Source organism: Stenella coeruleoalba, assembly GCF_951394435.1.
Source record: "Stenella coeruleoalba genome assembly, chromosome: 5".
Lineage (NCBI taxonomy): Eukaryota > Metazoa > Chordata > Mammalia > Artiodactyla > Delphinidae > Stenella > Stenella coeruleoalba.
Genome location: NC_137150.1, coordinates 17,890,263 through 17,962,351, shown reverse-complemented (window position 1 = coordinate 17,962,351; position 72,089 = coordinate 17,890,263). Strand labels below are relative to the sequence as shown.

The 72,089-nt window shown below is 36.7% G+C and overlaps 1 protein-coding gene across 1 annotated transcript; it reads left to right on the top strand.

The window, feature by feature from the left end:
- Positions 1 to 13,960: 13,960 nt before the first annotated feature.
- TSC22D2 (TSC22 domain family member 2) lies at positions 13,961 to 65,000 on the top strand. The gene is made up of 3 exons (XM_079921195.1): positions 13,961 to 16,981; positions 62,173 to 62,224; positions 63,248 to 65,000. Exons 1-3 carry the CDS (start codon positions 15,033 to 15,035, stop codon positions 63,506 to 63,508), a joined length of 2,262 nt encoding a protein of 753 aa, XP_079777321.1. The 5' UTR covers positions 13,961 to 15,032; the 3' UTR covers positions 63,509 to 65,000.
- Positions 65,001 to 72,089: the final 7,089 nt, after the last annotated feature.

Genomic DNA, 72,089 nt, shown 5'->3' with positions numbered 1-72,089 from the left:
GCAGTTGCACATTGCAGTTATCATGCATTTGTCCTTCCTGCCTACATGTGTTCGTATTTAGGATTATCAGCTCTCAATTCTGCCAAGGTCATTTTGAATTCCATTCTTATATTCTGAAGTGTTAATAACCCTGATACTTCGCATCAGCCATAAACTGAGCTTCATAAATACCATTCAAATTACTAATAAAGTACACACGGTACTTCTAGACCCTCAGACTTGCTGCCTTCTCTTCTAATGGCTAATTCCAGAAGATTCCAAACCATTAAACAATGGCAAAGCTTGATACATATGATATAATTGTTTCTTCATAAAGAAAAGAATACTTTGATGGTTGAGTTTGTTTTTGTTTTTGTTTTTTTTGATGGTTGAGTTTTAAATCTGGGGGACTTATTCTGGTATTTTTGCAATGGTGTTCAGCTTCTGCTTTTCAAAGGCAATCTCTTCCCTTATTTAAAAAACTAGGTGGTATATAATTCTTTTTCCAGACCTGAAGCATTCATTCTGTTAATACTAAACAGATATAATGAAAGAGGCAGCAAGGCATAGTAAAAGAGCACTTACCTGAAGAGTGAGAGGACTAACGTTACTAGTGTTTTTTTATGATCCAATATTTGTTGGATGTACTAATAATCCAATACCTATTAATCCATCAAATGTGTATCGAGCACCCATTAGGTTCAGGTACTGTGGTAGGCACGGGGGCTACAGAGTGAAAAGGACGGACATGATCCCAGCCTTTGCTAAATAGAACCACAGATACTGAGCAAATAATAATAACTTGACCATTACAATAACTTAACCTCTATGAGGCTCAGTTTCCTCGTGAGTAAAATAAAGAAAATAATAGTACCACCTCATCAGTTCAAATGAGGTAATGCAATAGAAAAACTTTATTAGCTCTCTTTTTTTCCAGACAAACTACAAACATCTACTAGCTACGATTTCCTAGGGGCAGGTATCTTACTCATCTTTGTAACCTCAGCAAGTAGGCAGTGCTTGTCAAGTTAGCAGGAACTCAACACATGTACAGAGCAAACGACAACTCCGAAAGAAGATGAATCTATATTTTCACGCAATTACAGGTCTTTTCATTTTCTCACCAAGGTTATCCACCCGTTTGTGAACTAATGAACTTTATGTAGTTCAAAAGCACAATGTAATTTTATAGTAAAATGTTTCCACTTAGCATGTATTCATCATTAATGTATATATGTTTGAATAACTGAAATAATGTAACATTTAAATTTTCATCTATTCCATTTCATATAGCAAGCAATTTTTCCTAAAATAATTTCTGAGGGTGGAGTGCAATTTCGGGGGTGTTTAACAAAATTATTTGAGATTTTAAAAGTACCTAAATAGGACACTCAAAACAAGTCAATTACTTTAAATTTCAAAATGAAATACTAAAAAAATTTTTTTAATTTGACTCTCAAGCAAAGTTTCAGCTTACAGAAAAAATTTTTAACTTCACTAAAACACATTCAAATAAGTGTATGGAAATGTCAACTGACCTGCTTCCCAGCAAGTTTTCAGGATCAATGGACTTTAAATCTTTGGATACTAAAATTTGTATAGCAGACAGAGAGTTTTACCATGGAAGGTAATTCCTTCCATATTGGCTTTATTCCCCCAAAAGGCCTAAGGGATAAACTGTGATTTCTGTTCTTCTCATGGAACCACACAGTGGAAGGGCTGGAAGGGGGTCTAGGAATTGTCCGGTTCAGCCTACTTATTTTTCAGAGGAGGAAAAACAGAGGCCCAGAGAGGTAAGATGATTTGCCAGTTGCACAGCTGGGATTAGAACCAAAGTCTCCTCTTCTCTGGCACAGGAAGTAGCAGCAGCCTGCTGAAAACATTGCCTGGTATCCCGGGAATTTTCTTGTCTGCTGTGTGGAGATAGTTTGACCCTGGAGAGTCTAATTCCAAGACAGTTACACATACATTCCAGCTAAAGATGCATCTTCATTTTAATTGAAATAGAATGACAGACCCAACACTTCCAGTTGTTTTGTTTAAGAATAGAAAAATAAAATTCTCTATCTCGTATCATAAATGCTCTACTCCTTAATATAAGCACACAGAAAGTCCTCCAGGGAGCCTTATTCAACCACAGCAGAGGTTCTCAACATATCGGCCTAATTGACTGGCGTAACCCAAAGCCTATGCTGGTCCATTGCTTCTTTCACATGGCAAGGAACTACCTCCTGCCAGCTTTCTTCCCCACTCAAGAACCTCACTAACAGCAACCTTTCTCCTCAACTTCATTCATAACAGGTTTAACCCCTTTCTCTTGGCCTCTCCTTCCACTGTCATGAGATCTCAAAACAAAACAAAAACCCAGAAAGTAGTTACTCTTCACGAGTTTGGGAACATCTAATCTTGGTGGTTCATAAATTATCAGACGGAGTCATGGCGGGAACATGGACCTGGGGAGTACTCAGATCCAGTTCTAACATGGTTCTGATTCTAATCTCTTCAGGAAGTCCTCAGTCTCTCTCAGGTTCACTGTCTTCATCTCCAAACTAGAGGTGATTCAATGAAGACACATTTAAGCATCTACCACACTGCCTGGCACATGTTAAACACTCATTCTTTTCAATCTCTCTCTGTTGCTCACTTCTCCATTTTCAAGGAACCCTGCTGAATATGCAAGTATTGTCATTCGTTATACAATTCTTTCTACTTTTATGTATATCGGAATTTTCCATTATAAAAAAGTTTTTAATAACATAATTTAAAATGATATTTTTTGGAGGTTAGCAATGTTAGTAAATACAAATACTCTTTCAGTCATGTACATTTGGGTAATAATACATTTTAAAAAGAACAATAACGTAGAAGTTAGAGAATATCATGTCATTCAAACTGAGACATCTTATAAAATATCCAATGTTCTTAAGGAGGTTTCATTCTAATATATAAGCTATATGGTAAGGCTATATTAGCCAACCAAGTTAACTATTACGTATGAAATATTATTCTGATTATGTGTATACATATTTGGAAAATATTTTTATCAAAAATATTACCAGGGCTTCCCTGGTGGCGCAGTGGTTGAGAATCTGCCTGCCAATGCAGGGGACATGGGTTTGGGCCCTGGTCTGGGAAGATCCCACATGCCATGGAGCAGCTGGGCCCATGAGCCACAACTACTGAGCCTGCGCGTCTGGACCCTGTGCTCCGCAACAAGAGAGGCTGCGACAGTGAGAGGCCCGTGCACCGCGATGAAGAGTGGCCCCCTCTCGCCGCAACTAGAGAAAGCCCTCACACAGAAATGAAGACCCAACACACCCAAAACTAAATGAATTAATTAAAAAATATATATATTACCTATTTCTCCTTTCAGTTTATGTAATTCAGAATAATTATGGGATTAATTACCCCCAAATTGGGTATCTTTTCAAACAAATTGGTTTTGCCATTAGTTGTCATATGTATGTAGCCTGAATGTTGATCAATAACTGATAAAATCATATTCAGTTTGATACATTTAAATAAAATTAGTGGGTTCATGGTTCAGAAGAAATATTTGTTTTTATTTTTTGGAAAGTACTATTCTCCACTTAAGAGGCAATATTTTACCCTTTGTGATAAAAGCTCATGCTTTTTATCTAAGCTATAAAATATAAACATTTTAATCCATGGTTCTATGTGTTTCTTGGGAACAATGTGGTTAAATACTTAGGGCCAACTCACTTGTTCTCTCTAAATTTCAGTTTCCCAAGTTAGATAAATAATAATACCTTACATTTATAATAATACCTTTCTTTTAAAGAGTTCATAATGCATAGGACTACTCTATTTTTAATTCTGGAACATTCCTGTAGACTTAGTTAAGGGCATCTATTAAATGCAGTTTACCAAATAGGAACCATGGCCATGGGCTGAGTGACTTGTCCAGGGTCACACAGATATAGGGTTATAAGGGTCAAATGATATGACACATGGCAAGAGTTTGACAACCATAAAGTGTTACATGAATGCAAGTTATGATCAGAGATATGAACAGATTCATAATGAGTTCTTATAGTTATTGACTGCCATTCTCAATACTCTTTTCCCTTGATTTTCTAGCCAAAACTAAAATAATACCTGCCACCAAAAAATCTCTAAAACATAGTGAGGAATAAGGAGAAACAGGGAAGTATACAGAACTCCATGGAAATAGGGTGCCATGTTATTTTTGTGGATATTAATAGTGACCCTGCTATTGAAATAGCCTCCATGATTCATCTATTTATTTTTTAAGAATAAAACAATTAATATACTTCAATTTTTTAAAAAAAGAATAAAACAATTAAGTTTGGAATTCTGACCAAATTCTAACTTGGGGCTTGACTTTCAGTACTTCTGAATGTCTCTTGCTGCATCTACTCAATTTCCTAATTGATTAGAGAATTACTGAGAAATCTTGTAGTGCATTTTCAGTATTTGCTACACGATGCTCTCTACACAGCTACAGAATATCAGCAGAACTTGTATATTATTCTCCCTTATTCTCAGAACTGTTTCAGAGTATAATGAGCTGCTTCAAAGGGGTCCGAAAACTTCTAATGAAAGGTGTTTAGGACATGCCAAATACCATGGTTGCTATGAAAATTATCAGCCAACTAGAAACATTAGCTATTTTATGCCAAAAACAGTGTTTTAACAATGATTCATTTTTAGTCATTAGATGATTATTCTGAATTCTTATCATCTTGAAACTACATTGGCACCAAGAAAAAAATATGTTTTCAAATTTGGCTTCTTTTATGTGATGGTCCCATCTCTCATGTACCAACCATAAATTCTTTGCCTCTGGGACTGCAAGTGCTTCAGGATGTAATGGAAAGTTGGTATCACATGGCAAGACATTTGTTCCCATTGCAGAGTGAGGCCAGCTCTGAAATTCAAACCCTAATGAGAACAAGTATGTAAATGAGAGCAGCCAAACCAAACATGAAGAAAACAAAGCCCAAGGAGTCTATAAAAGACATTTTTCAGCCTAGGTATTCATTAATCCATAGCACTTAGACTCTGTGAATTCAAAACAGAGACTTTTTTCCAAAGTTTGTTACTATAGTGACATATTATAAGACCTACATTTAAAAAAAATGATAAGGACTTTTTAACCCCTAGAGTGGCTCTATTTATTAAATTTTCCTGTGTAAAGGAAGTGTTATTTAAACTAGACTATTATACAAAATATTAAAAATATTTCAATGTGCCTTGAATTAAATATGATTAAGAATGGCTAGTGTCAAAGAGTGTGTATTCTTAATCAAAATTTCAATCTTATGGTTTCTACAGAATGCTAAAGATACTGTATTTTCAAGGACTTCTGCATATGATCCAATATACATCTTGCATATTTTCTGAAATTTCTGCAAAAAATAAAATTGCTTCAATAAAAATGTTTTTAAAATCTTTGTCTAATAATTTAAATATTTTCTTTTTCCTTTTTTTTTTTTTTTTTTTTTGGTACGCGGGTCTCTCACTGCTGTGGCCTCTCCCGTTGTGGAGCACAGGCTCCGGATGCGCAGGCCCAGCGGTCGTGGCTCACGGGCCCAGCCACTCCGCAGCACGTGGGATCCTCCCGGACCAGGGCGCGAACCCGTGTCCCCTGAATTGGCAGGCAGACTCCCAACCACTGCGCCACCAGGGAAGCCCCCTTTTTCCTTTTATAGATATATGTTTTTGCAGGGAATTTCCCACTGTTCCACGATTTTAGGCATATTTATTGTTTTTCCTTCATAATATTGAATGAAAATGTAAGATGTTGTAAAAAATGGAAAATTCATTTATTTATACAATATCTAATGAGAATCTAATATGTCAGGCTCTATTACAGATCTTGGAAATACAAGAATGAACAAGACAGGTAAAAAGCCCTTGACCTCTTTGGAACAATCCATTTTAGTGTGGGAAGGTAGACAACAAATAAGAGAAGCAAATAGGGCTTCCCTGGTGGCGCAGTGGTTGAGAGCTCGCCTGCCGATGCAGGGGACACGGGTTCGTGCCTCGGTCCGGGAAGATCCCACATGCCGCGAAGCGGCTGGTCCCGTGAGCCATGGCCGCTGAGCCTGCGCATCCAGAGCCTGTGCTTCGCAACGGGAGAGGCCACAACAGTAAGAGGCCCGCGTATCACAAGATAAATAAATAAATAAATAGACAGATAAAAGAAGTAAAGACATAATATATTAAAAGGTAATAAGTGTGATAGAGAAAAACAAAGCAGGAAAGAGGGATGGGTGTGGGAGGAGCTTGTAGTTTTAAATAGTGTAGTCAGGGTAGTCACCTTGAAAAGGTGACATCTGAGCAAAGATTTGAAGGTGAGAGAATTAGTCATGCAAATATCTCAGGGAATGAGCAGCACGTACAGTAAGTGCAAAGGTCCTGAGGCAGGAGGGTTCCTCGGGGGAATCAGGCAACCACTAGCATATTTGAGTCTTACCAAAGCTAAAGCTAAAACGTTTTGTGGACCCATTTATATGTTGGCTGTTGCACACAAAACCAGGACTCCAATCTTGTCCTTTGGAAATCTAGATTTATAAAATCTTAAAACCTGGTGCAGGGAGATCCCACATGCCACGGAGCAACTAAGCCCACGAGCCACAACTACTGAGCCCACGTGCCTAGAGCCCGTGCTCTGCAACAAGAGAAACCACCGCAATGAGAAGCCCGCGCACCGCAACGAAGAGTAGCCCCCGCTCGGCACAACTAGAGAAAGCCCGCACACGGCAAAGAAGACCCAATGCAGCCAAAAATAAATTAATTAAAATAATTAATTTAAAATTATTTTAATTTAATTAAAATATTTTATTTTAATTAAATTAAAATAATTAATAATTTTTTTTAAAACCCACCAAATTCTATATGAGATGATGGATGATCACAAAACTTATTGTGGTAATCATTTCATGATGTATGTAAGTCAAATCATTATGCTCTACACCTTAAATTTAAAAAACAAAACAAAACAAAAACTACCATCAAATAATAAACAATATATTTCAAAAGTATTGGATAAGGTAAGCAAACCTTTTCCTTTTTGTTTGGAACTTATACCAGTCCGTTCACATTTACATAAAGTCCTATGGTACAAAACATCTAGGTGTTTCTTCTCCCATGTTCAACTAGGAAGATAAATGAACTTTGTGTGCTCCAGAGAAAGTAGTAATGGCCTATGCGTCTCTCTCTGCTGAAGCTATCAGACTTGATGGCCTTGCTTTGGAGTTTACCACGGTAAGAACTAATTTAACCTTCATATACAACGGCCTGGAATTGGGAGAAGATAAAGGAAGGGGTGAAGAAAGTGGCCAGGTCACCAGTGGCCAGTTGTCACCACCGGTCCACCAGGGTATAGCCTCAATTAAATAATGCTATCTTAGCATTCTCTTGCTAACAGAGAAATAGCCCATGAAACCGAGTAAAATTCCCTTAAAGGGAAATACGAAGTAGTAATCTCTAAAAGAAAGTTAACCCACCAATACCAAAATGTATGGCCTTGCCTCCTACCTCTCCCATAAAGGTTCCTCCTCTGTGGCTCTTTTACGACTCACTGAATGCTTCCAAGTGTCCCTAGATTTATCTCTGTATATTTTTATCTCACTGGGAAAATGAGGCTCAGCTCTGAGCCTCCCTAAAATTAGCTCTACTTGTTAGAAGTTCTTCTTGTCAGGTGGTTCTATCACACTTATCTAATAATTGCATTTAAGCAAAATGGTTTCCTTTTTGCTCTTGTTCAGAGCTGTTTTTTCTCTTTCTTTTTCTTTTTAAATGGGGCATTTCACGTTCTTCTTGAGTAATCAAAATCACTGCCATTAACTTAGTTTAGGGTTTCATTGAGAAAAAGATTTCTCTCTTACAGGTATTAAGCTTTTGTTTTGCTATAAAGTTATTAAATGTCTATGTAAGAACTGTCATGTAGACTCTTAGATATTTCTACCACTTTGGTATGACAAAATTATAGCCCTATAAACTTATCTTTGACTATATAATGAGAAGTTTAGATCTGTCTAAACATAACACACAACATAGTCTAAACTATGAGAGACTAAGAAAACAAAAAGGGTTCTTTTTAAATGTAAATCAGATCGTTAATCCTCTCCTTATAACCCTCCTGTGGCTTCCCATTATACTTAAAATAAAATACAGGTTTTTTCACTTGGCCCTGCTCCCTCCAGATGCCTCCAGCTCCCTCCCCACCACACATTGGTTTCTACCTCAGGGTCATTGTCTGCACCTGTCTCTCCTCCTTAAATGCTGGCTATTGACAACGAGCTTGCCCTTGGCTCAGAGGCTTTCCTAGGGCCCACCTGGCACACACCTAAGGTGCCCTGGCTCCCACCTTCCATGACTGCTTTGTTTCTTCTTAACACGTATGAATATGTGAAATTACAACTTTTTTATTTGGTGTCTGTTTCCCTACTAAAACATAAGACCTATTAGAACAAGGGTATAAGTGTTTTCCCCAAGTCTAGCAAAGAAGCCAACATATAGTGGGCTTCTAAATATGTTTTGAATGAAGGAACAAGTAGATATTTAAAGCTGTTTGTTCAAAATACAAGGCTGGTGCTACTAGGAGATTTTTTTCTTTCACCAAAATATAATATTTCAAATGAAATATTAAAAAGCAAAATTATTTTAAACACAGTAGTTAAGATGAAAGAAATTCAGTAGAGAATATTTGGATAATGTGAATGAATCATTACCACATAATTTCTTTCTTGAAAATATGCATTTCTGTGGAAAGGGTTGAATATTTTTTCCTTCGAGGGTAGAACCATTGTATTGATGGAGTACCTATACAGCAAGTAAGAATGAAATTTTTATAAACAAAAAATCTAGAATTAGATCAGTCAGTGAATAAACATTTGGAGTATGCAGAAAAAGAAAAATTAGTATCAAAATCCAGAAAAGACAGGGTGAAAATGGAGAAAATATTCTAAATATTTGAAGATGAAAATATATTTGTATCTAGTCAATTTAGGTTAAAAATAGGTATGTGCCACAAAATGGATGTCATAGTAATACTATTATGATTATTCATTAGGGATTTCACGGCAGCAACTGGAACGACCCTATGGTTGACATTTCACCTTGATTTTGCATTTTTCCTTTATTTCCCTTCTTTTCCAAAGATCCCAGGTAACAGATGGGGAAGGGAAGTGAGTATTAATTTGCAGAGAAGCAGCTCATTACACGGACATCTTAAGTAATACCCAAATCCTTGTGCAAACATGGATCATGAGTTGAGATTTTAATGAGAATGAATGCTGTCAAAGTAGGATTTCAAGTATTCTAAAGTTAAATGCTAAAAGTGTTTTGTTTCCAGTGATGAAAGAACTAGTTTTGAATTAAAATGTAACTTCAAATACCAAGTAGTCAAGATTCTATCTGTGCCTTTCAACCCTTTGTTCCTATGAATTAAAAGTAGTCCAATTAGCCAGGTTAGAATGACCAACAGATTATCAGTCAACAACACTTAGACCACCTTCGTGTCCATATAAAGCTTATACAAGTTTCTACACTCAAACACGCTTTTTAAAAACTTTGTAAGATGATAATAGTAACATACATAGGGAACTATAACCCAGAAGTCTAGAAATTGGCAATGTCCTTCAATGCTCTTCTGTGAGTGTTAAAGTTACAACTTAAAAGTAAAGGTATGTCATCACTTGAAATGATACATAATCACATCTGTGCATATACCAAATTCATATACACAAGGACAGAATAGATGGTGATGATTTCACATTACCAATGATAGGCCATTAAATGTCTGTAAATAACTAGTTCATCTATGACAGAATATGGCTTCTTCCTAAAATCATGTACACTTTGTAACTTTCTTTTTAATTAACAAATTGTATTGAAAACATTACTGCCAATAGCATCACATTGAGTTCTATCTTTCCAAAGATGCCAAAACACTGCCACATGTTATTTTTTTCCATCCATTCTTTCTCTGGGGTTGGTGGTTTAACGCCTCTTTACCAAAATGTTGCTTCTTTTTAGTAATGGGGAAACTGAGGGATTAATATAGACTTGTCACCAGTCAGAAAACAAGTCCATAGCAAAACTGGAGCTTACTCTTTTTTTTTTTTTTTTTTTTTTTTTGTGGTACGCGGGCCTCTCACTGTTGTGGCCTCTCCCATTGTGGAGCACGGGCTCTGGACGCGCAGGCTCAGCGGCCATGGCTCATGGGCCCAGCCACTCTGCGGCATGTGGGATCTTCCCGGACTGGGGCACGAACCCGTGTCCCCTGCATCGGCAGGCGGACTCTCAACCACTGCGCCACCAGGGAAGCCCTGGAGCTTACTCTTGATCTCAAGTTCTCTCCAGTTAGGCAACACAGATTTCTTTTATCCCAAATGGTAACATATAATGTTAAAAAAAAAAAAAAAAGAATATAGTCATTAATAGATTTTCTATTGAAGTTGCCCTACACTGCAGCATTTAAGCTAGATTTCAAAACCATAGAACTAATGTTTTAGATTCTAAGTTAAGTTCCATAATAAAAGAAAAAAAGCTTTAACAGGACATTGTATTTATTATTAGTTCAAAATTCACCCTTTTCTTCCACCAAATTGCTCTATTTTGCCTGAACTTCAAAGGTCTTTGGAACTCAAGGAAATCTTCACTATTAAAAAAAGACATCATTGTTTGATAGCATATTGAACTCTAGAAGAGTAGCTAATAGAATTTTTCATACATGTGAAAACTTTACACACTTCATTCTCAAAGTTTGTACATCTCAATCAGATTATGTTTTTCTTTATAAGAGTATTCATGGAATTTCATTAGCCTTTGTCCTCTTTTGTTACCTTTTTTTTCCCTCTTTTTGGATAATATTACACAACGGCTTCACTGCAGGGGGTTATTAATAAGATATTGTTCCAGAAATGGAACCCCAGGTAAAACATAGTAATAAGTCCAGTACTACTTGTTCAGACAACTGATATTTATTTCCAGCAAACGCTTTTTGGAACCTGAAAACTAGTCCTCCACTTTGTATTTCTCTAACAATTTAGTGATAAAAATATAGAAAATAAATATGTTATTTCTAAATCCCAGAAAAATTTGTTGGCTGGGATACAAGCTATCCAATTCCTAATGCACACAAGGGAACGCTCAATAAATGTCACCGTCTGACTGACAGTACTAATTCTAAAGGTTACTTCTCTTAACCTAGACAGTTGCTTCATTTCTACTGAAAATATGATTTTCTTTACTCTATCCCAGAGTGTTTGGATTAATGTACCATTACTAATTTAAATATGATACATATTCATTGGAAAAATAAAAAGTCAGGTTTTCTTGAGTATTTCTGTAGTTTACATTCCAGGATGTTGTGACTATGAAACAGTTTTCCATCTGGTAACTGATATGGTTAGATGATAACCTAGCAGAATTTGGGGATAGGATTCTCTCAAATGATGAAAAGATCTTGCTGCCATAGTTGTTTCTTGCTTTGTTTTGTTTTGTCTTTTTCCAATCAGCGGAAACAGTCCTTAGTTTCTAAGTCATTTTCCCCCCTGCATTGTTCTTCCTAAATATGCTTCTCATACATTGCTTCAAATTAAATCTTTGAGGGAAGAAGAAAGTGTAGAACAGTCAAGTTGGAGGTCCTTGAGCAGTAACCAAGGATTCCCCCAGTTTCCACCTAAAGTTTCTGGGTGCAGACAGGAAGCCAGGATAGTTGCAGTAAGACCCCTAGTCTTGAGGTATGGAACTCCAGGGATCTCCCCAGTTCCAGTGTGTTAGACTACAGAGCTACGAGTTACTTATTATGAACTCTCCACACACACATACTTGCATGTATATCCTGCTTTCTATCATTTTAATTAGTTACGTGACAGCTTTTAATTTTTTGTGGAACAACCAGAAATTACATAGCTTTTTGCAGTTATATGATTTTTTGCTCTCTATAAAATGATTTCACACTTATTTGCAACAACCAGAATTCTTATCATTTCTTAATAGAAGTTTTATGCAATAAGTTCCTTACATTTTTAAAGAGCAAATGTATAAAAGAAGCTAGGGCCTTTAAAGCTTTTGGAAAACTTACTTTCAAGAGAACTATTTTATTCGTTTAAACACACACAAATCCTTAAACAGATAAATAAAACATTTTAACTTTATAAATCTTATCTTTTTGCTAGATGTCTTTTAACATCTTTAACCCCGTCCTTACCAGAAATATAGCCCATTACTGATGTCTTCTAAATTATCTGTCATCATTTTCATTTCATAATAAATTCTTTACATGTTCTTTAAGGAGAAACGGTCTTACAGATTACTTTAAGATGATTCCTTTAAATGTGCGACTTAAGAGTATCATAACAAGTAATCAAGAGGTTGATGTTATAAAATAATGTAATGGGACAAGCAGGCATACAATACTTATTTTTCCAAAAGCCGCACAGTCAACATCACCCAATGGTCACCCCTTTTAACAATCTGGGAAATTAATCCAAAATGAAATTAAGTTTTTATAAATTCATATTGGATGTAACCAGTTGATCTACCTTACTGATGGAAAACTGTCTCTAACAATTACTGAAATTACAGATTTAGAACTGAAACATTCCATTAGCTATCTCTGCCACAATAGCAGCATAATGTTACACTTTGTTACTTTACTCTCTCCCACCCCCTTAAGAAACAGGGATGTTATTATGTGGTCTTATTTCACATCCTGACCTCAGTCACTTGGGTATGGAGGACATGGGTTCTACTAAAGTTAAACGACAAATCTCTGTATATTATTTACAACTAAGGACCTAAAAAATTCTCTGTAAATTTTAATTACCAAAACATCCTTTGGGATAAAAAGTATTTCTATTCTTCAAAGATTAGAGAACTGAGTACAGTGATTAACTGATTTATGTCACCCATCATGGTATGACTGCTAAAGCTGTAATAGATATGAAATTTTGAATTCCATTAAGACATTTTTGATTTTACCTAAATGATGTATTAGTATGTCAAAGTTCAAGAGCCACCTTCCTCTTTTTTTTTTTTTAACTGTTTAAAAGAATGGCCTTACCATTTTCTTTCACCAGAAGGCAACTAAATGATAAATTCTCCAGTACTTTCATAGCTGCTTTCTGGACAGGAAAGGGTGCTTTCTAACTTGTTCTGATTGTTCATGGCCCAATCCAAAACATCTAACACTCTGGCTCCAACTAGGAGTTTTAGAATAAACAAAAGAAAGAGCTACAACTATTTAACGCAGTAGGTTCTACATTTATGGAGCCCATAAGCTGATTTCACGCTGAAAGTAAAAACAATCTCAAGATGTTTAAATGAACTCTTCGATGCTGGAATCACAACAAACTCAGGAAAATTAGGAATATGTTGGTAACCTCCAATCTTTTTTTAAACTGACCTCACCCTGGGCAAGAAACCATCTCCTGATGCCATTGTTGGAGACAGAATTTCTGGCTATAAGATCCTTTTTCTGACTCAATCTGGCTTGCTATTCTTGGTTAATCATCCCCATTTCTCTCAACGTTTCACTCCTCTGACTATAGTGGATAACATTTATTATCAGGAAAGACTTTTTTAAGTGATTCGGTTCCTCCAGCCGTCTCCCTCCTTATCCTAGCTAACCCCCCCCAACCCCCATTCCTATCGCCTTGTTTCACTAAGATTTTGCTAAACATTAGACACAGCAAGCACATGACCTCCAGTCTTCCAGTGTCTCGGAATAAACCGATATAAAAACATTCGATTGGCGCGGCTGTAAGTTTTTCTAGGCTTGGAATTTAAGAGCCTTTAGTTCTTCAACTCTTAAAGACCTATAGCGCAAAATTTAAATTTAAAATATTTTTAAATTAAAAAAAAAAAACCGCTCCCCTTTTTTAACCTTTAGCCCCGCCCATCGCCCCCCCAGCCTCCACGCGAAAACTGCAGGAAACCGGAGGGGGCGGGACGGTGACGTCACGACGCCGGTGCGTCACGGAACGGCGGCGGCTGCGGCGCTGGCGACGGCTGCGGCAGCGGCGGCATTTTAGTCAGCAGCGGCGGCGGTAGCCGGGCTGCTGCTCCTCCCAGCATCCCTGGCGCGGCCATTTCAGCCCCATCTTGGCTGAGGGGAGGGAGCTGCAGCCACCGCTTCAGCAGTTTGAATTTCAGTTTCTCCAGAGCCTGCAAACCGGCCGCACCGAGGAGGAGCCGAAGAAGCTACCGCCGCTACCTCACACAGCCAGAGCGCCGCCGCTTGCCGGCCCGCCGGCCGCCGCCCCTCATTCTCTCAAGAGCCGCGAGGGGAGGCCGAGACCGCCGCCGCCGCCCGCCCGCCCGCGGGGGTGGCTCCCCCTGTAAGGGGAGGACCGAGCCGGCTTTCCCCTCCCCCGGAGCGGGTTTCCGCCAGAGACAGTCGACATGTCCCTGGGGCTGAGCTCCGGCTAGAGCCGGGGAGGGAGGGCCGCCCGGCCGCACCGAAGCTCCGCCGCCCGCCCGCGGCTCCTGGCTGAATCAGGAATCCCCGGCTCCGGACTCGCCACTCCTCCTTCTTCCCTCTCGGCGTCCGAGAGCCCGGAGCTGACGCCGGCACTGGCTCGAGGAGCGGGACAGCACCGCCCCTCACGCCGCCGCCGCCGCCTCCCCTTCGCCCTCCCACTCCCACCCCCAGCCTAGGCCTGCTGACCGCGCGGGGCGCCGAGCTGGACTGACCACGGCGGCCCGGAGACGCGAGGAGGAAGCAGCCGGCCCGCCCCTGGGATCGCGCTTTCGCCGCCACTGGGGGTATTGAATTGAGGCACCGCGACTGCGGGAGGCGAGAAGGAAGGAGGAGCCGGCGCGCGAGTGAGACGGGGGCAGAGCCGAAGAGACCGACACGGAGAAGGAAACGGGAGGAGGATGTCTCGCGGAGCGACCGACGCACGGATCAACCCGTGACTCTTACAGCGGCGGGCCTCAGACCCCAGCGCGGACGCGGACTTTGTCTTTGGGGGCCCTGCTCTGCCCTTCCTGGTTTCCGGCAAGATCGCAGAGGAGGCGGCGTGCCTCTCTGCCCTCCAGCCTTCCTCACCATGTCCAAGATGCCGGCCAAGAAGAAGAGCTGCTTCCAGATCACCAGTGTCACCACAGCCCAGGTGGCCACTAGCATCACCGAGGACACCGAGAGCCTGGACGATCCAGACGAGTCACGCACAGAGGACGTCTCCTCCGAGATATTCGACGTTTCTCGGGCCACGGACTACGGCCCCGAGGAGGTCTGCGAGCGCAGCTCCTCCGAAGAGACGCTCAACAATGTTGGGGATGCGGAGACTCCCGGTACCGTCTCCCCCAACCTCGTCCTGGACGGGCAGCTGGCGGCCGCGGCGGCCACTCCCGCCAACGGAGGAGGAGCCGCTTCGGCCCGCAGCGTGGCTGGGGCGCTGGCCAGTACCCTAGCGGCGGCCGCCCCCTCGGCCCCCTCCTCAGGGGCCCCCGGAGCCCCCCCGGTCGCGGGCCCCTCCGCCGGGCCAGGGACTGCCGCCCCCTCGCAGCCCCCCACCACTTGTAGTTCCCGTTTCCGCGTGATCAAGCTGGACCACGGCAGCGGGGAGCCGTATAGACGCGGCCGATGGACGTGCATGGAATACTATGAGCGGGATTCCGACAGCAGCGTCCTGACCCGGTCCGGGGATTGCATTAGGCACAGCAATACTTTTGATCAGACTGCGGATCGGGACAGCGGCCTGGGCGCCACCGGAGGGTCCGTGGTGGTGGTGGTGGCCTCCATGCCGGGGGCGCACGGGCCCGACTCGGGAACTGACAGTTCCTTGACTGCTGTGTCACAGCTACCCCCGTCGGAGAAAATGAGCCAGCCCGCCCCGGCCCCGCCGCAGAGTTTTGGCGTTGGGCAGCCGCAGCCGCAGCCGCCGCCCGTAGGTGGGGCTGTGGCTCCGAGCTCGGCTCCGCTGCCGCCGTTCCCGGGAGCCGCGGCCGGGCCGCCGCAGATGATGGCAGCCCCGCCGCCCAGCCAGCCCCAGGGCGCCGCGCCTGGCTCCGTCCCCCCGGGGCCCAACGGACAGGGGCTGCCGCTGACGAATGTAACCCTGGCGCAGCCCGGCCTGGCCCTGCCTCCGCAGCCTGGCCCGGCCGTGGGCGCTTCTGCCGCGCCGCCGCCCCAGCAGTTCGCGTATCCCCAGGCTCAGATTCCGCCGGGCCATCTGCTGCCCGTCCAGCCCGCCGGCCAGAGTGAGTACCTGCAGCCGCACGTGGCCGGCCTGCAGCCGCCCAGCCCGGCGCAGCCCTCGTCCGCGGGCGCCGGAGCGGGCCCCGGCCAGAACGCCTCCTCCACGGGCGCGCAGATGATGGGCGCGGCCTCCCTGCCTGGCGAAGCCGTGGCCCCGGGGCCGGGCCCCGCGCAGGGCGGACCGGCCGCGCCTGGTCAGCCGGCCGGAATGCCCCCGGCTGCCGTGGGAGGCGCGGCGCCGTCGGGCCTGGTTCCCGCCGGGGCCGGGCAGCCTCAGCCCGCGCCTCCGCCGCAGATGGGTGGCAGCGGCGCGCCATCGGCAGTGCCCGGCGGCCCTCACGCCGTGGTGCCCGGAGTTCCGAACGTGCCTGCAGCCGCGCCCGCTCCCAGCGTGCCTAGTGTGTCTACCACTTCTGTTACTATGCCAAATGTACCCGCGCCCTTGGCCCAGGCGCAGCAGCTGGGCAGCCATCCTCCGGTCAGCAGGAGCGGCAGCATCATCCAGCACGTGGGGCTGCCCTTAGCGCCAGGCACGGCCAGTGCACCGACGAGTCTACCGCAGTCTGACCTAAGCCAGTTTCAGACTCAGACCCAGCCTTTAGTCGGGCAAGTTGACGATACTAGAAGAAAATCCGAACCCCTACCTCAACCACCACTTTCTCTCATTGCTGAAATTAAGCCTGTTGTGAAGCCTCCTGTTGCAGATGCCCTGGCAAACCCCCTTCAGTTAACACCTATGAACAGTCTCTCCACCTCTGTATTCAGCATAGCTATTCCTGTTGATGGTGATGAAGACAGGTATGGAAATCTTATTTGAAATATTTGATGGGAATGCTTGACCGCACATTGTAGTTTAGGATGCAACTGTGGGAGGTTCTTTTCTCAATTTGAGGCCCTTAATGTTTCTAAATATAAAAATTAGTTTGTGTTTAGTAAAATTGATTCATCGGTTCTTGAAAAGACATTAATTTTAGATTACTGATGCTAAAAAAGATGTGTAAGGAGAGAATTGGTGTCACAGTTGTTCAGAAGCACTAAATTGGATAGGAATGCAACATTGTTCATTCAGAAGGGCGGATTTTAGTTTAATCCTCTCAGTTTAGAAGTGGTGGCTAGTAGGTTATGCCGTGTAGGTTTGTCCCTTTATTAGGTATCAATCACACTTGAACACTTAATGGCAGAGTGTTTTGTCAGTGTGAGTTTTGAGACAGAGATAAAATTAGTTAAACATTTCCCATTCTGGAAAAACAGAAAGCCCTCTAGTAGAGAAAGAGCCACGTAAGGTATCTCCTCCAGTGTATCTGGAAAGGCTGGAGAGATAATGGTGAAATGTCAAATCCGGCTTTGAAGATCATATCTTCTTCAGCCCTTTAATAAAAGAGGATAGAAGGTCTGGAGGCTTCCCAGTGACTTCTTTAAGATGCTTTTTTTTTTTTTTTAAACGCAAAAAGTGTATTGGAAAGATGTTCTTATCTTCCATCAATCTTTTTACTACAGTCAAGGGAGGTGGGAGACTCTTGACAGTAGTGAAAGCTGTAGTTCTTGAAATTAGAGTAATTTTATAGTAAAAGTATAAACGTTAACAATTGGCTCCCTGTATTTAGGGGGGATGCTTTTAAATAGTTTAAGGGAAAATTGGTGTATTACTATACCAATTCTACTACAATTGATGTTTGGTTATGGTTTAATGAGGATTTTAAGTGGTTTTGAGGAAATGTCACATGAAAATTTGATGTAGTGTGTATAATGCAAATGTTTAAAAACTGACTTATTACCAGATATTACATTTAAAAATTACAGAGAAAGTTTCAGGTACTTTACAGTTGGAAATTTATTTTCTGAGGTTTTTGTTTTGAGAGAGGTTAATTTTAGATGTGTTGAAAGAGCAGAACTATTTTTATAGATTTCTTGAATAATTGGTATGTAGACTACAATGAGAGCTGTTAAAGCTTTTTCTTCCTATTTTCTTCTGAGTTCCTTCACATTCTTTTCTTTTTCATTTCGAATTAGCTTTGTATTTTTGTTATATACTTCTTTTCGTTTGAAAAATGCTCACTGAAATTCATCTTCTTTGCCTTTTATAATTCAAAGTTCATCTTTTTTTTGTAGGTGACTTGCTTGTGGGGAGTCTTTCTTCCATTTAAGAACTCTTAGAGAGTACCACGTGTCCATGAGTGAGCTCAGCTAGCTAGTCATGGAGAGATTTTATATGGATGGGACTACCAAGTAAAGACACTGATTCCACAAGCCACTCAAATACCCCTCTTTACATTTTCTGCCATGTTTCACTTTTCACACGTAGGGGCACACCTGAAATGCCACTTGAGTTTATTTGTTCACCTTTGGTAATAGTCAACAGGCATCTTCCCTTTTCTAGCTGCCAGAAGCCAGTTTTTTTGTGATGGGTTGGTAAATAACCATTTGCTTACTACCTCTCTGTTCCTGTTGTACACTGTATCTGTTCAAGAAATGATGACTGGTTTTCTCAACCCCTCACTACCCCAAAAACACATGCACACCTATGAATGAAAAATGTGTTTTCTCTCCTCTTCACACCTCTCAGTTTACAGCATTTGTAATTACATTCCCCAGAACTTTTTGGTGACGATATGGTATGAAGCAGAAAGATCTGTTGATAAATGGAAACTCTGAGATGTATTCTTTAGGGTATGACCACAAGGATGCATTTATTTCTTCTCTTACTTTATTAAAAAAGTTGAATTTCAAGAATCTCATTTCCAAACTTGTGACTATTTGAACTACAGATACGACTGTATTAGTGTTCTTATCAATTGTAACAGTTAATCCAGTGCAGGGGTTTTCATTTGTGTATAGTCCTATTTTAAATGTGGCGCTTCCCTCCCCCACCCAATCTTTTAAAATCTTCACTGCTTATCAAATGTGCATTTCTAATTTTTGTTATAGCCTTTTCATTGGTTTCTAATTTAACATGCCAGTTTCCAAGATGTAATCTTACACATTTGACTGTTTTTGTCACTGGACCAACACACCTGGTGAAGGAATAAATCCATTAAGTAGAAATAGTTTGGGGGTCTTTTTAAATTTGTTTTTTAATGGAAAGCCTTTGTAAAAGAGAGGGCATTTTTAAAGTTGTATCCTTGAAATTAAGTAACACAGTTTTTCCAGGCGTATGTTTAAATTACTGAGATGACTACTTTTGAGGAGATAGTACTAACAAAATTGTGATTTTAATGTGATTTTCGGTTGCCTTCTTAAATTAAAATCTTCGTACAATTTTATTTGCAGTCATTCAGATGTAAAGTAAAACATATTGGAGTGAGAGGTCTTGAGTAATTATTAATAGGTTGACGAATTTCAGATCCTTAGAAAATATTTGTAAAAAAAGATGTTTGCCTTTTTAAAAACCATTAAGACGTTAGTAAACACAGTCTATTTCGTTGAGAAAAGGAAGGAAAATGGAAGATTAACAAAAAGATCAGGTGGTTTAAGTTGATATATTAAGCACTCTGTCTTGTGATTTTGTTTGCATTACTTAATACAAGGATCTGTATTGGCTCATTCTGAGACCATTTATTTTAAAGAATCAGACCTTATATACTATCATACCTTTAAAAGAGCTGATGGTTGTATATACAAAATAAGAAAAGTGTTAAATTTGGGAGTTAACATTGCCGATTGACCATATGGTATTAATTAGCATGAAGTTTATATATCATTCTAGTTTATGGTCAGTTGTTGAGATTCTTTAAACTGGAGGATATAATAATGGTTAAAAATGTAGTTCATAAAAAAATGCATAGACACTTTTACAGTGAACGTTACAAAATTTGTTTAAACTACCTACATGCTTAACAGACTCCTATTTGGTAAATAGGGGGAGGTGCAAAATATTACTGGCCATTTTGGAAAAGGAACACGGTACAGATCATTTTCCATAGATAGCTGACCAATGTGAACTCTGTAGGCCACATGCCAGGAACTCTTATGAATGGCTGCAATTGTGAACTGTCAACTGCAACCAAAAGACTGTTGAAAACCTGATTGTAAGGATCCTCTAGTGGCAAATATCTTTATATCTTGTTAATAGTTTTATTTGTGTAGTTTGCTAATGACTGATAAAATATTATAAATTCTGAGTGTTAAATAGTGTGTCCTGGTATGTGCTATAAATATAGATTTTGTTTGTACACTTCATATATATCTATATAGATGTATGTATGAGATATACATATATACACACTTCTTTTAATGGAGTTTTTTTTTTTTTTTAACGTGACATTTAAGAGAGGATTATGTAAATGTATATGAGGAGGCAGAACTGTCACTCTTACTTTGTTTCAAAAATCTATAGGGAACTTTTTAGAACTCTGAAAAAGTCTTAGTGCATTTAGTCTTTAAAAATGAAAGCTCCTTAACTTGAATCTGTGTTTCTTTGGGAGCTTCTGGTTCTTTATCAGTATTGAAGTGTGGAGGTACTTTTGTCTTGCAGCTTTACAGTTGATGTTTAAATCACATGCCAGGTACCATCTTAGGCCTATCTAAGTAAGTAAGGATTTTGTAATCAAAGTGTAGTATCTCCTGTGTATGAGTGACATCATTATTTAGTAGAAAAATGATACTGATGCATTCATCAGAGTGCCATGTTGATATGCTTTAGTCATAAACGTGGCTCTAAGTTAAGGAAATTATCATAGATTTCCAGAAAGGCCGATGATCCAAAAGTGCCTGAAATTCCTAAAACCAAGAGTTGTATAAGTGGGAGCATGGCCTTTTTTATTCACAGTGATACACCATTGTTTAAAATTTTGTGTGAACTAAATTGTATAGGCTGAACATTGGTTAACTTTTTAGAAAATATAAGGGTTTTTATGTGTGTGGAGAAGACACACTCCAAGTAACTAATTTATTAACAGTGTCTTTTTCTTGTAAGGGATGGGGAGGGTATCTTGAACTAAATTGCCTTTATGAGAAGTCATTTTTGTTTTTTCACAGTACTAGTAGTGGGATATATGCTTTCTCCTTTATGAGAATAAATGTAATACCAATCTATTTGTTCTTTGAGAATTCTGATAGCACTAATTTGGAAATGATAAAACATGATACTGGATTTATGGATCTGGTACTTGGTAATTTAGAATAGAGTTTAGTCTTTCTCAGCACCAAAAGAGGTTGGAAGCAGTCATGCTCTATAGAGTCCTCTAGTAACAAAGAGCAGCCCCACCAATCAGATGGTAAAGAAACCAGTGAATCTCTTCCCTGAGGAATGGTTGATAGGGGAGTATAAAAGGATCTTGACTTTTCTCTCCTGAAATGGTAGAAGCTGGGGCGTTGTGGAAGTAGGAAGTAATGGCAGGTAACCAACACAGAAGTAAAGGTAGTGAAATGACATGAAATATGGTCTCAGAAGGAATAGGAACACATGTTAATAGTGAGGAGTAGTGGTCTAATTCCTTCTTTTAATAATTGTTTTAGACCAGTATGTATTTCCTCTTCCAAACAGATACATTTATTTCTTAATTGCATTACTCTTGAAATACGAGAGGCTTTACAAAAACAGGTGTGTCTGGTTAAATGTAGCCTGAACCATGATGTTTCTAAGTAATTTTTTATTAATGGGAAGAGCAGATTTTTAATAAGAAATCTTAATTGATGACAATATTTAAGGGGTCTGTGTAGCAAATTTCCTGAATTGGAATAAATCCTTTAAGTTTGTTTTTTCTCTATACTAAACCAGTAGACTTGTGATTTGAACCTGTTCTTTTAAATGGTGTAATACGAATTACCACATCACAAAGAATATGCATGCCTGAATCATTGGTATAATTTAGGCCTTTCCCACAGCAATTCTGTTGTTGTTTTTTTTGTTGTTTTTTTGTGTTTTTTTTTTTTTGGCTGCATTGGGTCTTCGTTGCTGCTCTGGGGCCCTCTCCAGCTGCTTCGAGCAGAGGCCACTCCTCACCACGGTGCCCTGGCGCGGCCTCTCCCGTCAAGGAGCACGAGCTCCAGGTGCGCGGGCCTCAGCAGTTACGACACACAGACTCAGTAGCTGTGGCCTGAGGGCTCCAGAGCGCAGGCTCAGCAGCTGTGGCGCAGGAGCCCAGCTGCTCCGTGGCATGTGCAATCCTCCCAGACCAGGGCTCGAACCCACGTCCCCAGCATTGGCAGGCGGACTCCGAACCACTGCACCACCAGGGAAGCCCTCCCACAGCAATTCTTGAACATACCAGATTGAGATTACTCTATTTGTTATATTCTTTATCTGGCATTGCTTAGGGTAAAAATTGGGACTCCTCCGTAAAGATTTAGGAACAGTAAACAATTTGTATCATTCCTATACATCATTATGTGACTTTCATGATATAATTTATACACTTCAAATTTGGCTGGTAATATTAAAGGTATATTGATTATCTGCTTTACCTCTAAAAAATATGTGCATAAGTTCTACTTTTAAATCAGGTAAATTAAATTTCATATATGCTACTCTGGATTGCTTATCTCTCAAATTTAAAGCCCCAAATCAGATAAAAGTATTTCGTTTTATATCTTTGTACTCAAGCTACCCTTTGTTAAAAAGAATGAACTCACATTCTTTAAGTTGTACATTTGTATATGACAGGTATGTGAAAATTCTGTAGATGATTGAGTTAATAATTTTAATAGTGTTCACCTCGGACATATACGATTAGTAAATGTCTTGATGATTTATACTCATCAGAGTAGGCAAGACAAATAAGTGAAGTCTGAATGTTAAATTACTTAAAGCCTCCTTTCCTATAAGCTCTCACTGTAATTTGACTAAAGAGTATTGACGTATAGAAGAGAAACTACGATTAATGTGTCAATTATTATAAATAATGCTGGTGTGTTTTAAATGTTCTTTGTAAAGGTTTAGGCTATCCATCTTCATTACTACACAAGTAAATTGTTTAATCTGTGCATGAAGGATACCCAAAACAAAGTTTAAGGCTGACTAATTTCTTAAGTAGAATTAGAATTCAGTTTTACTAACAGGTTTTGTAAGTTAAACCAAAACAAATCCATGTTATATGGTCTACCTAACTTTTGAAAACAAAACAAAAGCAAAAAAAGGAGAGGGGGCTCCTGATCAAATAAATCAATAGTGTGTTTAATTATGTACTATAGCGTATCATATGAGTAACCATTATAGCCAATGGAGTCAGGCATGCCTGGGCTGAAATTCAACTGTGCTGCATACTTGAGACATTTGACGTTGAGCTAATTATTTAGCCCTCTAAGCCTTGTTTTCCCATATGAAAAATGGGGATAATACCTACCTTGGAGAGTTTGAGAGGATTAAATGAGGTATGCAAGTGATTTGTGAACAATCATGCATAACCTAAAACAGTATGTGTGGCAAACATACATCACAGAAACATCAGTGTTTCAGTGTCTACACTGTTTTTCCAGATCAACTCTTGACATGCTACAAACCATACCAAGAATGTTTAGTTTTGATCCAAAAATGTTTGGATGGCATGGATATAATCAGAGAAAAGGAGACATTGTTTCAGGCCAGAAAACTCATGATGTAGTTAAGTGGTACAGCAAATTGTGTTCTAATCCTGGCTCTTCCACCATTTAGCTGATTTCTTTGGTCAAGTCATTTAACTTTCTTGGTTTTCCTCATTGGTAAAATTAGAATTTGAGCCTTTGGTCAGATTTTAAGATTCCCTGAGTATGAGTCCATACGTAGACATGTTTCATGAGAGAGCTGCCAACTTAAACCTTCCTCTTGGTCAAACCCTTTTCATGCCCCCAGACTATTATGTGACAAAAAATGAAGTTTGCAGATACTCGTTAAGTAGGTTGAATGCCCAGGAAAACATTTAAAGTGGCAATATGTGAATCATTCAACTTTTCTTTGTGGTTTCTGAGTAGTAAGTACTGGGATACAGAAATAAAACTATCCTGCCCTCCAAGATCTCAGGCTATGTGAAAATAATTACGATTTGAAGTTGCATACTTTGATATACGTTATAGGCTGTGATGGAGTAAATTTAAGTTATTAATGGGAACAATTTAGGACATCAAGTCAGATTTGTGTGGGGATGAAGTAGTTAGACTGATTTCTGTTTAAAATCAACTTATTCTCTGCATAGGCAATACATTTATACAGTTCAAAATTCAAAATGTATGACTATAAATTGAAAGCCATTCTGCTACCTCTGTCTTCCAGCCACCCAATTTCTGTTCTCAGAAGCAACCCATTATTACTTTTGCTTTCTTCTGAAGCTAACTCTAGAGTTGAATCTTAAGAGTCATTCAGATTAGGTCACTGATGAGAGAAGCAGATGATTTTCCAAGTAGAAGGCAGTTTTGTGTAACAATATGGAAGAGTGAGAATATGTCAGATTTGGAACATGATGTGATTAATTTGACAGTAATCAGAGTGAAGGGTTTAAATGTCATGGAGAGAAATGGAAATTTTTATCGTTTAAGTCTATGGTTGCTGTTAAGGTGTTTCTTGAAGCTTTTATTGTTAAAGTAGTATGTATCTTGGAACCATTTCAATACGCTTTTTAGTGATTATTGTATTTTTAATTAAAATCTTGTGGTAAAGTTGTGTATAAGGAAATCCTGGGGGAGCTCTGAATCCTAGAGGTGGAATTCTCCAATGGAATGTACTAAATAGCTTGGTATACCTGGCTCTAAGTTTATGAATTCTGTTTGCCTTAAGTGTTCTGTTTGCCTCAGTAGTACCTTAATAATGATGAAATATTTGGTATATGTTAAGATACTGTACCAAAAGTTGATCTTTATACAGCATATTTGGAAATCATAACCCTATGTTAAACATAGACCAGGCTTAATTGTTTCAGACCGTATGTATACATAATCTCATTTTATCTTTTCAGTAACTGTAATGAGTGTTTTTCTCCCCTTTTTTATGGATTACGGAAACTGAGTCACTGAGGATTTGAGTCACACAGCTATTAAGTCACACAAGGCATAAGGTCAGATTCAGGCCTTCTGACTCCAACGCCAGTGCTCTTGGATATTCCCGGAGTTAGTTTTGTTTTATTACTTTACTGACTGTAAGATAGGATGAAGGAAAAGCTTCTGTTGGCCTGATCTGTTGTGTTGTAACCCTTTACCTAAAGGATATTTTTTAAATCATTTAAAATCCCTAGATGATAACGTTGGAGATGGCCCTTGTTCCTCGGCTTACTGTATTTCCCTGGTTTCTATTTAGAGATTTCTGAAGTTGAGCTTTGACATAAGAGAAGGAGAAGGTATTTGCTGAGGAGAGGGCTCATGTACCTCATTCCTTAAGCGTCAAGAGTTTTTTAGCTTAGTTTTGAGGTAGAATATATACGGATGTTTCTCCTCGCTATTATGTTAGTTACCCTACAAAGATAGTATCTTAGTTTAGCAGGTAGACATATGTCACATTTAAGTTACTTTCTCATGTACTACTTTATGTACTTGGTGATTATCATGACAGACTGTTCAGTATATAAAGTCAAGAAGTATTTTGTTCGTTGGTTTGGAAAATTTTCTACAAATAGGAAAACAGTGTTTTAGGTGAGTCTTCCTAAGAAGTGCTTGATTGGCTTTATATTGAGTTCAGTAGCTTACGTTGACATCAAATATGTTGTTAGAGAACTGTTTTCAAATTTTATTTCTTGAGCAGAAGAGAATTTGTGACCAAAGCTGCATAAAATTCAATATTTCTAACACATTTTTAATATCATTTGCCTCTTGGTGCCTTCAGATGTCATAGACTGTAAACTTGAAATGATCCCCATTAACAGTGTTTTCCATGAACTCTTAATTTCCTCAATTTTATGCCATTCCAAAACAGAAGTCTTTGATGATCAGGCCCTTCAGTACTTATAGATGGCTCTTTTGAAGTTCTTGATCAACTATGTTTCACAGACATGACTCCTTTAATCTGTGCTGCTAATCAATGTTTTGAGACTAATTGTTGCTATTTGCGAAAAATCAGTTTATGGATAACATCCCAGCTTAAGTATTCCAGAAACCAGAAATTTCATATTTTATAGTAAGACTAAATGTTTATCCGTGGAATCTCAAGTATTTAAAATTTTTTACACTACATAGATTGTATAACTCCATATGGCTTATTCATTTTGAATATATATGTAAAAAGGAATTGTTAACTGCCAGCTTTTGCAACCTAAGTGTATTTGTTGACATGTTCTAAAGACTTTTAAGTCCATTTATAGTGCTGTATTTTATTTCAGTTATTTTTCTCGCCCCCAAGATACACGACTAACTGCAGATATGTTCTCTTTTCACTTCTATATTTGACCTATGAGAAACATTTCGTTATTAGTATCTATGCTGTAAAAATACTGGAATTTCATAACTAAAGTCATGTGACTTTATTTAAAACCAATTTATTTGGCATTTGAACTTGATTCAAATTAAATATATATGTATATATTTTTCCAAGATCAGGGGATCTGAAGTTCTTCTAAAGAATATCTCCCTTAAAAATATATTGTAGGGGGCTTCCCTGGTGGCGCAGTGGTTGAGAGTCCGCCTGCCGATGCAGGGGACACAGGTTCGTGCCCCGGTCTGGGAGGATCCCACATGCCGCGGAGGCCCGCGTACCGCAAAAAAAAAAAAATATATATATATATATATGTATATATATTGTAGGGCTTCCCTGGTGGCGCAGTGGTTGAGAGTCCGCCTGCCGATGCAGGGGACACGGGTTCGTGCACTGGTCCGGGAAGATCCCACATGATGCAGAGCGGCTGGGCCCGTGAGCCATGGCCGCTGAGCCTGCGCGTCCGGAGCCTATGCTCCGCAACAGTGAGAGGCCACAACAGTGAGAGACCTGCATACCGCAAAAAAAAAGATATATATATATATATGTGTGTATATATATATATATATATGTATATATATATATATACATATATATATATATATAGTAAATGTTCTTTAATGAATTTTGAATTCCAAACTTGCAGAATAACTTCCAAGTTTACTCTTTGTTATTTTCTTGTATTTACTACCTTCCTCTTTGTGTCACTCTGTTTATTTTAAACCCAAAGTCTCCAAACAGACCTGTGTGAATAGCAGACTTATTCCCATATGGTCTTGGGTGAGCTGGTAAAAAAGCCAAATTGAGTTTTCAGTTGGTTTAGTTGGCTTTCATTTAATTTGGCAGACTGATTTTCTAAGTACAGTGAAAAAAAGGGGCCTGGCAAATAGATCTTGAGAGGATACAAGCTGTTAAATAAACAGTAGTCAGCAACCTCTTAATTCTTTCTTGATATTAGTAGGTCCAATCAGTGCCTTTAATTGCCTTAGACCTAGTCAGGAGAAAAGTAGAGAAACAGTTAAAAGAACAGAAAGGAGTTGAAGTAGGGGAAGCAAAAAGAAGTACACACACTGGAGACTCCTAGTTAATCAAACAGTTGCTTTGGTGACACACTGGCATCTAGTGTCTATCTGCCTTTCCCAGATTTGGATCATTTAAAAGATACCCTACTGATTAAAATTTAAAATGCCTTCTAGAAAATATTTTTTTTTTTTACAATTCAGTAGATTAATATATGTCTTCTTAAAATTTTATTTATTTTTGGTTGCGTTGGGTCTTCATTGCTCCATACAGGCTTTCTCTAGTTGTGGCGAGCGGGGGCTACACTTTGTTGCGGAGCATGGGCTCTAGGCACACAGGCTTCAGTAGTTATGGTGCACGGGCTTAGTTGCTCCATGGCATGTGGGATCTTCCCAGACCAGGGCTCGAACCCGTGTCTCCTGCATTGGCAGGCAGATTCTTAACCACTGCACCACCAGGGAAGTCCCCAGTATGTGTCTTTTAAGTTTTGTTTTGTTTGTTTGTTTATGTATTTATTTAGTTTTGGCTGTGTTGTGTCTTCATTCCTGTGGGCGGGCTTTGTCTGGTTGTGGAGAGCCAGGGCTACTCTTCATTGCAGTGCATGGCCTTATTGCAGTGTCTTCTCTTGTTGCTGAGCATGGTCTCTAGGCATGTGGGCTTCAGTAGTTGAACTCGGGCTCAGTAGTTGTGGCTCGTGGGCTCTAGAGCACAGGCTCAGTAGTTGTGGCGCACGGGCTTAGTTGCTCCGCGGCATGTGGGATCTTCCAGGACCAGGGCTCGAACCCGTGTCCCCTGCATTGGCAGGCGGATTCTGAAGCACTGTGCCACCAGGGAAGTCCTGATAATATATGTCTTTTTTTTTTTTTAACATCTTTATTGGGGTATAATTGCTTTACAACGGTGTGTAGTTTCTGCTTTATAACAAAGTGAATCAGTTATACATATACATATGTTCACATATCTCTTCCCTCTTGCCTCTCCCTCCCTCCCACCCTCCCTATCCCACCCCTCCAGGTGGTCACAAAGCACCGAGCCGATATCCCTGTGCCATGTGGCTGCTTCCCACTAGCTATCTACCTTACGTTTGTTAGTGTATATATGTGATAATATATGTCTTGATGTCCTGTGAGTTTTGAAGTCATGGAATTCTATTGAGTATTTTATTTGATGATCATTGATACTTGATTGCTATTCCAGTAGAAGTTGGAAATAGTTTTCTTATTGTACTAATAATACTGCAGATTCTCCTAAGGCACTAGTTAGGGTCTCAGAATTGCCATGTTGTATCTGAACCTCATTTTGACGATAAAGATAATAACTGTCATTTATTGAGCATTGACTAAATGCCAGGAGCACTAGTTACCTATTACCCTGCAAGGCTAGATGGTAATACCACCATTTAACTGATGGAGACAGACCTAGAGAGGTTAAAATTTAACTCTGTTATATGTTTAGCATAGTGGTTTAAGAGCATAAACCCTGGGACCAGATTGCCATTTAACTAGCTCTGTGACATTGGGCAAGTTACTTCTGTCTGACCCAGTTTCCTTATCTGTGAGATGGGAATAATAACAGCACCTAGCTCTTAGGGCTGTTGTAGTATTGAGTTAATAAATGTAAAGCACTTAGAATAGTGTCTGGTATACAGTATTCTTAGCTTGCTACTGTTATTCTGCTACAGCACCGGTCAGGAATTTTAGAAGTGATGTGGCAAGTTTTTGTTGGCTCCCTATTGTATGGGTTGGGAGTGGCGGAGACCATGGAAATATGCTGAGGTGGAGACAGAACTGTTAGAGAGCAGGTTTGTCAAAGGTTAGTCTCCTGAGAACTTCTGAGATGTGAGGTGAAACCAGCATGCTGAGAGCTTGCCCCATTAAGATTCTATAGTTATAGCCCTGGGGAATGTGTCTCCAGGGAATAGTAGAAGTGGATGGTGATAATGGTGTATAAGTTCTTACCCCTTAAAGGGGCACTGTACAAAGGCAGGAAGTTAGAAGGCTGCCCTCCAATTGCAGCACCATTTTTTGCCTTAACCCAGAGAAACCACCCATAAATAAATGAATTCTGAAGGTGGAAATTGTGTCAAGTCCAACCCAGAGAAGGACTCATTGGTCACCATCAAATCCTGTCAAATAGGTCCTATGAAGAATTTTCATATCATGAAGCTATTGTTTAACTAATTTTACATGAATACTGTACCTGAGAACAGCTTTGTTAAACTGTTAAATGTATAGGGATTTATAAAGGCATCTGATACAGAGTAGTTGTTGATTTTGGCTATGAACTGGTCACATTCATATGTATGTAAATATATACACACACAACTGGGTGCTAGTTAGTATTTCATTTTATCTGTATTACGCCTTTTTTTTTAGAACTGTGATCCTGAATTGTTAGGGTCTGCTGGATTTTGTCCAGTTTTAAAATTTCTTTCGAAATGTTTTTAATCAAGCTTATGTGGGTTTTTCTTTTTATTAAAGCAGTTGCATGGTATTAGAAATCTAAAATCGTTTTTTTTAATTTTTTGGGAAATGAGTTTATTTTATTTTTTTAATTTTTATTGGAGTGTATTTGCTTTACAATGTTGTGTTAGTTTCTACTGTACAGCAAAGTGAATCAGCTATACGTATACATATATGCCCTCTTTTGGATTTCCTTCCCGTTTAGGTCACCACAGAGCATTGAGTAGAGTTCCCTGTGCTATACAGTAGGTTCTCATTAGTTTTCCATCTTTTTTTGAAAAGTAAGTGATTTTACTGTACTTTCTCAACTTCATTTCCATTTGATTCTTGGATCTCACAGGAATCCTTCAACTGCTTTCTTCCAAGCGTTCCATTTGAACACGATTCAGGAATCAAAGAACCTCTGGGATAGGTATGAATACTTTCATATGGAATGCATACATGCAAAAGTGTATGCATGAACTGCTTTGTACTGTAATGGTTTCTCATCATTAAAACTGATGTTTATTATTTTAGGAGGGGGGAAAATCACATGGTATCTAGCATGGGACAAAGCAGCAAAATAAACCAAAAGGACAAACTATATTTTAAATAGAATATAGACATACTTTCCTTTTTACTGCACTTAAAAGTGTATTTTTTGAAGGGCTTTTTCTATTGGATTTTATTACATGAAATATCCCCTTACCCATGTGTATTTAATGTAAAAACATATTTTATAAAATAAACTACCTACAGTTATTTTAATTTTGTGCCATTTTATATGATTTCTCTGTAAAAGCCTTAGTAACTCAAAGCAAAATGTTATTTCATATTAAGAAATTGGAGGAAGGAAAAGACTAAGGTATCAAAGTAGTAGTCATTGTTTAATTCTCGGCAAGAAAATTTAACCTTAAGCTTGTTTGCTAGAATTCACCAGATCTGCATTACTGTTTTATAAACCCCTAAAACAGTTTGTTTTCTCACAGAAATGTTGTATAAATTTTATTTTTAACTTTTTAAAATATAGACTGAAGTCTTGGAGTTCATGTATGGCAGCAGATACTTTGGTTTATCTTTCTGCTTAATACACATTTTAAGTAGTATATGCTCTGTTCACTTATTTTGCTGAATATTTATTAGCACTCCATCATTCTGTGTCTAATTAATAGAAGTTGAGTGCAAACAATGTTTTTAAAACTCACACAAAGCTTTGTTAGATTCTTTTAACTCTGCTTGGCAGTGCATTTGTGTCCTTTGGCATATTTTGGATAACACTCCTAGACTCAACTGCATCTCTTTCATTAGAATAGAGTATTGCTATGTGCATGTACATGTCATGTGAAGACATGGTCTACATTGCTCAGAAATGATAACAGTGTCTTAATTCTTAGGCTTGATTTACCGTATCACTCAAGAAATTTTCTAACAAACTGTCTTTTTGGTGATGTGTTCCTTACTTAACTTAAAAATGTTTTTAAATGGTTACTTGTAGAACAAGAAGTTTTAAAATGTATAGTGCTATGTTTATAAATTCAATTTTTAAATTGTATAGCTGTAGCAATATAAATTGAGACATAAATGTAAATTGTGGCATGAAACAAGCATGAAGTTTTAATCATTCAAATGGCTTACCAGATGTAGCCAGGGTGAGTACTTTGGGGCGTACTTTATACTTTTCCCTTAGAAAAAGGAAAAATAGTACTCTTTAGAAATGTTATAAAATAGTTTTTAGATATATGGTAATTTATTTCAAATAGCTAACTTTCATGAGCTACCGTGACATCAATATGAATAATACCTATTATTTTCATCAAAACATGTAGAAAGTTTTGAGCTTTATCTTTTATAATTTGGATCTAATTAAAAGATTTCTTTTCATTATAAAGCAGCTGTAGAAGTTGCCTGCTCATCATTTGTTACAGCTAAATACTCCTTATCTGTTTTCTTTTTTAGATACCAGAAACATTTAAGGTATCAGAAATCAGGCAGGCTGCTTTATCTATAGTTTCTCATGGGTTGAAAATATTTTCTCTTCTTCTTGGAGCCTCTTGTCCAGAACCAAAGAATTTTAAGAGATACTTGGATACTTGTCTATAGTGTGTTAGTGCCAAAATATAATCAAAACTTATATTCTATATCAGCCATTCTTCACTGTAAGTTGGCATGTTGGTACCAAGGTGACAAGCCTAACGCAGTAGAAACTGACTAGTGGCTTCCTTTTAGCTTTTCAACTAGCTTAATTAATTTTCAGTTGAGAAGAGCAGTAGTGTCTGGCCTTATTAGTTCTAACCATCTACAACTTCAGTTGGCAGGTATCTGCAAACTTTTTAATAGGCTATGAGCTAATAAAGTATTGTGGGACTGTTTATTCGTTTTCTTCGCAGACAGGGGTTGAAGATTAATGTGTGTTAAGCTTTGAAAAATATCTCACCAAGCTGCCTTGTTCATTTTTGGCTATTATAAATTTAAGACTTTTTAATATTATTAATAATTTGGCAATTATCAGTATTTTTCAAGGATGATTCTATTAAATAGAACCATTCAGAGATTTAAGGGACTATAAATTCCTTACATTATCTACTTAAGAGGTATAAATTTGCCTATCAATGTGGATATATACCATATTTCAGGCTCCTGTTTATGAAATCTTAGAAATCATTTTCAGTAGGGGCAGCTTTTAAGCTCTGTGCCAATTTTTATTAAACCTGCCCTAGATATGTGAAGATTCTTGGTTTTTGCCTTACTTGAAAGACTGGTATATTTTTTTCCCCAGAATTCTTTCAGCAGACTATCTTTTAATCAAAATATAAGTAACTAGTATACCTTCCTCACATTGACTTAGAGCTCTCTAACGGCCCGTTTATTTTCTCCACTATTTAAATTAGAGTTAGCAAGTTGAGAAGCTTTCCCTCAGTCTGCTTCTGCCTATATTTAGATATTCTCTCTTTCCATTGATACCCAATGTTTTATTCAGTTATTATACTAAAGTCGAAGCTCCTGTCAAGCCTTCCTTTCCCTTTTCCTGTAGGTGCCATCATTTTCTGTCTTCTGCATTGTCATCAGGGAATCAGTAAGCTGAAATCATCACCATAGATACTGATAGCTAAAATAATACAGGGAGCCCAGATTATTTGCATTGACTGTTTATTAAAATGAATAATGTAGCTTTCTGGAGATTACCTTACTCTCCAGAAAGCTTTTAAGCCCTGTGCCAATTTTTAGTGATAGCCTAGCCTATTGGCATTTCAGAATAGTAACTTGAAAATTTGACTTCCTGTTTTTTCTTCTTTAAAAAACAGCTTCCCAGACTTAATCATTATTGGCATTACTTTGTTAAATCGACAGAATTAGTTTAGAAACCTATCCTGATGATCACTGGGGAGCAGGCTCTCGTTGGGAGTCCTTTGTCTGTAAAAGCTAAGGGTAAGAATTTATAGCAAACAACTTTACTCTCTTGTAAATATCAGGTCAGTAAGGTAAAGGAGTACTAGAGGGAAGAAACTTTACCTCAGGTAGCCTAAAGGAAGAAATCAGGTAGCTCGTAAGGATTTACCCTTATTGATAAACACTTAAAAGTGTTTCTGCCTCAATGAAGAAAATACTTAAATGTAGTTAACAAATGAGAGTAACAGTTGCTAGGTGCACCATCTCCTTGAGTCAGCTTGTCCTTCCTCATGATAGCACCAATATTTAAAGAGAAATGAATAAGGAAAGTAGTATACATGAATTATTAACTTAAAATGGATGTCTGAGTAAGTTTATGTCTTTTTCTAGATACTTGATGATTTCAGTTAAATTAAGTCTTTATAGTGATTACTTACATCTATTTACATCTAGTTTCACAGTTGTTGCATTAAAACGTTCTTGTTAAATAACCTCAAGTATTTTGTGTTAGAAAAGGCATCCAATATTTCCTGTCATTGTGAGATTTCATTTTTGAAGTTAGGAGTAAATCAGAACTAAACTACTCCTATGACACGATTTGTTTTGTTTCGCTCATACTCCAGGAAGCTTGGATATATCATTAACATCCACTTGTTAACCCAAATTGTAAAAACTCAGGTTTCAGAATTTGGATAATCTAGTTTTTGAATGCTCGGTGCTAATGACTTTTTAAAAATCTTTTTATTGAAGTATATTTTGTATCAGAAAAGTCCACCATTCATAATTGTACAGCTCAAACTGAACACATCTGTGTGACTAGCACCCAGATCAAGATACAGTAGTATAAGCTCTTCATGACCCCTTCGTGCCCCCTTCCTATTATTTCCCTCCTCTATCTTAATTTGCAGTAAGTGGAATCATACACTATGTATTTTGTGTCTATCCTCTTTTATCCAGTATTATGTTTGAGGTTCATCTATATGTTTCTGCATAGTGGATCTGAACTACATAATCTTAAGAATCACCATGGTGGGTTACTTGTTAGAGATTTTTACTGGTTAAATGTTGTCTCCTAATAATTATACTCTAAGTACCTTGAGGATATAAGCCCAAACTGTTATGTAACCACACCAAATATATTTCCTAACAATTTGTATCTAGTACTTACATAATTTATTATCTGATTATATTTTGACCAATTTCAGTTAAGGGTATCTAGTAGAGGGTAATCAGAGATGCTAAAAATTAGAGGAAAAGTTTTTAATGGCCTGTCATCTTTTTAGGACTGGATCTCAGATTTAGATGAAAACCTAAGAACATGCTTATAAAATGTTCAGATGACGTTAAAGCAGGAAGTCATAGCTATTATTGGATGAAAGCATTTGTGAATTTAACAGTCTAAAGTATGTGCAGCAATTGAGAAAGTGAAAGAACGTGTATGTAAATTCAGGGAGGTTGAAACTTAAGTTGAATAGGTAGAGTAAAAAGTACCTAGATACTGGTTGGCTGCATTTTACAGTAATTGGTTAGCAAGTGACAAGCCTGCTACAAAAGCTAATGTAATTTGAGGCAATATTTATCTAACTAAAATGAATAGGAAAAGATGGTGACAGACCTATTGTACTCCATTTCTATAGGATAGTTACTCTAAATACAAAGCTAACTAGAAAATCTACTTTCTTTATATTCCACCTGGACAGCCAGGTGGGTGTTTCAAGAGGCAGGCTTGAGCTTACTTTCTGAAAGGAGATGGGCCCCCAGGGAAATAGTCTTGCCAATCACTAGAAATAATAAAGCTGTCATCCTATTAATCAGGAATGTTTGACTTAGAGGTTTAGAACCAATTACTTTCAAAATCCCTATGTGTGGAGTTTTATTGCCCCACCACTTAATTCTAAAGGAAAAAAGAAAAGAGGTAAGAAAAGTTTTGAAATTGATCTACTTTACTTCTGTTTTGTCTTTGTTGCCCATGATTTTAAGAAAACCTCAAAGAGCTGTGAATTTGCTTAAGGAATGGAAGGCTAACAAACTATTCTCTATTAGGGAAGAATTCCCATGTCAGAGACAATTAAGCGGTGGCCACAAATTGGGAAACCAATGGTTGGGTAGAATTTGGTCGTGCAGAGTGAAAGGACCAAGGAAAAGGCACCTTCCAGTTAGAGGAAATAGTGTGAACTACTGTGGAAGTACAGGGCATATGTGATAAGGATGGTTAAATTTGATTGGTGCATAAAACATTTGAAGACAACAGAGAAGAAATGGTGGATTGGGTAGAGATCAAAGATATTAGAAGGGTAATGAAGGCCTGAATTAGGCAATGGAGATAAGGAAAGAATGGTTATCAGAAGGTTAGAATTAAAGAATTTTGCTACTGATTGGATATGATAGGGAAGCAGTCAAATTTGACTCCAACGTGTCAGACCTAATTGAGGGAATGGTGGTACCATTAGGAAGTATTAGTGAAATAGTTGGTTTGGGAAGGAGAAAATAGTGATGAGATTTTGTTTTGAGTCGAAGAGCCAGTGGAAAGTCAAGGTGGAAGTAAATACTCAGGGTACAGCTTTAGCTGCAGACTTGCAGCTTGGTAGAGAAGTTAAGGCTAGAAGAGATTGAAGAATCTTTTATTTATTTGTTTGTTTGTTTATATTATTTTATTTTAGAGTTCAAGCTTTAGGAAAGGCTAACATTTCCTAGGAACAGAGTAGGGAAAAAGGGTCAAGCCAGGACCTTGGGCAGCACTACCTACATTTAGAGAACAGCAGAAACTTTGAAGAAGATAAGTGGTCTTAGAGACTAGAAGATTCTAAGAATATTATTTCCTAACCAAAAAGAAGGGAAAATCTTTGAATCTCTGTTTTGAAAAAATTTTAAATTTTCAATAATCTTACCAAGTTCAACATTTGTTAACATTTAGTCATACTTGCTTTATCATCCTAACATTATTTAGGAACCATTTAAGAGTAACTTCAGATAGCATGTCTATTAACCCCAAAATACTTTAGCATATGTTTCCTATCACGTAAAAAGTAGTATAATTACCAAATTCAGATTTGTTAGACTATTATCTAATATGTAACATACAGTTCATATTCACATTTTTGCCAGTTGTCCCAATAATGTCATTCATGACCATTTTTTACCTGATCCAAGAGCCTAAACAAGATCACAGATTACATTTAATTATGAAACACCTATCTTTTTTCCTCCTGTCTTATATAAATAAATAAGTACTTCACTTCTATTAGCCTCCTGTAAGATTGTTTAAATATTCACCAATAAAGGAAGTGCTAATATTCTGGATGAAATACTGGGAAAAAATGCATCTGCTTAACTAGTCTGTATTATAGGGGCTGGGGAGAAGAGAGAGGAAAGGAAGTACTGCCTGAAATCCAGCTAAAACAACTACTGGGATTAGAGAAGTTTTTAAGAGGAGTCTTTTATTTCTCAAAGTTTAGTAGGGGGGTGGCAAGAGAAGAACATGTGGATATTAATGTGGGTATATCCCTTAGAACAGAAATTGAGGTATATTCTTGTACTAGTTTTTTCTGTACTGTGATTTTTATACATATGTATTAAATTGGGATTTTAATTATCTTGAGTTGAGAAAAAGTAGTATAACTTAAAGACATTTTTACTCACCACTTGGGTTCACAAAGTATGTGACTGCTATCCTTTATGGTTTGTTGTATCCTCCTAGTTTTATTGTGATAGTTGCCTAAGGTGGATTGTCTGCTGCCAGATTTCTAACCATAGATCTGTATCTCATTGTTTGAAGTGGTGTTTCAGTGGATCCTAAGCATTTCTTCTCCTCTTAGCTTTTCTGTGGCTAGCTGAAATGGGACACCTGACATGCTGATATTATTTTCAGCACATGACTGGGCTTCAGAATTGGTGATGAGAAATTATTAACTGCTCATCCACTGTTACATGCTTCTGTTCATGTGCTTACCACCTTCTTCTTTAGTTAGTAAATTTTCTCTACATAAGTCACCACAGCCTACCTACTCTGAGAGGTCTTGATAATTATTTTCAGGATGAAATTTGAGAAACAATTAAAAAACTCGGAAATAAGGTCTCTTTGTTATTGTTGTATTTTAACTTTTCACCAGATGGGTTTTAAGTAAACCAAGCCTTTGAACAGAACAGAAACGTGTGTGTATAATTTGCTAAACCCATCTTATTTTTTTCCTGAAGAATCTAGAACTCTAGCAAAGCTTTTTAAGAGAAGACTCTTACTGAACTTGTTCAGATGAGAAGGAAATTTAAATATAGCCTGAAATTATTGAACCAGAACAAACATATAACATCTGTTTGGGGTTTTTTTCCATTCTAGTTCTTCAACAATTTAAAAGTATGAACTCATACCTCTTCTATGTATTTAAACCTGCAGATAGTTTTGGCAGCCTATTGAGAAGAAAGAAATATTAAGTGGAATTATTTTAATATTTTGTTTTCATTAAGATTTGGGTTGATAGGTAGTTAGATGAGAGAAATGACTGACTGTATTCTAGCTGACATTCTTTGTGTGTGTGTGTGTGCACTTGTACTAATATTCTAAATCACGCAAATCAGGAAATGTGTTAGATTTTTGTGATGGATATAGAGCATTTAAATGCATTTGCTTACCAGAAATCAGCTTCTGTGTTTAGGCTTCACTTGACAACTTCTAAAATTTTTTCCACATTTGACAAGTAAATTTAAATAGGTGGTAATAATTTAGAATGTGTATTCATTGATAAATATCCTCAAGAAATAACGTTTTTATGCTGTTTTATTTCCTGGTTATTGTCAAAGTTTGAAGATCCTCGGTGATAAATACTAAAAAATTTGGAAGGTGCTCATTGTATTTTTTTCGGTTTTTTTTTTTTTTTTTTTTTGCGGTATATGGGCCTTTCACTGTTGTGGCCTCTCCCGCTGCGGAGCACAGCCGTTCCCCAGCATGTGGGATCTTCCCGGACCAGGGCACGAACCCGTGTCCCCTGCATCGGCAGGCGGACTCTCAACCACTGCGCCACCAGGGAAGCCCTTTTTTCGGTTTTTAATTGTAATATTTGGCCCAGAAATAGTGGTGCTGTAACCTGTATCCTGGAAGCCAAAAACATCTTTCTATTAATACATGTCTACTAGTGGTAATATCAAGATAAAGAAGGTATTCTCTTTCTAGACCTACACACTATTAGAAGGAGAACAGGAAGGGAAAAAGAGTTGTTGTGTCTGACTAATCCCACTCATGTTCACAGTGACTATTAACCATTAATCTTCAGAAAATTTCTGTCTTTATTTACAGCAGCTGTTTCTTAGATATTGCTAACTTAGTCCAGAAAATGCTGCTAAATGTATGTCTGGGATGGTCATAGCGTAGTTTGTTTCAAGAAATTAGACGTTAACTCTTAGGCGTAACACGTGTTGATATTTAAAATTTTAAGAACAGTTACATTTCTTTTATGTTAACTGTTGTTATAACAAGAGCTCGAGGTCAAATATATAGCTCTGTGTTATTAACAAAGCCTGCAGGACCTTATTGCATATATTTGAGTAACACACAACTTGCTTCTGCTTACTTTGTTTTTCCATTTTTATCTTCTCCCACCCCCAATTTCAATTTCCTTTTTTTTTCTTCTTTTTTTTGGTCTCCTCTCTATAAGCTGTTTCTACTCCTTTTGAAAGAAAGAAGAGTATGAATCATTTGTGAATAAACATGATCTGTTAAAAAATATCTATCACTATCTTGTTAGAGCTCTTTTTCAAAGCTGCATTAATGAAATTCTTGCCTATCTTTCACCAGTAGGTGCATTTGATACAATACATAAAATGCTAAACATCTTTTTTTTTAAGTTTTTAACATAACTGATCATTGTCTTAAATTATATCTTGGCTCAACCACAGGTACAAGTTTCCTATAATTGTGTATGTCTTTTTATATGTGAGTTTCTTGGAACACTGTGTCAGTGTTCTTATTCTGTTAGGTACGTTTGGGCTAATTTTTTCCCATAAGTTTATCTTTGATATTTCTAGCCTCATTTCTCCAATACATATGGAAAGACTATATGTAATTATCAGGGGCATGCAGGGTTGCCCCATTTTCCCCTTTTCACCATTAAACAATAAGTTTTTCTGACTTTTACAGAAGCAAGCATTGATCTATATGATGTCTAAGAATTCTCAAAACAGTGTAGTAAACTTATTAAAGAAATGTGTTTTACGCTTTGAAAGTGAAATTTTGTACCAAAAGAAGCTAAGCACATTCATTCAAATAGCAAGTTCCTTTAGGAACTCTTAGGTATAGGTTTGTCTGATTTCACATATCTGTTTTCAAATAATGACTTGGAAATTGCAAGTCATCTACCTCTTTGCCCCTGTGCTCACTCTTTTGTTCTATTAATATAAGTTTGCCATAAAATAAGCTAAATAATGGTAAACTTAAGCCTAGTTATTGCTGGACTATACTATAAGAACTTTCAATAGCACATTCTCAGTTAAATGGGATTTTTTTTCCTCAGCAATTAAAGAAGAATGAAATGATATCTATAGGAAATGTTCAAGATTTGTTTTTGATAGCAATCTTGCCAGAGATTCAAGATTATGATTGATATATTAGAACAGCTTTTAAATAAATATTCATTTTTAGGAGAATTCTAATTTTAAGTTAAATTTTAAAGGATATCTAATTAATCTTAACTCTGTTACTCATCCACAAGCACTTCAGTTACTCAGTTTTATTTCAGATTTTTAATAAGGATTTCCTACATGTTGGAATTTAGTGATTGAAACTCTTCAGTTGTGAGCCTTTTACTCGGTAACAGCTAATTTTGAAAATGCATGCTCGGGAAAAATTTGATACAGAAGTTTTACATACTTTCAGTGTATACAGCTCTTACGTCCTAAATTTCCTATACATTTGTATGGTGCACACACCCTTAAAATTATCTTTTTTATAAGCATCACAGTAAAATAACTAAGTCTGCTTTATATGGCTGGTTTATTTCTGTCTTCCAAAGATTTTTTTTTCCAGGCATTTATCATAACAGTGCTTGTTGTTGGCTGGTCCTTTAACAAAGGACCAAGTAGTCTGCCCTTTAAATGACTAGTTCATCAAAGCCTTACAGACAAGCAAATTACCAGCATTACTGATAGATATATCTCAGGAAGCATTTACTTTGCTAAATAAGTATTGTATCTTCTCATGAGACTTGTCCCTCAAAAGAGTAAATCATTAAAGTGTCTTCTTTTGTTTTTTAAATTATGGTAGTATTTTGGTTGATAGGAGACAAGAGTTGCATAAAACTTTCTAAAAACATTTTGGTAATAATGTTGATGAAATCACCACAACCCTAAACTATTATTTATCCAATAAATATGGATTTTTGCCTTCACCAGGTGATTATTGTCTTTTCATAGCCCAGCCTTATAATGTAGTTGTGTGGTTTTATTGAAGTCAAATGTGTTGTGAGATTACATTTGGAAAGATTATATTTGTAAATTGGAAAAATTCTAATAGATCTTCGGATTGTATAGAAGACTTTTAAATGACCGTGTGTGTTTAATAGAAAATTTCCATTAAAAGTTAAAATGTATAACAACGTAACTCCATCCCCCTGTATTTGGGTCAAATATCTCTGGAGAGATGGCTGCAGAGTTTCCTTTACAATGCTGTCTTTGAGTTTTCTATCGGTTTGCACATATTAGTCTTCTTGAATAAGGGCCTCCTGCTTTCCCCTTCCCCCTTACCCCATTATGCCATTTTATTTAGGGGGTTAATGTAGGTAAAAATATGCCCATAAATATGAGGGTTGCCTTTTCTGTGGATTACTGGCAACTAAAAATATAAATCAGCATTCTTATCAAACAGAAAATGTTATTAATATTACCTTCCAGCGATTAAGATAGGTGCCCAATTGAAAGCTTTGTAAAAAAATTTAATAAATGTAAGATTATATTCTTAAGGAAGTCAGTTTTACCATTATTAAATCCTCCTACCCCCAGTTTTCTTCCATGCCCATACGCAGATGAGCAGTAGGATTACTCCTGAATAGGATACATTGTTATATCTATTATATAAAACACATAATAAAATTTCATTCTTTCCATCATGTTCTCTGATTTTAAAATTGGGGATGATAGAGATAGACTAGGATTTAGGTGTAAAAATTGAATGCTGTCTTGAGCATTTAAATGAATGATATAGATTATTACTGATCCAGCCACCTGTGCTGTATAAGTCTAGAAATTCATATATGGATGTGGACCAAACAGTAGAACTCAAGTGCCATTCTGCAGGACTACAAAGCTGTCTATACCAAGTTATGGTGTTAAATCATAATTTCTGGATCATGATCTTAAACCTTTGATTGGTTCCATTTCTACTTGACTCTTTACTAACAAGTATTCTGATGGCCTCAAAGTCCATGTTATTTAAAGTTTGAAGTATCCATATCAAATATGAAATTATTTTACATTAAAATACTTAAGTACAAAATATCAGTTGTGTAATCATGGTAAAACATACAACTTTGCTATAAAAGATTTCTAAAGGCTATTTGATTAAAACACTTATTTACTTAAACTCTTTGCTAGAATTTTTTTTAGAATTCAGCATCGGAGGAGGAATGTGACATAATAATGATCGAAAGCCGAAAGTTTAAAAGTTGTGATGCCCTCACATGGTTGGAGGGTTATTCTAGCTTCTAAGGACTGAATGTTGTCCACAAGAGTGTCTCATCAGGTCATAAATTGGTAAGACTTAATGGATTAGATTTTATGTATTATACCTGATGTTATTGTATTGAGATGAATATTTATGAGCAAACTGAGCACATTGTATAACTTAAGAGTATAGTATTAAATATATAAGTTAAAACTTGGAGTTTTAAATACTTGGAGTATGTAATTCTTTCAGAGTCTCATGAGGCTCAAGACCCTGTCTTTGCAGTGGTGTTTAATAATCAGTTTAAAAAATAAAGTGACATCCTATATTATAGTAAGATTATTTAAATATTGCTATTGCATCTGCTGTAGATGCTTACAGTATAGTTAGGGGCCCCATATACCTTCTAGTTAATATCCCAAGAGATATTTGAGAAATAATATATTAATCTTTTATTTTTATAAAAAAATTTTCATCCATTTTCTCCATGAAATATAATTTAAATAGTTTTATTACTTGTGGGATTTTATTTTTCTCAATAAAAGACATTTTTCCTGCTGTCTCTAAAAATAAAAGCCAAAGAAATTGTCTCAATTCCTAGTTGAGAACACCTAAGATGACAATATCAAATGAAAATGATATATTTGAAGTCAATATACATTTTTTGTGTGCCCTGAAAAAACATTTCCTTTCAGAACTGTATTCTGCTTAGAAAGCAAAAATTTTCAAATTTGTTTTGTATACCTTCTTATTTTGCTTTGTTTTACACAGCTGTATTTTGTAGGGTGACTCTCAAAATAATACAGTTTAGATTAGGATATCATAATCTTCAACCTGATCATCATATTTTGTGTATGAAGAAAAAGAATCTGGGTTAAGTTATACTTCCAAGGTTACACAGAAAATATTAGAATTAATATTTTCATTAAAATATGGTGCACATATCCTACAAGTCTATCAAAGTTATTTGAAAGTATCATCTAAATAGGCTACAATATCTATTTCTGACCTTATTCTTAACCAGAGATATGTTATTCTCTTATACACACACATACCCGTTCTGTCTTTTGAATAATATTCTAAATTGTTTCAGATAATAGTATTCCATGACTTCGTGTTGATCATATTCTGTATATAAACTTAAGGTTCTTAAACCAGTAATAACAATCAATGGTATTTTGGAAGGAAATACAACAAAACTGGTGTCCCTTATTCTATATATATTTTTCATTTTTATTTTTTTATTTTGTACAATATATCCGTAAAACTTTGGTAGTTAGGAAAATACGTTCTGATTTCTTTAGTAGGATATCCATATTTAGTAGTCAGTGGGTGGCCTTCAGGGGATCCTGAAGCCTGTGGAATTTTGGATAGAACTTTATGTATGTTTTCAGTGGAAAGTTCAGAGTATTTGCCAGGTTTTCAAAAACAGTTGAGTAACATTGCTAGTGAATGTTTGTGTCTAAAGGACAAGCCTTGTTAGACACCCAAGTATGTGACTTATGAAGAAAGTTTTTAATGAATACACTGATCTGTTAACTCCTACTGATATTTTTCCAAGGCTAGTTTATTATAAGTGACCATTAGACTGATAGAACAAATCAGAGCCTAATTTCTTTTAGTTTAGAACTTGCATTCTGTCCGTCTCTGTGCTCAAGTGTTGATTGGATTTCTCCACAGAGTAGTTGCTTTTTTTTGCTACTTAGTGGTTACTGTGTGTCAGGGACTGCTAAGTAGAAATACTTAGCATGATACCATAGTAAGTATTTTTGACATGTTATCTCATTTAATGTTCACAGCAGTTGTATAGATACTATCAATAGCCTCAGTTTATAGAGAAGAAAATTGAAAGCCTGGAGAGATTAAGTAACTTTTTCGGGTCACATAGCCATTAAGTGGTAGAACTAGGATTCAAATCTAGCTTTCTAAGTGGAGCCTGGGCTCTCAATTGATATGCAGGTATAGAGAGTAACCCTGGAAAACTTGAAGGATAAGATAAGGGAAAATTTCATGTTGTATGAAGATGTGAATACATAAATTTGATTTCCTTTGAACTTAAGTATTAATAGCAATGGGTCATCCTCATTATAAAACCATCTTTTAAAGCACTTGCCAAAAAATAAATTTGGTAAGTTGCTTACTGTCTAAAATCATTTATTGTATTGTAAAATAACCCATTCAAATTTAATGCTTATAATTATAAGCAAGTATATATGTATTAGGAAAGTTTTAGTACTTACTAGAATAGTATTGTACTAACTGTAAACATTAAGGAATTCACCCTTTAATATTTAGGATTTATAAATAGCAAACACTGGAAGCAGTTTAAAAAGCTACTTCAAGCCGCGAATGTTTCTTGGGATAGGGACATGAATCACATGAAAAACCCCCTACTAAACCACATCACATTTGCCCTTAGTTGTGAATAATTCTATAAAGAAACCTCTTTTATGTCTACTTTTAAAACATTTTTGCAGCAAAATTTATTTGGGGGGGGGGGGATGGATTTTATTGAGCACCTACTTTGTGCAAATCCTTTTCATTGGTTTAATTTTATCCTCAGATGAGCTCCAAACCTTATAACCTTTTCCCTGTTTTTAAGTGTTTATAATAAAGTTCCTGAGTCTAAATATGGCTTAAAGGTAAATCTACAATAAAAGTACTGCTTAAAACAAAAACAAGTAAAACTATAAGAATTTTTTTTCTTCAGTTAAATTGAAGTAGACTGCAGGTCAAGTATAAACTTGATTGAAAATATACAAACAACATAATAGGTCATCAGAATATGAGAATCCTGTATTAAAAGTCCCCTTTCAGATAACATATTTGTACCCCAGCTTTTTTAGTAGTAATATATGTACCCTTTCAAAATTAAGCTGTGGAAGTTTGGGAAATAGAATAAGAACAGTTACACCTAATCCATGTTTTAGCACAATTGCTGTCTCAGTGTTTACATATTCCCTTCCAGATTTTGAGCACATATGCATGGATATTAATAGTTGCAATCATGGTTAAGTAGCTTTTAAATAGTTTTTAGTGTTCCAGATATTTGTCCATTTGTACAAAGCTTATACTGATATATATAAGTTTTGAATTTTGGACTGATATTTCGACAACTGTGAAACCGTCCTTTCCAGTTTTTCTTCCTATCTCTCTGGTTGTTTCTTCTCAGTCCCCTTGGCAGACTTTTCCTTTCTTTTTGTCCTTTCAAGTATTATTGGTGTACTCAGGATGGTGTCCAGACCCACTCTTCACATTCTTTATCATGCTAAGAGCATATAGATGGCTTTGGATGTCCTCTGTATGCTGTAGGAAGCCATGTATATGCACCTGGCACTCAAACTCATTACCTGTGCATCTGTCCTTACGTTCAAATTTCCCTGATTTTTCACAGGCAACTTTCATAGCTATCTGATCTTTCATAACCAGTTAATGACAAAGTGCTGCCATGTCTACCTCCTGAGTATTTCTTCAGCATATTCATCTCTCTCATCATCTGTTCAGGGCACAGTCCTTTATTAATTGGAATTGCAACAAACTTCTAACTGGTGTTCATTATTTGAGTTTTCCTGCTGTTCTTTTTACTTGGAACATTTGTGTGTGTGTATCCTTTTCTTCTCCACCCAACTGTGGCACTTCCTCTACTAAACATTTTTCCTTGACCCTAGATCTTGATTATATGCTCCCAAAACACCCTCTATAATCTTGCCCTGTCTGAGCATTTATCACATCTCTGACTTGTCTGTCTCTTTCATTAAATTGTAAACTCTGGGATTATGTTTATTTGATAGTGTATTCCTTAAAAAGCAAGAGTCAGCTGTAAAAAGTAAGTCACCTAACTCCTAAGTCAATATTCTTTGAGTATTTTATGACATTCAGATTTAGGCCGCTATACCTAACTAATACAGATTACATAGTTAACGTATTAAGTGCTTACCATGTGCCAGACATTCATGTGTTATCTCACTGAATCCTAGCATCTGGTCCTATTATTATCCTTTGAAGAGGCTAAATAACTTGTGTGAGGTCATATCGTAAAAATGATGGAGTTGGGATTCAAACCTGGGTATGACTCCAGAGCCAAAGCCCTTTTATTTGATACCACCTCCGAGTTTATCCTCTGAGTCTAGAATTATAAATCTGAGTTGGAGGGGAATTTAATGGTCATTTATTCCAACCACTTGTCTCATACTTGAATCATGTCTGCAACACACCTTCCAAGTTTTCATCTAGCCTTTGAACACCTCCAGTGATGTTTATCTTAGCATCCTGGTCTTCTTTCTTTTTCCATTTCATGTTTAAACCTTTTATAAACCCTTCCTGTACAGCAGAGAATCTAAAATGTGAAGCAGAAAAATATCTTGCCATCACTTAAAGATTTAGGAAAGAGATTAGGTTCATGTAAAAATGTAAGCTGCAGTACAGTCTATGGAAACACTGAACCGAGCATATTCTCTAGTTATTCTGTTAGTTTTCATATCTGCTATAATCAAGAATATGGGTTCTAGTTCATGGCCTTAAGTCATCGGTTTTAGTTCTAAAGCTCTTTTTCAAAATGGGTAAGGAGACATTGCTTAACATCTTAGAGATCGCAAGGATGTTTCCCCTCTTCGAAATTATTGATTCTAGTGATGATGTAAGAGTTTCATGGGACTCCTTTATATGTGCTTTGATCCACCAGTGTAAAAAGAGTGAAGTACTTCTGAATTTCTTCAGAATCCTGGATCTAGTTCACTTAGAACTTTTACTTGTTCATGACACATACTCAAAGGCATGACAGTTTGAGTTGTCTTCTTTCTCTGACTTGACCAAACCGGCAAGTCTTTGGTCTCCTCTTTCCACTTTCAGGATAGCTGTTGGTTTCTTTTACTTTTTCCCTAGATTCAGTTCTGTCTGTCTATAGAGAATGATATTGGGGAATACCCCATAGATGGATATTTATGAAGTGTGATTATATAATTAAGCCTTCACTAGATTTACAAAAAGATTTTCCCCTGAATCCATGATTCTAATGTAAAAAGACGTTTGTCAAGATTTTTATCCAAAAGATCATTGAGTTTTTAAAGTCCGCTTTATTTTCCACAAAGTCTACTATGACTTTGTCATCACCATGTTCCATACATGGAACTGCTAAGTTTCAGTGGCATAATTTTGTCAGAAGTAACCTGAAAATCCATAGAGCTCTGACTTTTCTTTTCCTCAAACTTAGACAGTTTCTCTACTTACTTCAGTTGCCTATATTATATAAAAAAATGTTATATACTTTCTTCCTTCTCAGTGAGAAACAGTCAATCAGATGCTTTCATCATAAAAAGGTTTATTGGCTTTTTATTTAAGCTGAGTTTGTCAGGGAGAGGAAAAAAACAAATTCTCAGGAGGTCTTCCCATTTTCACTGTGTTCCAGTGATACCCTTAATTAGTTTCTAATACTTTAAGTAGCCGGTTAATTTCTGAACTCTTTTTCCTGGCACAGTAAGCTCAACTTGACATAAGTTCATGTTGAATTTACAAAATATAATTAGATAATATATTAAATACTGTATGTTTTATTCCATCTTTTTCTTCAATTAAATGTTCAGTATCAATTATATGCAGAGTGTTGCAATAAGTAGACCCTTGAGATGGACACAATTCCTGCCTTTAAGGTTTAATTCAAGGGAGAAGAACATTCAGTGAAAACAACAAAAACAGAATTATTTATGGAAGAGTCAGAGGGATGGGGCCTACCAGCAAGAAATGAAGAGAGCAAAGATTATGTTGGTAAAGCATCCCATTTCATTTCATTCTTATCTCTAGAATCTAAATTGATTTAACAAATTTCAAGTCATGATGTAAGTCTAGAAATCATCATAAATTTTTTACATAAATTGATGCCTACAAACTATTGTAAAGTTCTGCCATTAACCACGTCTATCTTACAGAATTGTTATTGCCTGGAATAATTCCAGGATGTGGATCTAGATTGAAATGAGAAGAAGTAGGGAATTCCTTGGTGGTCCGGTAGTTAGGACTTGGTGCTTTCACTGCCGGGGGGGCCCGGGTTCAATCCCTGGTTAGGGAACTAAGATCCCTCAAGCCGAGCAGCCAAAAAAAAAATAAAGAAAGAAGTAAGAAAAAGTAGTTAGCTGTTAAAAACTTTTTGCCACTGAAAATGTACATATCTGAGTATAGTTCTCCTTGAGTAAAAAAACCTTATAACCCTTTAGATTTTATAATAACTGCTACTTTATACTTTTCTTTATTGTCCTATACCAGAATTCCTTTTTGACTTAGGTAATTCTAAAGCAGTGATTCTCAACTAGAGTAAATGTGGTTTAGAAGCAAAACAACACTTTATCTCTCTCCTATGAGTTGTTTTTAGTAATATTTATTGTTGTAATGTCATGTAACACTAAAGAAAGGCATGAGATAGTTTTAGTTAAACAGTTTTTTGGAAGTTTTATGTTGAATTAAACCAATTCAGTTATATCTCAGTGGCCTTTGGAAAAATTTCCCCCAGTAAGTTAAGATTATTTATATTCTGAACAATGAAATTTTGAGATTCTATCGAGGATCAATAAGAATTTTACTAATGTTCAATCCACATAATGCTGTGCTTAATAAATATCGATGTAAGTTTAAATCTCAAGTCAATTTTTATTAGCATATATTTTGTGACTGCATTGAACCTTTAACATTTGATTGAGTACAAAGAAATCAAGTAAATTTAAAGCATAACTAGGATTATTTCTTTATTTGGGTGAGACATAAATACAAAGGTTGTTTCCTAATACTAATCATAATTTTTATTTGTACGTCACTGCTTCATTTGTAATCCAAGATACACTGGAATAGTAGACCTTATATAGTGTCAAAATCCAAATTGATCCAAACAATTGAAGGAACAAAAATTTTTTAAGTGTCTACTATTGTAAAAAGTCTCATATAATCCTCACAGTAATCCTTTAAGGGAGTACAACCATGACCCCATTTTACAGATGAGGAAACTGGTTTCAGTATGTTAACTTGGTAGGATCACCTCATTAGTAAGTAGTGGAGTTGGGATTTTAAAACCAGCTTGTCTAATTCTAAAGCCTGTATTCTTAAACCACTTTATTACTCTTTGAGAATTCAGCGTTTTGTTTCGGCAGCTGCTGAGAGGTAAGCTGTCTCACCCCCACAGTGAAGTGGAGAGCAAAAGAGAGTTAGGCCAAGTGGTAGTAAAGTGATAACCTAGACAGTTTTAACTCTTTAGGGCATTTCTTCACAGTACTTTTCTTGTATTTGTTGAAGATCAGCAATTTAATTCTTTGCTCAAACCCAAACCGACCTAAATTTTTAAAACATCGCAAATGCAAAACATTCATTGATTTATTAAAAGTAAAATAGACCAGACTTTTTCCCTGTTAGAATATTCTCTTCATTTTTTAAAAAATATTTTATTTATTTTTTATTTTTGGCTGCATAGGGTCTTAGTTGCGGCATGCAGGATCTTTCACTGTGGCATGTGGGCTTCTCTCTAGTTCTTCTCTCCAGTTGTGGCGTGTACGCAGGCCTAGTTGCCCCATGGCATGTGGGATCTTAGTTCCCTGACCAGGGATCGAACCCGAGTCCCCTACATTGGAAGGCGGATTCTTTACCACTGAACCACCAGGGAAGTCCCTATTCTCTTCATTTTATTGAAGGGTAATGACCGTGCTTTGGTGCTGTCCCTTAATGAAGCAACTATCTCTTTAAAAAACCTCATGATACTTTTATTCTTCTGGGTTTATCCCTATTTTGAAACAGTTCCTTGATAACCTCCATTTTCATTTATTACTATCCTTTGGGGGACTTTGGGGACAGATTAGGAAGGGACATAAGGTGGCAAAGAAAGATTAATTATTAACCTAGGAACAAAAGCTGGGTTTTAGTCAGATAACTCTAGTGGCTAATTTTGCTTTGTCAAATATATTGTCCATAGAATTATGTTTTTTCTGTAAAGCTATTTTAAATAATATCTCTGCATCTTCAAGAAATGGACATAAATGAAGAGATTAGCTATAACACGAGGAAAAATTATCTCTGTGCTCTTCACTGGTATTTGGCATTTAATATTCAAGGGGATAGTCTCATTTTGACTCATTTGGTTAGGCCTCATCGTGGAAATGGGATTGAGAGGATTTGTTCAAGAATACCTCCTGAGTTGGAAAAAAATAGTACGTGGAATGCTTGAGAAAGAAGAGGCAAATGTGAGGCCATTCAGCAAAAGAAATAATTAGCTTTCTCAAGAAGGGCAGTTTCTTCCCATCCCATCTTCTACAACTCTTTACCTGCTAGTCTCCTCCAGTGCTTTGGCCCTTATTTGTCTTCACTGTTTAACCAAACTCATCTCTCACAATTTGAGCTACCTACCACATTCTGATAACTCTCAAATCTAGACTCGTCACCAGAGATTACTCTAGAGTTCTAGATGCCTATTTCTAGCAACCTTTCCTTATTTCTCAACCTTCTTTCTTTATTTCTCCACCATGATCTATATCCCAGATGTCTCAAAATTCAAAAGTCCCAAATGTAACTTCAAATTTCTCATTTTCATCTCAGGTTTCTCTGCCACTCACTCCCCATCCCTCAAAAAAATCTAACCATCTTCCTGTGACACGTTAACTATTTCCCCATTCCTTAGTTGCTCCATGCTAAAAATTGCAGTCATCCTTGGCATTTTCTTTGTTATAGATGAGTCTCTTTCATTTATCATCCCTCTGATTTCTCACAGACTCTCTGTGCTTCAGTTATAAAAACTTTCATTTTCCCTTGCTTAATCCCTGTGACCAAGCATTTGGCAGTGTCCTGCTATCCCTTATTCCCCTTTGCTTGCTTAGGTAACTTTTTTAAGACCTGTCTTGAGTGTTACTATCCTTCCTTCTCACTAACCCTGCCCCCCACACACACACACATACACAAAACACCACATTTGGTTACAGTAAGTTTCATAAAAAGTCTCTAAAACTAATGATGAAAGAAAAAAAGCCCAATGAGAATAACTTACCTCCGGACACAGCAAATCTGAGGTGAGGCCAAGTTGCAATGTGTATTTGCTAATTCCACATCTAGTGATCTTCCCACTGGTGGACACTATCTAACTTCATGTTCTTCCACCCAGTATTTGTTGAGTATTGGGCATGTGCAGAGGCGACAGATTGGAACTTTTTTTTTTAACAAAAGTGTCACCTAGAAAGGTAAATGTTACTGAGATTTGGCTATTATGAAATAAGAAGCAAAAGTTTGTTTAGGATTTATGACCTGTTACCTCCAAAGGAATTTGGATTACCTCGGTATATGGATTAGATGTTAATATTAGGCAGCAAGAACATATGGCAAGTGTAGTTTCAGACTGAAAATGAAGAATGAGATTAAGGAATGTTTCCCCAATTATTTATTGAGTTTAGTTAAAATAATAGCATTACCCATGTTTATTAAATACCAAGGAGTGCTTGGAAAAAGTCAGTTTTGCCATTAAGTGTAGGAAGTGGCTTTGATCTAATACAGCTACCTCATGTTATAGCTAAAAAAAAAATTTTTTTAAAAAAGGGGCCCCAGAGTAGCGAGTGATATATTTAGGACTCAGATTCCAAGTATACAGTTTTTGAGTCCAAGTATCTGTGGCATTCTTTATTAAATGGCTGCCAGCCTCATGATAGATGTTTGTACGGCCAGTAGAGCTTTGTCTGGTAGGAGATAGATGCAACCGTTAAAACATAGCCTGTGTGGTTAGTGCCGTAAGTGTAGTGTGGAACATGGCTTACTATACTACTTCTGGAAGGGTTAGAGAAGCCTTTACAGAAGAGAAAGTATTTGAGCTGAAATCTATAAAAGAATGGTAGAGTTTCTACAGTACTTAGAGAGTGAGAAACAGTATGAACAAGGAGAGTAAAAGTAAACCATGGAGGGTCTTAAAGGAGTTTAGGCTATCCAGTTCAAAAGTTGAGCAGGCATTTGGAACTGGGAGGAAGTGGGGTGGGATAATGTAAAGGTTAGCATTAGAAATTTATACTAAACTAGTTCCTGATTTTTCCCCCCTTTGCCCCATTTGTATGTAATTGCTGAAGAATTCTGAGTTACTTTAGAAATGTTAGATGAATTTAGCTACGTAGGTTGTTTTTATAATAGGCCCACTGCCAAGTGAAAATTTATTCAGTGCTTGTTGGTCTCTGAAATGAAATGCAAATCTTAAGAGCTTTACGTTTTTGTTTTTATTTCCCTTGACATTCTTTTTTTTTCTTTTTGAATTTTATTTTACTTATTTTTTTATACAGCAGGTTCTTATTAGTCATCCATTTTATACACATCAGTGTATACATGTCAATCCCAGTCGCCCAATTCATCCCACCACCACCACCACCCCCTGCTGCTTTCCCCCCTTGGTGTCCTTTGACATTCTTTTTTATTATGTTCTTTCTCCAGTTTTGTTCATTTTCATATACTTACACCATGAACATTTCCTTAGGTGGGGAAAGTGCTGTGATTTCCTCATAGTCAAAGGGAAAGAATACTATATTGTTAACCTTTTAAAGGACAACTGATCTTAACTACAAAATGGCTGTTAAACATAGTCCTTTCCCTGGAAGGCTTTTTCTTAATCTTTATCCTTTTCCTAACACAGCTGGAGAAATTTGAACTCATGTGTTTTTAATGTCTTCATTCACATTAAGGATTTTCATTGAATTTTTCTCTTTTATTAAACTTTTGTACTTTGTAGGACAGATAGTCCTTAAAATCAGTATTGAAAACCATAGATCTTTTACTAAAGTATACAGTACTTTAATCACTAAATTCTGATGTTTTTATTTATTTATTTTTAATTTTATTTTATGGCTGTGCCACGTGGCATGTGAGTTCTCGCCCCCTGCATTGAAAGGGTGGAGTCTTAACCACTGTACAATCAGGGAGGTCCCATAAATTCTGATGTTTTTAGAAGTTGGTTAACCATCAGCTTCTATCCCAGCAGACTAAAGGAGTGGTTTTAGAATATCTAGAATGAATATATGAAACTATCAATACATCCACTATATTACTTTTCAGTATAACTATGTTATTTAGGTTTTCGTCAGTTATTCTGAACTAGACATCAGTTAGCAAAATTCCTTTCTAATCCCTCTCCTTTTTTTTTAATCTCAGGTACCAGTGTACATCTCAGTCTAGATAATTGTCAATCATAATACTGTTTTCCCAGTCTCCAGGAAGTAAATTAAAGTAGCCAAGACTATAGTGTCAAATTTTTAATTTGGACTTAAGCCCCTTGCTTATGTATCCTTCACTCCCCCTAATTATGATATCATCAAATTACCTGTTGCTGCTATGTAAACAGTAAAATGAAATCTCTTTCAAGAGAGTCTGCTCTAAATGTAAGCACTCCAACATTGGGGAAAATGCCACCCTCCTCCTACCCCTTTCTCACACCGTTTTCTTTTGCAGTCTGACTCAGAAGAAGGAAATAACTTTCATTGTGTCAAACCTTGTCTAATGTTAGCCTAATAAGAAATAACTAACTAGTGTATAAGCTCATTTATCTTAAGTAGATATGATTCCATGTTCTTATTCCATTTAAGTATTTAACTTGAGATAATAGAGTATTAAACAAACTTCCTTAGTTTATTGGACTGTTTGGCCTGTAGTGGTAAAATTGCTGCTATTTTACTTTTGTATAAGTCTCCAGTCTTTCCAGACTAAATTTTTACATCTTCCATCTTGACTGTTTTAACAGAAAAAAATGTTTAGTTTGGCTAGTTTTTAAGTTGTTTCTTTGGAGTAGCTCTTCAAGAAAAAAAATAATAATAATTATATCAGAATTTTACTACCAAATACTAAAATAATTCTGCCAAAATATCATAACTTTGAAGTGTAAAGAGATCTGGAAGAAGAAGGTAAAGTTAGTATTAATCTTATCTGTACCTTCTTTGGAATTCATTTTTAATGCAACATTGTGTAAGGTTATGTAGCCTATTGTATCTTAGATATTTATTGGAGAGACTTTTACTATTTACTTACTAGCATCACTTTGAACAAAAATAACAATATACTGGGAGTTATAAACATTATTTATACTATATTTTTAAGTGATTTTAATTCACCCTAAGCCAAGGAAGTAAATTTTACAAATCAGAAATGTTATTTATATTGATTGTTTTTTTGTATGTTAAACATAGTACCTAATCTTTCAGAAGGAAATAGTTCCAAATACAAGTGGAGCTGTTGGTCCTCTTCCCTTTTTTCCTTTCTTGTTTCCTGTCTGCCATTTGTTCATGTCTTGAATTCACACTGTACAGGGAAATAACTCCTTCATGAGTCATTTTCATTTTGGAATGTGTTTTTCAGTATTCTTCACAGTGTAGAGAAAGTAGTCTTCTATCCCTGTTCCCCTTCTGCCTGCCTTCCAGATAAGCACTTACCTAAACAGATAAGCACTTTCTTAGTGTGTGTGTGTCCTTCTAGTCTCTTTATTGTATACACAAGCAAATACAATGTGTATTATCTCCCTCTTCACACGAATGATAATATACACACATCTGTACCTTTACCTTTAAGGATCTTCAAGATACATTGCTTCCATCTCAGTACACAGAAAAGCATCCTTGTGGTTTTTTTTAATAAATGGCTAATATTAAATTGAATGGATGACTATACTGTGATTTATTTAACCCCTTCCCTATTGCTAATCAAAAGCCTGCTGTTATAAAGTATTGTAATGAGTAGTTTTGTAAATACATTATTTCCTATGTATGCAAAAATATCTATAGGATAAATTACTATAGATATTTTTGCATACATAGGAAATGTATACATAGGAAACTATATACATGTATTTTTGCATACATAGGAAACTTGTAGGATTGCTGGCTCAAAGAGTGTGTTGTGTATAAAATTTATTAGATATAACCAAATTGCTCTCTATACGGGTTATACCATTATACCACTTTGTACCAGCACTGTAAGAGAAGGCCCATTTTCCCACAGCCTCACTGACTGTGTATTATATTTTAGTATATTTGCCAGTCTGTTAGGGAAATAATATCACATTATAGTTTTAATCTCTATTTTTATTATGAATGAGATGTTGAGTATTTTTTCATGTCTTGTGAATGTTCGTGTGAATTCTACCCATGTTTCTATTTGGGCTTCTTGTCTTACAGATTCCTAGAAGTACTTTATATTTTAGGGAAATTATTAAAGAAGCTTTAAAAAAACTATATTTTGAGGCATATAGTTAGAAAGTCCTCTCCTACTCCTCTCCAAAATAGTAAAGAAATTCTTCCTAAATAGGCCTTTTTAAGGTCATTAATACAGATGTTATGGTTGACTCTGGACAAAGGGGGTCTGAGGTAGGAGGGGAACTTTGTATTGATGGTATACTTTTTTGTGTATACTCTCTGAATTTATTCTTTACCATGTATATGTATATTTTTAAAAACTTTTATTTTGAGTAATTATAGATTAATAAGTTGCAAAAAAAAAAAGTGCAGGGAGGTCTCAGGTACCCCTTTACCCAGTTCTCCCCCAGTGATAACATCTTGCATGGCTATAGTATAATACCTGAAGCCAGGAAATTGACATTGGTATAATCCACAGGTATAATCCTTTTTTCCTCTTTTTAAATATTCTTTTCTGGTCAGGATTTTGACCTGAAATTAATTAAAAGAATGTGAAATATGCTGAGGGCATTGGTGAGCAAAGATTTTATAGATGATAAAAACAAATATCAATCTTCATATAAGTATTTAGCTCAGTTTTTTGTTTTTTTGGGGTTTTTTTGTTTGTTTTTGCGGTACGCGGGCCTCTCACTGTTGTGGCCTCTCCTGTTGCGGAGCACACGCTCCGGACGCGCAGGCTCAGCGGCCATGGCTCATGGGCCTAGCCGATCCGTGGCATGTGGGATCTTCCCGGACCAGGGCACGAACCCGTGTCCCCTGCATCGGCAGGCGGACTCTCAACCACTGCGCCACCAGGGAAGCCCTTTAGCTCAGTTTTTAGTAGTTCCTTGGTAAAAGCTTTTTTTCACAGTAAGATTGGTTACTTGAGAAAATAATAACATTTAGTTTTGTGAGTAGCCATTTTCTCTGCTTGTTTAGCATGAATAATAGCTTTTATCATCCACAAAAATCACTTATTTTGTGTTACTGATAATAAAAATCTCCATGGGGCCTTTTTGTGAGTTTTTTAAATCATGAAATTAAACAGGTTGTTTTTACATTGGTAGAACTTATGGTTAATAATTAGAATATGTGCAGTTTTGAGTTCTTAGCTTAATTTACTGTTAACTTTGTCTAATAGTTTTATTCTTAACCACAGAGGTTTGCATTTGGCCAGAGATTGTCTACATGAATTTTATCTATTTAGGCTCTTTTTTGGAAGGAGGATTGTTATTTGCCCTTAAATTGTGTTAGAGTGTAAATGTTCTTTAAATTCGTCTTACAGAAGGGTGATGGGCTTTTTTCTTTTTAACCTTGATAGGCTTGCTGAGCTGTAGATTCATTAGATTTATTTTTTTGCAATCAGTGACTTAACAGTTTCTTTCTAAAAAGCAAAACATACCTTTCTTAGAGAAGAGGCAAAATGTTGCCCAGATTAGAATTAAAGCATTTTTAGCACTAATGATGTTATAGAGCTTATTGCAGTGGGGCAAGGGGATTAAGGTTGTAGGTGATTTACTGGAAACAGTACCTGATTCCTGAGGACTGGCCTCCAAGAAAGATTGTAGCTTCAACTTGTAAGTTTAAGAAGAATTGATTTTACCTGGTTTGGGTAAGGGGGCTTTAACATAAGTATTGATATACGAGATTTGCCAACTCAAATAAGTTCTCATCACAAAACATTTTATTTTGTAATTTGGGGAATTCCTGTAGTGGATTTTTAATTGTGTTGTGATTCAACAGAGAAAGTTAGGAGGGTCTTGGAGTAAACCAAGGTAAATTTTTTTTATAATATTCTGCATATAGATCCATATAATCTTAAGATATCTTCATCTTTCTAACAAACCAAAAGAACGTTTTAGTCCTTAGCAAATAGGTGAACTATACTGGCTGTCTAAAGATCACTGAGCAAGTCCCTTTTCTAAGAAGTGACCTCCCTTGTTTTCAGAGCTGAACCTCTCCTAGGAATATGCTAGATAAGATAAATGGCATATTATGGACATAGTTTAATCTTTGGATCCACAGTTATGGTTTGACAACTAACATGTGGTACTTGGTTAAAGCACTTTTCACAATGTACACAACGCTGGATTTCTTTTAGGTCATTATAGATAGTTGCTTTCTTCGTTTCACAATCTGACTGTTATGATAGGAAAAGCATATGTTTTGACATTAATTAGGTTAGGTTTTAATCCTCTCCCTAGGGTTGTGTCTGAATAACTTACTTGGCTTCAGTTTCCTCAGCTGTAAAGTGAGAGTGTTGCTCAGGCTTGTAGTAAGGACTCACTTAAACAGCGTGTGCTGCCATGAAGTGGGCAGTCATTTGTGTTCTTTTCCTCTACCCTGTTGCTTTGTTAATAAGCATTTGTGGGATTTCCCTGGCGGTCCAGTGGTTAAGACTCAGTGCTTCCACTGCAGGGGGCACAGGTTGGATCCCTGGTCAGGGAACTAAGATCCCACATGCTGTGTGGTTGTGGCCAATAAATAAATTTTTTAAAAAAATTTTAAATAAGCATTTGTATTGAGAAAGGAGAAGAAACAGCGTAGCCAAAATGTAATAGAGAAGAAATTTGCACTATTTTTTTCTTAAACAGTAGCCATGATGTCTCTGTCCACATTAATAAAGAAAAAAGTTGATTTCTCATAAAAAAATTTTCTTAAATGTGAGATCAAGTTAGCCTAACTGTGTCACTGGTTTTAATTTTTAGAGAGGCAAGACGGGATGATTTGCAGAGTCACTGAGCTGAGAGCATGGATGAAACAGTTAGCCTATTAAGAAGGATGCGGGCTTCCCTGGTGGCGCAGTGGTTGAGAGTCCGCCTGCCGATGCAGGGGACACGAGTTCGTGCCCTGGTCCGGGAAGATCCCACATGCCGCGGAGCGGCTGGGCCCGTAAGCCATGGCCGCTGAGCCTGCTCATCCGAAGCCTGTGCTCCACAACGGGAGAGGCCACAACAGTGAGAGGCCCGCGTACTGCAAAAAAAAAAAAAAAAAAAAAAAAAAGGCGGCTGCAAATGTAAGAAACTTGTGATGCCGCAGCAGAGGTTCCTATCTGGCCTCTTGTCTTCTCAGTGAGGTTGCAAGTAATCTATTGTGATAAGAGCAAGCAGGCCTGGGAAGAAAAGCTGTGGTGGGGAGCCAGTTGGGATGAACTAAAAGATGAACAGCATGGAAATCCAATCTAGCTTGGTGTGCCATTGATACTTTTAAGGTTTACTTTTCTTATGAATGTGATTGTAATTTACTTTATTTAAACACTAAATTCAAGCTCATTTGGTTCTTTTGGGAGCCGCAGTTCCGGTAAATGAAAATTCATTATATAAAAAGTCATTTAGTCATTCTTTTTTTCCCATAGTTCTGTATTTCTGTCCGTTCCCTCCATACCCACAGTTTTTTATTCATCTAGTAAATGCTAATCCAGTTACGATTTTATTCTAAAAGAGAGACCCATAGTAACAGAATTATCCCTTTTTATATAGCACTCTGTAGTTTAACAGAATAGTTACAAAGTCTTAGGAAGCCTTCCCTTAAGGAACTTAAGTTCAGAAACTGGTTATAGCGTGGTGAATACAATAATAAGAAAGAAAACAAGGCCTAATACTATAACATTAGGTCAGGGAAACAAATGAAAGGAAATTATTCATTCTGCTTCAGCTGATCATTCTCATTTTAAAAGAGCATAAAGCCCAAACCACTATGTTGACTTTGAACACAACGGAAAATTTGGTTCCCTCATTGAAACAATATTCTTAAACCATGTTCTGGGATCTTGAAATAGAATACACTCTTATTTGGTTATATTTAAAACTACCATATTGGTATCTTTATTAAAAATCAGGCTATTTAAGGCAGTGGTTCTCAAACTTTAGTTTCTTTCAAATCACCTGGAGGAGTTATTAAAATAGATTTCTTGGGTCCCACCTCAAAAGTATCTAATTCAGTAGGTCTGAGTGGACCTGAATATTTACATTTCTAACAGGTACCCAGATGATGCTGATGATGGCTCCTGGTCCAGGGACCACACATGGAGAGCTACTGATTTATTCAAACTCAGAAAAATGTAATGGCTTCCTAACATGAACCAGTAATTGTTTCTAATCCAATTACTATCATATTGACTCTTTCAGTATGCATTTGAGCTCCTATGTGCCAAGCACTGTTCACTTCTTCACAGAGGTGAAGAAGATAAGCCACCTCCCTCAAGGAGCTCAGTCTAATAGAGTTAACAGTGGTAGTATTATTTAGACTCACTTAATCCTCACAGGAGTCTTGTGGATTGGGGTATATAATCCTTATTTTAGGTTAAAAAAAATAAAATGAGGTCTAGAAAGGTAAAATAATTTCCTAGAATTCACAGTGATTACATGGAGGAGCCAGAATTTCCTGGTTATGCACTATAAAAAGTTTGTGATGATTTTAGTGGGCCACAAAAGGGATGGAATATTTGGTTCTACCTTAGGAAATCAGAAGGTGTTGCAGAAGAGGTGGCACTGAGCATCTTAAGGAACAAGTTAAAGATAGCCAGATGAATTGGAACTGTGAGCATTTCCAGCTGAGGGAACAGTTTCTGCAAAGCCATGGAAACCTGAGAGAACATATGTTCCACAGACTGCAAATAGCTATGTAAGACCATAACACAATATACCACATGGGGTGTGAGAGGAAAGGAGACCATAGAAAGCTGAGGTCAAGGTCGTAAAGGGTTTTGTATACAAGGCTAAGAAATTTTTTAAGTAGTTAGGGTTTTTTTATTATTACTCTTCTAATTTTCATCTCTAAGCCAGTGGTTCTCAAAGTATGATTTGTCTGGCAGCAGAATTGGCATCACCTGGAAACTTGTTAGAAATTCAGGTTCCTGGGCCTGACCCCAGACCTACTGAATCTGAAGGGTGGAGCCCAGCAATCTGTGTTTTAATAAAACATCTAGATGACTCTGGTACATGCTAAAGTTTGAGAACCTCTGCAGTAGGTTGTAGGATTCTTGATAACAGCCTTCAGAGTGGCCAAAGGTGACTATAGTGATAGTAATTGTATCTGTGACTGATTTGATTCTGTTAAAGTACAGTGTTTAACAAAATTGGAATAGTAATACCTTTTAAGGGAAACATATCTTCAACATGATCCATTTATACTTTGCAAACCTGTTCCTCCATAGCAGTAAAAGAGATCTGAGTCAGGACTAGAGGTTATTATATCAGCAAAGAATAGGATGCTAATTATTGTTCCTTAGCTGAGGGAATGGTTTGGAAACTGACTAGGTTTTGTTTTAATTATCAAAAAAGAAGAAGAAGTAAACCTTTTTTAAAGGTTTTTGAGGTTTATTTGGGTTTTTTGTTTTGTTTGCTCATTAATATGTAAAACTGGTGTTAAAGTTAGCATTTAAGATATCCTATTTAAAACTGATGTGTTAAAAGAATTGAATGTATTTAAGTCATGAAATGACTAAAACTATTTCATTTTTTCCTTGACATAGAAGTAAAAAATAAAGTATAATCTAGGATTCTCAGGCAAATTCTGATCTAAATGCCTATCACTATCTTTTTTGCCAAATCATGACCAGTGTTTGGTGAATTTATCTATGTGGTGTCTGAATTGAACTTTACATTAAAGTTTATGTAGTTCTGTAGTTTTTAGTTACATGAAGCCATACTTTGCTGTCTACAAGCAGTTAAAGCCTAACATATATAAGTATTTATTAATGATCTATATATCCTTTCCAGTTATTAGGTATACAGAAGCCCCTTTTCATCTTAGCAACAGCAGCAAGAAGTGAAGTAGTATGCTGTAATTAATGTGCTTAATGCACAGATAAACAAGCTTAGTGTTTTCCACGCATTGACTCAGGATTTAAAAGTTCAAAGTCCACTGAGGCATTGACACCAGCCTCTTCATTTTACAGATGAGGAAACTGAGGTCCAGGGAAGTTAAATAGTTGATTACTGATGGTCATATAGGTAGTGAGTAGCAGAACCAGGATTATAACCAGATCTACTTAGATTATAATAAAAAAAGGCACCACTACATCAGACAGGATATTTCTGAGGCTCAGTCTGATAGAACATTGAGGGTCCACATCATCTAAAGCAAAATAGTCTTCAGATATATTAGCACCTAAATTTAGCACTACACACTAAATGAAGAGTATGTAGTAAAAGTTTTGTATAAAAGTGGTTTAAAGACCTCTTTTTGTATTGATACAGTAGATTAATATATCCGATTTATATTTACAAGAAAATCTAATAACTATTCTTTAAAGTTTACAAAAACACCAAGAAAAGGATATAGATCCTCACTACATACATGGGAAAATATAAACTGCCAAAGAGGACAATTATTCAGCCTCCTGTGTCATTATCACAGAAATGATAAGGTGATATTTAAACTTGGGATGTACTTACCAGCTAGACTATTTCCAATTATTTCTAGGAAAAATTGGTCTAAACCACATACCTTAGTAGGTGATTTTTGCCAGCTAGTAAACTACAGTCAAAGCATACAGGTCTGCCAGAATGTTGAGTTCCTTGTTAACCAACCCTGCAAGTACTCCTTGCCCAAAAGCCCTCTGAATCATTTTTACAAGCCAGTTTTTAAAATTTAAAAACCAGACATTAAAATATAAAATCTGTAGTAGAAAAATCATCATCTGAATTTAATGCAATAAGTAACCACTGGAATTTCTACATGAAAGGCAATTAGAATATATAGTTGGTAAATGAAGAGATGTGGAGGGGGTACTGTTCATTCAAAATGTATCTTAAGTTCACTGAATTGAGAACTCCTGGATAGAATTGGGAGTTACTTTTTAAAGTAGCATATATATGTCATTGGCAAATTAGAAGTATTGAAACTACAAAGATTTTTACAAGCCATCTGTTTATTGAGATCATTTTCAAAATGAGAGCTCTGAGTATGAAATTCTGAGAATAGACTAATAATCTATTTTAAATTACTATTTTTGGTTTTAAGTAAAACACAACTATTTTAAGAGTTGGAAGGGAGCTTACATTTTTTAGAATAATTTAATGAAATATTCTAATTTTTTCCAGTGCATCTGGGGGAGGTGGTGTAGCCATTGACAACAAAATAGAACAAGCAATGGTAAGTAAAAATTTATAGTCCTCTCATTTCAGAGATTGTTGGGTTTCATCAGTTATAAAAAACAAATACCTAATTTCTTTAAACCAAGATGACCAGTGTATTTTTTGATAATGAGATTTGGTTGAAAATGCTAGAATGTTGAGAATTTTTAGTCTATAAATACCAGTGGAATAGATATTTCCCCTACTTGAACATGTTACATTTCATGCCATTTTGGGGAATATACATAATCAACATGCATTTGATCCCCTAAATATCTCAGCATCAAAAATAATTTAGAGACAAAAGACTAATAAAATGAAAACTTCAGCTGGAAATCTTTTCCATCCTTTGGTTATTTACAGTGACTCTTTTACTCAGCTTTAATAAATAGACTTGTTTCTGTTGATTCTGATTCTGATTTCTGCTATTACTATCAATTTTTTGGTTTTCTTAAAGATATTCTACTCATATTATTTAAAATATTTTGATTCAAGTTATTAAAACCATAGATAGATTATAAATAAAGGCCATTGGTCTCAAACTATTTTGTTTTTTAATCCTGAGGTTTTAAAGTTGGAAATTGCAGGTCACTTCATCTCTTAAAGCAGTACTATAACTAGTTTATTATCAGACAGTTTAATATCCTTTGTTCTCTTCGTCTGACGTCTAAATATATGATTTTAAACCTTTTTTTAAATTCTAATCTTATATTAATTGACAATTTAAGGAGCTGGTATTTTTTGAAATCACTCCAAACTTTGAAAATAAAATCCTGGGCTTGCTGCCCTAGTTGGGAGCTAGATTTTTTCCACCCCATCTTCCTTAGTGTCAATCAAGAAACAGTAGAAACATTAAAAGCAAGAGCAGGAAAACTATATAAATGTAGTTTAAATAAACTATATTTATAGTATAAATATAAATATATAAAACTATATAAATATAAAACTGCCTAATGTTTATAAGGCACCAGGTAGGCTAGAACCAAATAGCAACTCCTTTCCGTTTCACTCTTTTTGACATTCCTAATTTTGTTCTTCACAGGATCTGGTGAAAAGCCATTTGATGTATGCAGTAAGAGAAGAAGTGGAAGTTCTAAAGGAACAAATAAAAGAATTAGTTGAAAGAAACTCTTTACTTGAACGAGAAAATGCACTGTTAAAATCTCTTTCAAACAATGATCAGTTATCCCAACTCCCAGCCCAACAGGCCAATGCTGGTAGCACTTCTCAACAGCAAGCAGTGATAGCACAGCCTCCGCAGCCAACGCAGCCTCCGCAGCAGCCGAATGTGTCCTCAGCATAAAGCTTTCTTGCCTCATTAAGAAAAAAACTGAAAGCAATCTATCCTTGTGTGCCACTGGTGTTCTTTCCACTTTATACGAAAGCAAGTAGCCATGCTTCAGTTGTGTGTTTGGCCTTTTCAGTATTAGACAATCATTCTACAAGAGCTTTTCCTCTCTTTGAGATGTCATGCAGTGCTGTTGATGTCCAGTTTATGTCATCAGTACACAAGGAGAATAATAGATGGGGTGTATTAAAGAGAGCAAAGTTAGCATTTTACCTGGTGCGCACGAGTGGGGTCTTTTAAGAGCTTTGGTGGCTCTCCCATGTTTCCTATTATCCATGGATTTACCCTGAGCCTTCCTATCGCATTATAAATAACAGTTCATCTAAAGAGCCACTTTTCTTTCAATATCAGTAACATTTGCCTACATAAGTTTTCATTTATTTGTGTTTTATTTATTACAGGGCTGCTATTTTCATAATGTACATGAACAATGTCACAGAACTTTTTTAATTTTTTTGAATAATTATAAGTATCAGTAAAGGAATTGAAAGGCAGGATTGCATTTAATAGACGAAACGTTTAGGCAATAATTGAACAAAAGAATCCTGGCATATTTCTAACACTAATGGCAATTTACCTTCGGTATTTATTTTCAGTAGTAAAGACCCAGCTTGAATGTAAATTTTGTATAGTGTAAGTATGAAGAACATAGTGCAACTGTACAGGTAGTCACCAGTTATTGTGATATAATAAATAATTGGGCTATTTTGATGAAGAAAACTTTGTTCATTTGTTTCTACTTTCTAATAGAGAAATTGCCACGATTCCTCTGCTTTTTGACATTTCGTATGACTTTTTTTTCGGGTGGGAATAAAAAGCTGTGAAATTGTTCAACCTACTTTGTAACCAAAGAAGCAAAGCTGTGTAATGGAGTTTTGTTTTTTTTTGTTTGTTTTTTTTTTTATAATGCACATTCTTTATGTATTTTTATTTAGTGTTCTCTCGGTCACAATTTTCTTTGCTGTCTAGCATGATCTGCATGACCTATAATCTTTGAACCACTTTCGTACCTCATGTTTTTATCCAGCACTCTTATTGTAATATGTACTAGTCTGTGAACAATGTCAAATAAAAAAGAACGAACAGGTAGTATGGTGGAGCTGAGCTAGTGTACTATACACTAGTTGTAAAAAAAAAAAAAAAAAAAAAAAAATAATGAAGTGAGCCATCTTTTTGTTCATTTAAAATGGTGTTTTGAATTTCGTATGCAGAAAACGTTTTGTTACATTGCAGATTTTAATGTATTTAATAAATGCAACATGCAGATTAAGTGCAGTGTATACTGAGTATTTAAATTAAAATGTACATTTCATAAATACAGTTTCAAGAGAAAGCATCATTTTGTGTATACTAACACATTAAGTATATGTCAGAAATTGATGTATAAATATATATTTTAACACATTTTCTGAAATTAAACTGCAGTTTTGTTGAAATATTTGGCTCTCATATGTGTTCAAAATTTAATTTGATTAGATTTGTATTTTCAGAGTTCCAAATATTCCTTCAATGAAAACCTATGTTATTAATGACTTAATGATGGTTCTTAAATTTTCCAAGTAAAATAATTTAAAGAATGCAAGAATGGTGAGCAATATTTGTACTCAATATTCATATTATGTCAATGACATTTAAGTAGGAAATCCTTGTCTACCAGAACTTTTACTTGAATTCAGAAAGGTGCCTGTAGAAATTAACATGCTCTGTATCTATAGCCAACTAGCTAATCAGGAGTTAATAAGAATCAATAGTTAGGTCTTTGCATTAAAAGAAGGTAAATAAGTGTTCTTTATCTATCTAAAATTAAAACTTAAGTCACAAACTAAATGCATAAAATCAGAGTGTACATGGGATTTCCAGTTATTTTATATTCTAGTTATGCTGCAGGATATATTCACTAAAAACACAATTTTAATGTTAATAGAACTAACTAAAGGAACTAAGTACTTAGGCTTGAAGAAGCAATCTAAAGATACGAAGTAAGATTTTTTAATAGAGCCATCCCAGGTGAGCTAGAAAGTGAAACTTCCACGTTGGAATGTTAACCAAAAGGCTCACCGGGTGCACCCCTCAAGTGCGAACAGTGTGATATATAATACAGGTGGAAAAAAATGTATTAGAAAAGGTTGGGGTTTATGTGAAAATATAAATTTTGGTGTTGGGGGTAGAAAAACATTATAAATGCTAAAGTAATAGTCACAAAGGAAGTGATTAATATGCTTTAAATGGTAATTAAAAGCAATTATTACTACTTCTACATTTTAAAAAATCACAATAGAAGAGAAAACATGAATAGTTCACAGAAGAAATAAACGGCAGTTTCTAAAGCTTCACCCTCTAGTAACCTAAGAAATACAAGTTCACATTTAACAAATTATTTGTCCTTTAAATAGCAGGACCTAATGTAGAAAGGCAAGCTTTCCTGTGAACTTCTAGAAAGTAAGATGGCAAAATGTATCGAGCCTTAAAAAACTTTTCAACTTAATGACATGAGAAGATACTCAACTACTGGTGCCATGTTCAAAAAATGCAAAACTATAGTAGTGCCTGTCCTCTGCTTTCCCAACTCCCCCCCCCCCACCGCCGCTTCTCTTGTATGACCCATCCCCCACCATACAACCCCAAAAATAGCTGTGAAAGGAAGCCTGTACATCCAAACCTACTCTCATGAGGCATGCCCCCAATCCAAAGTCAGGAACAAACTTAAGGGTGGGAAAGCTATGTGCATTTCAGCATCAGATATACTGTATATTTGAAAACAACATCAAGCATTCCTCCAAATGATTAGTTTAGGATCTTAAGTAAATTTCAGTTTTTCCTCAGATATTTAGGGTCTCTAGTTAGCTGGAATACTAATTTATTGAGATGCCAATTTGGGAGCACAGTCTTGTATGAATGCCATCTGTAATTTTCTCAGTGAAATGCTCATAGACCAAGGTGCCACATAAGTGTTCTGTTGGTTTACTTCAACCAACCACAAGATCATAGGTAGAAAATATTTCTGATGCGGCAATGTGTCTTCAGTACAAACCTAATTTTCCCCAAAGAAAAATCATTTCAAGTAGCTACAATGTGATTTTATAGCTTGATATACACCTCCCTCCCCCCAAGAAATAGAGCGATTGTGAGATATTAAATATATGGTTCCTCTCATAATTTTTTGTTCAAAAATAGCTGGATATTTCCGATGTGCTGAGCTAAGCATAAATAAGTATAAAAACAGGAATGCTTTACCATCAAGCCCTCAGCGATGGGTAATTAAAACTTCGATTATTCACAAAGAATTGTCACAGGTCAGAGATTAGGGTATTTCTCCAAGTTCCAAACCATAGTCACTTCTGGACGTTTAAAAAAACGGGAAGTGGGGAGGGTGGGCGCAGTATCCTTCCAATTAAAGTAACCAAAATACCTGTTCATGAGAATTCATCCTTGTAGAGCCAGAAATAAAATATCACCTAATTTTCTAGAAACCAATTTCTAAGATGGTCTGAAGTCACATATTTTAAAGGAAGATTTATAGCTCAGTGGCAGGCATTTAGTGACATGACTCAATTCTCTTCAATAATCCTTTAAAAGGACAAAGCCCAGCCCTCAAGTTTCAGAGTTTAATTAAGGATATAGACAAATGAATAGATATGATGCAATAATAAAGGCTTGTTATACACAGTCAAGGATGGCTTTGTTAGGGAAGGTTTCTTCAAGGAGGTGACACGAGAGTCTTGAAGGTCGCAAAAGTAAAAGTGCTCAGAGGCTTAAAGGAGAGCATAAGCAAAGCTCCTTGAGAAGCCACAGAACTGTTCCACAGGAGGCACGCAGGCAATGACTGTCTCACTCACCTGAGTAGTTTGGCATCAATTCGGAAAACAGGAATGATTTATTGAATGATTTTAAGCAATGGGATTGTAATCAGAATTGCATTTCAGAAAAATTAATCATTCCAGTGGCACATGAGAGGTAGTTGGAGAGCTAAAACTAGAAACAGAAATAATTTGGGAGAGACAAACCAGAACAGAAATGATGGATAGGCAAAATTATATAGGCAATCTTGGTTCATGAAGGAAGTTTGTCTTGAGTTCTTCTGTACCATTTTTCTCTCCACGGTGAACATTCCATTCCCAGCATCAGGTACCTGTTACTTCTTGCTCCAAGGAAAGATCAGAGAACTCCAAGTCTTAGAAAGTTTAAGACTTTTCCTTCCAACAGCCATATATCTCTATGAAACGAAAGCCTTTGTTTCCTGTTAAAGGAATTTCAAGAATTTAGCAAAGGGGTAGGGGGGACTAGAGGAGGCTTAGCTGTCCCTTTATGCCTCTGTGTAAATCCAGCCCTAAAGGTAAACCAAATTTAGTCCTTTTATAGTGGATTAGGATTAGAATGGCCCAGAAGCATGAATTCAAAGTCTGCCCCTCAGAGCTAGCCCTTCCTCCCAAGAAAGGATAATACGGGTTCTAGCCCCGCTGCAGACATTGACAGCCCATCAGAACAGGTTTTGCTAGGCTTTAACCTTTCATTCTTTGACACAATTCAGATGGTTTCTTTCTGCCCTATAAGCCCCCTGCGTAAGCAAAACTGGACCTTTTCTCCCACCTCCTCCTGCCTGGTAATCCATGTTTTTATTTTCTAGCAATACTAATAGTGTACTATTTAGTGATGTGTATTTGCATCCTATTTTTCCCTTTTTGAAGTTCCAGTATGCATTCCTGTTTCATATATTTCTCTACCAGTTCACAGAATTTTTAATGGTAAAATCTGTTCTTTAAATGCAAGTATTCCTTTCGTCAGCAGAGAGATTACTGTAAAGTGTAGTTTAACGATTTCCTTAGTGGTCTACAATTAGGCGGACGTGCTGTGTTCACAAATAAAAATGCTAAGTGAGGCACTATACAAAGTAAGTTAAAGGTCAGAGACATCCTCTTTTTTTAAGAGAATCATCAAAAAGAAAAGCAAGACAGTCTTTCAGGATTGATAATGGTAAGGTAAGGAGCTGGTATTTTGCACTGGCACAATTTACTTGGTCACAGAATTTGTTCACCACACTTGGGTGGTGAGCTAGCTTTATTTTTCCTTCTCCTCACCAGGGGAACTGAGAGTTTAAGTAGTTTGGGGAATTTTCCCATAGTATAATGTCTTGTGTTGAGCTGTAAAACAGAGCAGGAAGTTTATGGGCTAAGGCATTACCCATGAAAGCCAAAGCTACCCCTTTGAAAGAAGGAAGGAAAAGGTGTGCTAACTCACATCATAAAAATAACTGAATTTTAAAATGCGGCAAATGTCACACTTCTACTTTCCTATAAAAAAAGTTAAGTTTACCTTCTTTATTTCCTTCTTTTGCATGTCTGAGATATTTCTGTATAACAACTGTAAAGTATGCTTGCCCACTGCAATCCAGAATGTTTTCCAGATCACAGTTCTTACTGTCATTTAACAGGCAAGCAACATACCTATACATAGATCATACCTGAGGAAGTCCACGAACAGCAAAGGAACATTTTTCTCACACTTGGGCATGGATTATCAGGTCAGTGTCTAAATCTAGCGTTCCTACTTTTAAAAAAGAAAAAAATATATATATATATAAAATTTAATCAGATGGGCAGAAAAAAATAAATATGTATAATTTCGTGATGCCCCTGAAGTAAAGGTTTTGTTTTTGAGAAGCTTGAGTTTTATTTTTTATTTTATAGAAACATTGTTGAAACGCAGTTCAATTCTATTTCAGTTCAGGGTGTGCACCCTGTACTGGATGTTTGGGGATAGAAAGATGAATGAGACATGATTTGTGCACTCCAGGAGCTCATGGTCCAATGTAAAAGTAAAAGCTAGAGTGTCACATTGTTTTTTACAAAGTATATGTCACCGTTTGTGGACCTCAGATCATTTGTTGAATGAAAGGTTCTTATAAATGAACAGTAATATTGCCGTGCCACGTGATACCATTTGACATTGCCAGGAAAAAACTTTAAATCACCAAAAAGCTTTAACATCAAATACTTCTAGAAAGAGGGGAGCTGGTAAAAAGGATTCCATCTCTATGTTTAGCCTGTGAGGTGTCCCCTAAAAAAAAAAGAACTAATCTTAAAGAGAAGTTTACACATTTCTTAATACTCTGTTTGTAGATAACAGAACTGATTTAATTGAATAGAATTTGTGTGTTATGAATTACATCATCGACTGTCTCATGAGGAATACATTCATTATCTTGGCTGATAAAATCAGCTACCGTTCAATGAACCAAGTTAAGAATAACTCAGGTACCTGATGCCAAAATTAAATCTGATAAAGCTGAGAATCCAGAAACGAACACAAATATATATTGAGCAAATGATGAAAGTGACATTTCAAATCAATAAGGGAAGAATGGATTATTCAACAACTAGTATTAAGACCACATAACCACTTGGGAAAAACAATTTTAGATCTCTAACTCACAAAAATTAAATTCCAGCCAGACTAGCAGTGAGCCTTATGCTTTTTGGTCACATACTCCTTTTAGAAATATCCTTGTGAAAACGCACTTGAGCAAAAAGTTTTACAAATAGGTTATGAAGAGATGCCCAACTTTAGCAAAATAAGGGAAATGCACATTAAAACCCAAGAAACTGTCTCAGATCCAATTGGCAAGTATTTAAGATAAATATGAATCAAGAGTGTGGGGAAACAGGAATCCTACATTGCTGGTGAGCATATAAATTAGCATGGCCACTTTTAAAGGCAGCTGAGTGGTATCCATTACAATGGTAAATTCACATGCCCTGTGACCCAATAATTCCAATTTTTAATGAAACACACTTTACACATTTTTGTTCACAAGGTGGCTTGTATAATGATGACTGTTGTACCTTTGGTTGTAATATAAAATTGGAAAAACCAAAATATGCCTCAAGGGGACAGAGCATGGTACATGTTATAAAATACTAGGCATCAATGAAAAAGGAGAGTCCTACATGCACTGACATGAGATGATCTCTAAGATACAATGTTAAATTTTTTTAAAGTTTAGGGGGAAATGGAAGGACAATACATGAAATCCACAAGATACCATTGATGTTAAAAAACATACCACATCCATTCACATACACAAATACTGTATAGTGTACATCTTAAGTACCTAATTGTGTATTATAAAAATGTACAGAGAAGCTCTGGAAGGGTACTAACCAAACTGTTCACAGTAGTTTGGTGCAGTGCATTAGCTTTACCTGTAATGTCTGATGTTTTTGAGTATGCATTCATGTATTGTTTGTGTAATGACAAATTAATAAATTAGAAATAAAATCAAATAGAAGGTGTTCTCTTCTTGTCGCTGCTAAAGTCTCCCGTGGTACTCTGGATCTTATCATCTTCAGCCTTCTCTCCTCCCCACGATTGTTTATCCCCCTCTCTCCCATTCCTTCTACTTGGCTCTCTTCTGGCTTCATCACATCAGTGCGCACAGAGGCTGGGAATGTGCCCCCTCCACTTGCTTTTTCTGTTCCTTCTGCCTTTCTACTTCGTTCTCTTCTGCTCACCACATGTCACATGCAATCTGGTTGGGGTCCCCATTGTGATCCCAACCATTCTTGTCATGGTCACCAATGGTCACTTTTCTACTACAGTCATTCCATTCAATACGTTTCATTCTTATCTTATTGAACTGTTTGACCTAATTTCAGTTTCTTATCACTTGTTTAGTCTAGTAGATATTTTCTACCTCTTCGTTTTCCTCCTTTGCATTTTTGTAGGGGTTTCTCTTGTATATATATATGGCTGAATTTTTTTTAACCCAATCTGTCTTTGTTTTTGGTTTTTTTTTGGCGGGGGAGGTGGGGCCCGCTCTGCACAGCTTGCAGGATCTTGGTTCCCTGACCAGGGATCAAACCGGGGCCCCCTGCAGTGGAAGTGTGGAGTCCTAACCACTGGACCACCAGGGAAGTCCCCAATCTGTCTTTTAATAGATTAATTATCTGATCCCCTATTATCATTACTGGTACATTTGGATATATTTCTGCCATCTTGTTTTGTGTTTTCTCCTTGAAATGCTTTTTAGATTCCCCCCCCCTCCTTTTTTCCCTTTTCCTGTCTTTTAATTGATTGTTTTCTTATTCATTTTTTATCTCCTCTAATGGTTGGGAGTTATACATTCTATGTCCATTCTTCCGGTGGTTTATCTTACATTTTTTTATCATTGTTTTGTGGAAATTTTCAATTATGTACAAAAGTAAAGAGTATAATGAATTCCTACATACCTATCACCCAGCTTAAACAGTTATCTAATCTTGTATTATTTACACTTGCACCCATTTCCCCCATGATCCTCTGGATTATATTGAAAGAAATTCAAGATATCGTAACACTTAACATATTTCTAAAATATAACATTTCTAAAACATAAGGTTTCTTTTTAAAAAGAAATAACCATAATAGTATTATCCCACTACAAAATTGACAATAATTCATTAATACCATTAAAAATAGAGTTAATGTCTGTTTTCCCCACTTGTCTTAAATTTTTTCATAGTGCATTTGTTTGAATTCTAATCAAAATAATGTCCATACA

Coding starts and splice junctions, on each gene's coding strand:
- TSC22D2 (XM_079921195.1), top strand. CDS start 15,033: ATGTCCAAGATGCCGGCCAAGAAGAAGAGCTGCTTCCAGATCACCAGT. Junction 16,982..62,172: donor GTTGATGGTGATGAAGACAG/GTATGGAAATCT, acceptor AATTTTTTCCAG/TGCATCTGGGGGAGGTGGTG. Junction 62,225..63,247: donor ACAAAATAGAACAAGCAATG/GTAAGTAAAAAT, acceptor TGTTCTTCACAG/GATCTGGTGAAAAGCCATTT.